Here is a 72,089-nt window from a genome sequence, read left to right as displayed (position 1 = left end):
CCTGCTTTTCTTACCTCTTCTCTCTGCCTGGAATCCTTAGGGCCGGACTGAAAATCAAGTCGATATGTTTATTCTTGTGGTCTGCACCGTGGGCTTGTCTAATTGTCAGTGTAAAGCACCTGAAAGGGCCATGGACCAGAAAAATAAAGTGCTAACACGAGCTGCTTTAGAATGAAGTACATTAACCGGCACCTCAGTCCTAATGTGCGCCCGGTGCGCCCGCCACACGCGGTCTGCCCAGCATTGACCGGAAGCAGGCACCAGGTTACACAATAACGTGCTGGCCGCAATGCAGGTGCAGACTTGAGCTCGCACTGGGGATAGCGGAGCAGAGGAAGTCCGAGCGGTGGTTTCAGCCACCTGTCTGTCTTTCACTGCCAGCAGACCGCTCTCAGGGGGCTGGACCCCCGAAGGGAGTTGCTATGCTTCACTCCATCCTCCTGCGGGAAGTTCCCGGAGGGCTCCTGGGCGGTGTGCCCATGTCCAGTCTGCTTCAGGTTCCAGTACACATTCAATTATTGAAAAAATGTATGCTGGGCCGCGCTGGCCATGGGGCCTCAGTGACAGCCGCATATGAAGTATTTCGCAGGGCATCCGGAGGTTGAAAAAAGGTTGCAGGTCCAGGTGTAAAAAAAAATGTATAGAAACTGTAATTCTGCGTGCTTTGTTGGCGAGGCAACAAGAGACGTGGCTCAACAAGGAACAAAATATTCTGCAGCTATTTTGTTGGCCTTTTACCTTTTAGTAAATACATACACAAGATAACAACCGGTCCTTATATGAAAGATAAATGTAAGCTAAAGTAGTCGGTGAGAAATATATTCTTTTATGTTGTAAAAAGCTCCAATGTTCTTTCACCCAGATTAACTGTGTGTGGCAACGGCGAAAATGGCAGCCAGTGAAATCACTCTGGCGTAAGGCTGCATTGTAGTCCGGACCCCTTCCATGATCCCTGTCCAAACCTCAGATAAGGCATGCGCCAGCCAACATCCTCCTCTCCTTCCTTCACCTCCTCAACCCCTTCATCACTTCACCCCCACCTTACAACAGCCACTGCACACTTTTACCACCTGCTGGGAGCAGGTAGTAAGTGTGTGTGTTAATCCCCACTTAAAAGGAAATAGCATGCGGAATACCATCCGCTAAATCTGTAATTCCCCATTTTGTGACACCGTATGGTGCTGGCGGGTTGTTACTGCGTAGTTCTAGTGACTGAGTTTGCACTCTGCCAATACTCTGCAACTTGTAACCGGGCCATGGTGGGCTAATTAATGTTCCTAGTGATGGGCCAACAGGGATGAAAGGACCAATTATCACATTTCACCACATCTTCAACAACAGAGCAGGGGTATTTCACCACACTTTAACGTCAACAAAAGATAGAGAATGCAAGATTTCATCAGAACTGAGTAGAGGCAGCAATTGTATTGTATTGCCCTTTATATGTACTGTCATTTGTATAACACTTTCCTAACCTTTGAAATGCACTGTGCACAGATCTGGCAGAAACATTACTTGGTTTTATTTTCTTACTGCTATGATCCCATTCATACCATCAGGCTCTATTTAAACGGAAGTTGAAAGAAAAAAGGCTTTATTCTCTCATGAGGTTGTAGCAATGATTCTAATTATTACTCCTTCTCTCACTGTCCCCTTTCATGATCCCAGGTAATTGTTGACCTGTGCAAAGCATTTTGTAAGTGCTGTAGGGCCTGTTGGGTTGTGAAGTTTATTCTTTCATTTTTCCTTCCGCAGAGGCTGTTTTGCAGTTCACTGGATTCACTCTGGGCCTAGGGCCTCATAACTGTCTGAAGCCGAGTTTTTACTTTCCAAGTATCACTTGTACTTCCTTAGCCCCATGTTCTATGTGGCTTGAACCTGGCTTGTGTGACCATGCGTATACTCACGCTTCTCTGTTGCACCCAAGAGTAAGCGCAACTCTACTGTTGTTTATGACAATGTTTCACAAGTTTCACCCATATCCTAAAAACAAAACCCTTCAAACAGAGACCAGACTGTACTCGGACACCTTAGTCCATCAATTAGAATTTAATGCTTAAACAACGTATCTCTCACTCATTTTCTCTTCAAAGGCATAGCGTCCTAACTTATTAACGGCATAATTCTGGCCCTGACACGACCTCAAAAGCTGCCTATTTAGACTGCATGACAAATTAATACTATTCCATCTATGGTACTCCATGGAGTAGCATGCTACCCAGATTCGAATGCTCTTTGGCGCCTCATTAGGAGTATGAAGCACTGTACAAATACAACTACGATGCAATACAACATATTCAAACCCTACAGCACTGCAAGGCCATAATAATGACAATGCAGTGCTATGCAAATTTCTTTTGACATAACCTATCCATGTCTTCTATTAGTGTACAGGGTGATTAGACCCTGATTCAAAGATGGGTTTTAAATTCCAATCCATACACCAATGGATGTTTGCATACAGATCAAAATCCTGGGTTATGCACAAATTACCTCATTCTGCATTTTTATTCTTACCAATTTCAACAGAAGGTGGCTAAGGAATTCTATCAATATAAAAAGTTAGGACAAAATTCAAAACATGCAGCAATCAGGTGTGGTAAACACACACTCCACATGTTGGCTTCATTCGGTGGTGAGGAACTCCGAAGGAGTTAATTATATCACCCGCTCAGTACCCCGCACCAGGGTAGCGACATTTAACTTGGAACCATGACCTTGCTCTCCAAATCGGTCTTTCTTCTATCATGATCATAGCTATAAAAATTCATAGCTTACAATATATTAGGCTGAGTGGGTGTCACCAAATCCACAGACTTTGCGAAATTTTCTATATCATGCAACCTCATAGCGGCTAATAAATCTTCACCTCTATCTTTGTTGTGCGGCTAGTATTCGATATTGTAAAAAGAGGAGGGGGACTGGGGACCAGTCTATTCTGTCCATTTTTCCTGCAGTCACTAGCTCTGTCTTTGCTCTTGCGTTAGGATTACGTCATTCACAAAGGATAGCTAGATAGACCAAGCATAGATATTGATGATCCACAAAGGCCACCAGACAGAGCAGATATGTCAAATGCCCTGACTAGTATAACCTTATGGACCATGCTCAGGGTGTCATTTAGAAGTTAGTGGTCAGTCAGCAGATCCGCCAGAGGTGCTAAATCGAGGACCGTCTGCCCTATTTAGAGATCCCCACCTTCTGGGCAGGGAATTTGTTTGCTGTGATGGCAGTGATGCCACCCCCTTCAGATCGCTGCAGGTTTGCTGAGCAGGCATCTTTTTTTAAAGCACCCACTCAGCAAACATCTTCGTATTGAGAAAATAAACTCTGAAAGGGCACGTTGTTTTCGCAGTACAAAATACATATGACCTGATGTGCAGGGAGTTTTCTCCTTCAGTGTGGGGACCATTCCACGTTTTCCCTGCTTGTATCTACCAGGCCTCAAACAGGGAAAGCAAGTGATGGTATCCCTGCCTTCAGTAGAGTGGGACGACCATCATTGTGGCTTGGTGGCCCCTTAGATGGGCCAATGTGTCAGAGGTTTACACCAGCAGAGGCTCCATTGGTGCAATCACAGCCCTTGCACCAACTCTGAACAGAGAGTGCAGGTTTAGGGGGGTAAAAGCACCACAGAGTCACGGGGATGCTCCAGCTGCACTAAGCTCTAAATGAGGCACTTAGTTTCACCTCTGTCTTTGCTTGTGATGCATTGAAGCTTCCAGCGTGTGTGTTTATAGTGCTAAGGAAAATACAAAAATGATCTGATAAACAACAAAGCATTGTTCTTTAGAGAATAAGACATGTTGGAGGTAGTTTGGGAATATCCAGTTGAGGTCAGGGGAAGAAAAACAGGTCTGCAACCCCCCACCATTTTATGTAAAAAAAAAGTAACCATTTGCCATTTCGTAAAACACAAACGTGAATGTGCTCACACACTTCAGACTTTAAAAGCACCACATAGATATTAACAACTCATGTATTATAAGTTGCCTGTTACTGCTACTAACACCTCTTTATTCTCAAATTCTATTTATCATGCATCCAACTCCTCAAGGGTGTTTTCCAAACCAGGTAGTCTTTAATCTCATTAATATGCCCTGTATCAAAAGTACTGTTTGCTCACCCACGCTACTGAGAAAATGTGGCCTCTCTTTTTCTATGAGCAGTTCAAGGCCGGTCATGGTTGTATTTACCAGCTTCAGGTTTCATCTTGTCTTATGCAACATGATTATATACCTTTACTCCTCTCCCAACTCTCTCAGTGATTGAGGTAGAGGGTTCCTCTTTGCTTACTGCTCTAAAGACGGGCTCCCCAGATGATATATGTTCAGTCAGGATTCTAAAATCGTAATCTGTGGTTGTTACACCTGCTTCTACCTTCATGCTTAACACCTACTTTTATCTGGCACTGCCCCTAGTGGAATTAAGAAAGAGGTTGTCAAACCCCTTGAAAAAAATTCGAACTTGAATTTTTGGGCAGAAGCTAACTAAGCTCGTCTTTCTTTTGCCAGGAGATACTACAATTGGTGAGTAGTTCTGTCTCATCGACTTTGTAAACATCTTTAAGAACATCAATTACTAGATGATAACCAGCTGAGTTTAAGGCCTGGTTTAGGCACTTAGACTGCCTCTGTGGCTCTCTATTGAATTCACGTGGGTCCCTTTGCTCGCCATGCCACTGGATTCAAGCTATCCTAGCTGATGTGGGTTGATACCCCGAAACCGGTCCTAGGATGCTTGTTTCCGGGTCAGGGAGGACCTGGCCTGGCAGTTCGGGCTGGACTGTTCCCATGGGGAGGAGGGTCAAGACCGATTTGCATATAGCTGGGTCCAAACTTAAATGGCGTGGTGAGCAAAAAAATGATGGATTTAGGCCCAGATGTTTGTACTGAGGGTGAATGTTTGACATTATTCAGGATTCCGTCTATCAATTGGACACAGCAACACCCATGTGGCAAAATGCATAAATTGCTGTGGAGAATAAGCCGCTCTACTAGCACCAATGGATCCAAAAGGACATCTTTTCATTGGGTCACATTATACGAGACAGCATAATCATACACTTTCAGGAGATGCAAACGGAATGTCACAGTCGGCACATTTTCTACAGTACCAACAAATGAAACATAGATTACATAATAAACTGGGAGGCCGCCTGGACTCCTTGGGTCATTCTGCACTACATACTTAACTGACCAAATCGGGGGGGCAACAAAAAAACTGATATCTGATTTTTGTGAAACCCTGATAGATGCTCTTTACTGGAAACCTACTTTGACCTACCTGTTTCGGAGATGGTCACCTCACCTCCCTGCCTCGCTCGAGGAATCCGACTGGCGTGCTATCATACTTACGCATGACAAAAGTCTGAGGGAGGTGAGACTAACTGGCACTGGTCTCCCTTTAAATTACACAGAGCGTGCCTCTCCGCTACTACGCAGTACTGGTGCTATGCCAGAGGGGACACAGTGCACAGGTTTTGAGGTTGCCCACTCATGAAGCCCTACTGCGATTTGATCTGGTCAATCTTACAGGATACCATGGACCTCAGTCTGCAGTCTGAAATTTGCCGTCCTGCATGCAATGCACTACATTGACGGCACCACTAACCATCAGAAAAGGTGGGTGGACTTGTCGTCGGCAGTGGCCAAAGTGTATATTACGACGCCCCCAATGGTGGAAGAATTGTCGCTGGCTATGGCAGAAGCAGCTTTCTATGAACGGATAATGTACAGGTTCAACGATCAGGTACACAAATTTGAAAATATATGGGGAGCCTTTATTCACTAACACTCTCACATACGTTGCTGTCTCTCTAGCATGGAAGGAGTGAGACTGCAAACTTGGTCTTCAGGCCCCAAAGTGCATACTATATAGTGTATAAATATATTCTCTCAACTACTCTGGTTTCCCCTTACCTCCGATACCCCACATTTTTGCAATGCATACGTATAACTATTCTCCATACTTGATTGATACGTTTTGTGTGTATTTTGTTACATTACAATGTTTTCCATCCCGGATTCCTACGTATGACTCCTATATGCATGTAGGGTTTTGACCATAACAATTGTGGTTACTGCAAACCAGTCGGAATCTAATCTTGCAATTGATCTGTAGTATTCCTACGTTTGACTGTGAATTTCGGTTATTGTCTGATGTCTCAATGACCGTATTATATCCACCTACACAGCATGTATACCTTTCTACTAATAATGTGAAAATCAATAAAAAAAGATATTTCAAGAAAAAAATGCTTATGCTGTGTCTGTCCATGCAGCTTAACTCTGATATTGTGTATAACATGCAAGAAGATCGCACAATGAAGCATTAGTTTGCGCACTGCACGTTGCAGTGTTACAATGACCAATTATTAACCATTTTGTCCTATTGGTGTTTCTCTTGTGTGCCATTCAAGTTGGCCCCTTTCTAAACCCAGGGCAGACGAAATGGTATAATTTGTGCAGGCGTTTAAGAACAACCATCATAGACAATATGGTCATTCTTTAAAAAAAAAAGTTTGGAGAGGATTATAACATATGTTGCAAAGTTAAACTTTGCCCCCGCCGGATTTAAATACTGGGTTGATATTCTAGTGGATTAACACGTTCTGTGCTGAGGGCTTCAGAACAGAATTAAAAGAATAGCTGATGTGATTTATTATAAGATATGATATTATTAGACCCCATTTCAGTTAGGCTGAGCTCACTGTAGGACATAGCCCATCAACCACACATCTATGTGTTCTGGAGCTGAGCTTGAAGGAATGTGTGTATTCTTTGCATTCTAGAACACCATGCACTGCAAAGTTTTTTAAGGCCATCTTTCTTGCAAGTTGTTTAGGCCTAGGGGCTTCCTGCGTGGATGTAGCTCAGTCATTTCAAGAGAAGTGCTCAGTACGGGATGCTAACAGCCACTTATCTCTTTTGATTTATAATAGCACAGATTCCTGGCACAGTAGTTAATAGGTAGTAATATTGCCAACTGATTGTCACTCACTTATTCAATCTTGGAAGGAACAGAAGAGACATTAGGAATCAAAGCTGAGACTTGCGAGTCACACATCGCGAAATCAGGTGCGTCAACCCACTAAGATCAATATTCTGAAACCTATACATGTGTGTGGCCTTAAACAAGCATACGTTACAATGTCCAAATGAGCAGACTGAAAATGTACCTTTGGTCCATAGTCAGACAGGAGCATCTTTCGGAAGAGGGAATTTAATATATTTCATATGTTTATTGCCATTTCACAGAAGGAATTTTGGAAAATTGTCAAAAGGGGTCGCCATTTTGAAACAGCTCTGCGAAAACTGCTTCTAAAGCGCATTGTATTAAAATCTGTAGCAGCTGCTTTTTAGTTGCCAAATCACTGGTTCCCATTTTTAATGATTTCTGTCACAGCTTATAAAGATTTTCAAATGCACTAAAAGATGTTTGCTGTAATCGTATTAATTTTGACCAGTGAGTTTAAAATGCACAATTATTAACTCTATTTCCTTGTCTTGGCTCTTAAGTATAGCCCCGCCCCATTGTTTAAAGTGTTTGGCCTGCATCCTCTGGCTGACCTGTTAGGCCCCACTCCCGAAGTTCGAATCTGGTTGTGCCCCGGCCAGGCCCTCTCCCAAAAATATCCTCTGGGCTACACTAACTGTTAGCCACATCCTGGGAGTCAGTACACCTCCCGAGAACTTGTTTGTTGCTAGTCCCTCGCCATTAGTACAATGTAGCAGCCAAGACGTTCCCTGGTTTTAATGGGGTCACACCATCATGTCAGTGAGTGGCCCTCATGGTATTGTGTGCCCTCACAATCCATATTGCAGAAGTGACTACGGACCCGTCTACAATTCACCAATGTTTCTGGGCACAAAAGGTAGGCACTGATGCCTATGTCAACCCCAGAATACACGTCCTAAAATGCTACCCCTCTTGTTACTGCCCTTCTCAGCAGAGCTCTGTCTATGCAGAGTATTCAACAAGCAGCCCGAGCATCCGAGTTCACAAACCATTAGAAAGTCAGTAAAAGTAACAAGAATTTAAACCACATGCACTGCTTGCAGTTTACAGGCTAAACATTTATGTGACTGTTCATTGCTATGTTTTTTCTACCCTAAAAACCTGTTAAGCCGCGAACAGACGAGTACTTAAAATCACATTATTTGGTTTGTTCTAGCAGACCCTTATCTTAGAGGTTACAGCAGTGGCGGAAAAGAGTATGTATTACCCATTTCAGAGCACCTCTGATGCAGTTACAACTGTTGTGAGTATTTGTGTGTAAGAGAGGATCCCCAGCAACAATTACAGACAGGAGTAAAAGAAATTTGGCCTTTCTCCGATGGGGCCCGATGACCCTTAATGTAGGTTGTATTGTATTGCTGCTATTTCTCCTCACATTCCTTCGCTACACACCCTTTTTAGGTCTCGCCTGTGCAGCGTGCATGCGCTGTGTAGGAGACCTTTAGCCGTCGTTCTGCTCTTTTTCGAAGCACATACTCGTGCTTGTGGCGGCATCCACCTTGCGGGAGCACGCAGGGGCGCGCCACAAGCAATAGTATGTGCTTCGAAAAAGAGAAGACTGCTCTCACTTTCACTTTTGCTTTTGTCACAGACACTTCCTTACACGGCAGCCTCGGATCCCGACCCGTCTCTTCCAGCCTTATCCGGCTCCAATTTACGTCCGCTGCACTGTCAGGTGGGCTCTGATGCCGCAGCTCTCATTCCTGATGCCAGCTCAGTGCTTCGTTGTGCGCCGACCCCCTTCTGTTCACGGAGGTCTCCCGCTGCATGCTTCTGTTCACGGAGGTCTCCCTCTGCATGCTTCTGTTCACGGAAGTCTCCCTCTGCATGCTGCAGGTCAGTATTGGCATCCACACACAGAGCATGACCACTGAATGCTGCTTGTGAATACACCCATCGCTGCAGCATTAATGCTAGGTGCGACAAGTCAGTCTAATTACCCCAAAAGACTGAACACATTTTTCTACAGATGAATACAGCAGCCACGCTGCTCTTGAACATAGCTTACAGACATTGCCAAAGCCAATAGCTCTGGCAAAATACTTACAAGGTCCCAAAGGCGAGACCTATTGGCTATGCCAATGCTTGTTAACTAAGTGGTAAGGGTATATGAATATGCCCGGCCCTCTATCCCTTTGTATTTATTTGAACGGGTGCTGCACACCAAAAGGCTAGAGTACTGGCCTGTGTGTCTTCTGTGGTGTTCTAAATACCCCCAGAAAAATAAGAGGCAACGGATACACAGGCTACTGCCAAACAAAGCTTGCACCGGCACCGCTCTGGTGAAATACCCAGTGTGTGAAGGCGCACAACGATCTGGGAAGAAGGGCTGTTACAGCGTTTTCCTTTTTTGTGAACCTCCACCAGAGAAGTTTCTAGCAACCTATCACTTCTGGAAGAAAATTAGAATACAATGTTTGTACCCACATAAAAATACTTGCACATTAATGAGAATTAGATTTTTTACTCCCTACGAAATTATTTTACTTTCAACTCCCACAAGTAGTGAGCTAAAACGTTCCCCTTCCTGACCATATATAGAGTCCAGAGCTGTAATAATCTTATCAACACCACCACAAGTTGAAGTAAGCCCTAGAAAGGACTGGTGTACAAAAGCATTTGAGTATGGGAAGTAGTACTGCAGTACTACTCTTTAACATACTCTTACTTGTCTTTGCGAATCCACACCAGAAAATCCAGTTCCCTATTACTAAAAATGCAGAGAAGATATAGTCCGGTCTAGTAGACCTATTGTTTGTAAATAGTACATCTTTGGGCCCAAGGGCCCACCTGACTTAGAGAAGACCCTGGAGTTACTCTCAGCTCATACGTTCTTATGGGGGATTTAAAAACTAGTCTTTGCTCCAGCATATTGCGCATCTTACTGCAACCACCATGTCTTCTGGCACAGGCGGACCGACTGGAGTGATAATCTACACACTTATGGTGACCCCTTCCTTGAAGATGATCAGATTTATTTTTCGTGTGTCCTCATTCGCCTCAAAGCCCCAATGAGCAAACAAGTTGTCCGTACCAATACTCGATGGTTCGGGATAGGCTTTAGATTGGAATCTCGTAACCATAGCCCGCCTGAAGGTACTTTGACAAACTTGGATGTCACTAACCCCTGAAAGGGGCAGGGGTAACTCTTTATCTAGGCCCACAAGAGCCTGATGCACCTCGTCGTTGGCAATCAGGATATATGGGGGTGCCCAACATAGTCCAAAGAGTAACCAGGAGGCATAATCATAGGACTTCAGAATAATTAAAAACAAAGATGTGCCTCTCATTTACATTAGGCTCTTCTACACTTAAGCAGCAGATCCCAGAATACTGTCTTTTTCCTGCTACAAGCTCTAGACAAGTCCATCTTGGATGTTACAAATAGTGAAGCCAACCACTCTGAATGCATAGGAGAGGAGGATTCAATCCAGCGCTTACATATTTGTCTTCTAGCTAGCAAAATAGCATAAAATAAGAAAGATCTAGCTGGTCCTGTGACTTGGTTGGTGAGACCAAAGATTATCAAAGCCAGATTAATTTGAATTGGGAAGCCCAAAATATCCGCCAAATACTTCCCAACTTCAGTCCAAAAAACTGCGATGGCAGAACAGTCCTTGAACATATGAATATCTGAGGCTGCAACCAACCCACATTTCTCACAGCTAACAGGAGTCCCCCTCGCAAATGTATTCAATCTCAACGGAGAGAGATAGGCCCTATGTACGGTGAAGAGGTGGTTTCTCTTTAACCAGGCAGGTTTTACTATACCAAAGAGAGTCTTAAATGAATCCTGCCATAGTTGCTCACACTGTTCATTTCGTAAAAGTTCACCCCATTGTTCTTCTGCGAGCATGAATTCACCATCCACAGCCTCCTCCATAGACCAATACCAAAAAGAGACCTCCCTTCTCCCCGGTGGCCTGTCTACTAGCTGATGTTCCAGGGAATTACCCCAGCCAATGGGATTCTTCAGGCTATGTTGTGATTGGACCCAGCTCTGTAGCTGAATATGCTTAAACTTTGAAAGGCCCTCACCCACTCTTTCTCTAATTTGATCCCATGAGATAAGTTTACCCTCATAGGCCAGGTCTCCCCAAACCATCAGACCAGCTTCTCTGAGAGGTAAGGCAAGTCTGTCCCTCAAGCATTCAGGTCCCCCCCGGTGAATCCCAGAGTGGGGATAAACTTGAGAAGTAATTATGGCCTACAAGACGCTTTAATCTGGCCCATGTTCTAACCGCTGCCTGGAGGACCTTGAGTCTAACCTTCTTGAAGAATTTGGGTTCACTGAATTTAAACACAAAGCCCTCTTCAGGTAGGCCAACTCCCCTTAACATAGCCAAGATCATGTCTCCATTCGCAGTGCTTTCTGGCATTTTTAACAGCATCCGAGAGTGTGATAACTGAAAGGCCCAGGCATAATATTGTAGATCAGTAAAAGCAGGACCACCTTTCTCTCTCCTACGCCTCAGCTTCTTCCAGGCTATTCTGGTAGTTCTATATACCCAGACAAAAGAAAGTATGGCCTGCTGAAGTTTACCAATAGCAGATTTCTCAAAATGTAGGGGAATTGAATTAAAGAGAAGGGTTATCTTAGGGAGAACCACCATTTTAACCAAATTCACCCTCCAAAGAATAGTTAAAGGGAGATGGGTCCAGGATTTCATCTGTCTCTGATATTCCCTTGACACTAGTGCTAAATTGACTTCTGAGATTTTACTAATATCCTGGACAATTCTAACACCCAAATATCGCATACTGGGGCTGACCTGCAGCTGACTCCCCTTGAGGTTCCACGTCATGACCTCAGTCTTCCTGGCGTTTACCTCATACCCAGAAACCTGCCCGAATTCCTGTGCCAATCTGATCACCGCCGGGAAGGTTGCAACTAAATTTGCAGAGAGAACCAAGATGTCATCTGCATACAGGCCCAACTTCCTCTCCCACTCTCCGTATTTAAAGGGCATGATCCTAAGATCTTCCCTGAGCCTCTGAGCAAAAGGCTCGATATAAATATCGAAAAGGAGAGGGGAAAGGGGGCAACCCTGCCTGGTTCCCCTAGTGATCTTGAAGGGTTTGGTCAGATTGCCATTGACAAGCAGCCTGGCTGATGGATCTTGATATATCAGCTGAATGGTCTGACAAAACTTCTTGCCCAAGTTAAATTTCCCCAAGGCTTCTGACAGGTATTCCTAATTGACCCTGTCGAAAGCCTTGGTAGCATCAAGTGTCAAGGCCGCGAGAGGAAATGAATAAGTAGTGGCAATATCTATTGCTCCAATAAGGTCATAAGTAAGATCTGATAGATGTCTACCTTTAACAAACCCCTTCTGATTGGTGTGAAGGACATCACCCCAGCCTAGTCGCCAAAATCGTAGTGTATGTTTTATAATCTGTATTCAACAGCGATATGGGCCGATATGACCCACAATTCGCTGGATTTTTGCCAGGTTTAAAAATCAGAATGACTGTAGCGTCGTTCCAAGACTATGGGGGCTTGAGGCCGTCTAATAAGATCTTATTAAGTATTTGAGTCAAGACCGGAATTATCACCTCGCCCAAGGGCCTATACAATTCAGCTGGAAGCCCAACAGGCCCTGCGGCCTTCCCTCTCTTAGAGACAGTTATAGCCTTCCTTACTTCTTCCTGTGTGATGGCCTGTTCTAGTTCTTCAACCTGCTGTTTAGGACTCAAAGATGTCACTGTGGTCTATCCAGCCAATCTTTAGCTTTGGGCCTGTCTACACCCTGATCTTCTTGATATAGATCTTGAAAAAAATTAAGGAAAGCCTCACCGATCTCTTCATCAGAGGATAAGGCCGGTCCCCCATTTTCTACGGTGATTTCCCTGATCTGATTACGTAGCCTGTCCATTTTTGCCTTCCATGCCAAGAGCTTTTCTGCCCCTTCCCTGTATTCAAACTGGGCAATCTTACTTGCCTCCCATCTACGCATGAGCCTTGTTTGAAGAATACTCTCCAACTGCTCCTTTAATTTACAAAATTTACCCAGAGCTTCTTGCTGCCTTCCCAGCTCAGCCTGACCATTGAGTTCCATCTCTGCTACCTTCATTTCTGCCTCTAAAGATGCAATCTCCCCTCTATTCTTTTTGTTCCTAAAGCTCACCCGACTAGTGATAAGGCCCCTTAGGAACGCTTTGAGCCTAAATTAACCTTCAGGAAGTATTCCATCTCCTGTATTAAGAAGCACATCTCTTCCTCCTCAAGAAGTAACATTCGGTCAAACGACCAAACTCTTGGCTGCTGGATCTGCTCCCAATCAAGGTCCAATAATACACCTGAATGGTCTGAAAGATGTGATGACAGATGTTTTATATCTTCGACCTTGCCCCTTAAAAGATGGCTAACCAGGATATAGTCAATTCTTGATTTGTGCTGATACATGTTATTACAGTATGAGACACCCAGCTGCAGACCTATCTTTCTCTCCAAACATCCCAAAGGCCAGATTGCGCCATCATGATCTGTAAATATGACCTGGATTTAGAAGGGATGGCTGCTCTACTGCTAACAGATTTATCAAGAATTGGATTCAGAACTATATTGTAATCACCGGCCATAATGACCAGATCTGGGAAATCTAGAAGATGTGAAAAAATGGTCTTAAGAAAGGAGGGTTCATCTTGATTTGGACCATAATAGCCAATCAAACTGAGCAGGGAACCCAATAAGGTGACCTTCAGTATTATCCATCTGCCACATGGGTCTTCCAAATGGTGTAAGATCTGGGCGTTTACTTGTTTTTTTAAAAAGAATAAGAACCCCTCTGATGTTAGCAGTCTAGTTTGTACAGATAAAGGACTCCACCCATATGTTGTTTTTAAAACTTTCATTAGTCTCTTCTCTAAGGAGGTGTGTTTCCTAGAGGACAATGAATGGCGCAGGTGAGTCTTTTAAATATTGTAGAATCTTGGCTCTTCTAGATCTCACGCGCAGGCCATTGACATTCCAGGACAGTATCTGAATTATTGTCATGGTGGTCTAAATCTGAGACCCCAAATCCACTTAAAGCTGAGAAGCGACCAACACCAAGTCAATCGAAATCTAAAAACAAATTTCTGGGCTAAATTTGAAGCGAGTGAGGTATTTTTTCAGTTTTTTGCCCCCGTGCTCCCCGAAACAACACCCACCCCTCCCCTCCCCCCCCCCCCCTACTCCCCCCCCGGCTGGAAAACCCTTCTGCCATTAATCTGGACATAAATAGTCCAGGTGTTGCACCCCGGAACCACCTTTCTCTATCCCGTCCTAGTGTGTATAAAATTATATAGCTCGAGTAAAAAAAGAAATAAGATCCCCCTAGAAAAAAAAAATTGTGCATCTTATAAGAATAATAATAAGCATGTAGGACTTTGGTCCACCTCTGTACCACTAATGCTAATTTCATTTAGAAAAAAAAGAGGAAGATATAAAGATTCAAAGATAAAAAGCCAAGCTAATCCTCCCCCGTTCCCCAAGGAAGTGGTTAAGGAGCCTGCTTTCTAAGATTATCAAGCAATTCGTCTGCCTCCTGCACTGACCTTATGTTATGCATTTTATTATTAAGCATAATTTTCAGGAAGGCAGGAAATTTCAGCTGAACAACAGCACTCAATTTCTTGAAATCATCCATCTTCCTGCCTAGTTCCCACTGCCTTTCAAGAGTAGCTCTGGAAAGATCAGACCGAATTTCAAAGGAGAAGTTCCTGGCCCTCAATGACTTCGCCTTTAACACCAAATTGAGGATCTTCTCCTTAAGTGCATAAGTAAGAAAATTAACAAGAATTTTCCTTGGTTTGGTTCTGTTAGGATTCCTGCGGAATGGATCCCTATGAATTCTCTGAATATAATTTCCCAGGGTAGCCTCTGACTCTTCGTGTTGCAAAGATTCTTTAAGCAGTGTAATGATGTACATTTTAAGGTCAGCCCCTTTGCTCCCTTCTGGAATTTTCAAAAGGCGAAGATTATTCCTACGAGAGTTGTTCTCCAAAATCACCATCCTATCACGGAGGGCCAATTCCTCCTTTTTTAACAACTGAATATCCGCTTTCGCAGCCCCAAGGTTCTCTTTTAGATCCCCGACAGTGCTCTCTAGGTTCTCAGTCCTGGAGTTTAACAGGTCCACCTTCCTCTCTAGTGACTCGCAAACATTTCTTATCTCCCCCTGATTAGCCGCAGACACCGTGAAGCCTTTCTTTACATCCTCTGATAATGTAGAGACTAGAGCTTCCAATGAGGCTGCTAAGGACCCACTAGGTTCCTGAGCCCTAGGGTTTTTATCCACTCCCCTTCCATCTTGTCCGCCATCTGCCTCGTTACTCTGAACAACAAGGTCGATCACTTTGTCCAATACCGCCACAGGCATACTCTCACTGGTGATACTCGACTGACCTACCAAGGGGTGTAAACCACTTATGATCATTTTGTCCGATGTCGCCAAAGACGTACTCACACTGGCGATACTTGACAGGCCTGCCAGGGGGGATACACCACTTTCGGGCTCCATACTAGTAGTGACCAAATTTGTAGCGAGTTGCCCCGTAGAACCGGTACTCAAAGCCTCACTTTTCCTTGTAATGCCTAAAACCTCAGGTAATACCCTGAAATAGCAACGTAAGTAAGGGGTGACCCTGATTTTTGAGTCCAAGGGGTTGCTTTTGGCCCTCCCAGACTTAATACTTCTGCCTTTACTCTGGTACGTTTGAAAAGCAGAGTTGTTGGTGATTATAGCTGCATTTGGTGAGCTTCCCAAAGCTTGATAATTGGACTGCTCCTCTGCGAGCTGTTTACTTACATTTGCACTCACCTTTGTTTTCCCAAGTCTCGGGGTGCCCCCCCCCCATGCTTCTTACTCTTCTTCTTGCACCCCCTTATCACCCCAGCAGAAGTCGCTCTCACCTGTGCTGACGGACAAACTTGAGTCTCCTGCATTCCCTGGGTGACTCCCAGGATTACTGACTCACCTCCCTGTGGTTGTCCAGAGGGGAACTCCAACAATGACCTCCCCAGCACTGAACAAGCAATGAAGGGAACGATGGAACCAGGGGTCGGCTCTCGCTCAGCCCTGTCGTGCCTCACAGGATCCAGGAAGCAACTGGTACTGACGTTGCCTCCCCTGGCCCGGAGGAGCCCACGAGCCGCTGCTCTGCGGCCCCTCCGAAGCTCCAGAGCGGCCGCGAGGCAGCTCAGTAGGCAAGACGAAATGGAAGACCCAGGTGCGCCCGCACCCATCCCCAACCAACGAGCCACGAAGGCTCAGAAAACGTTCTCAATGGTAATTTGTTTGACAATATATTTGGCAATATGCCGCCGATGGCTCAAACAGCACAGCGGAATGGCGATAAGGCAGGAAACGTTACGCTAGGTAAAAGGACGGGAGACAAGCGTTCCGGGTGCAAGCGGCTGCTCAGCTGGCAGTTCTGCTTCTAATAAAGTTGATCAGATGCTTATGTTACTTAGGCATTGCTAACATGCTTTCTTCTGTCAACTTTAAAGCTCTTGAGTTAGAGAATTAATTAAGATTTGAAGATAAAACAGAAATTATTAAATCACACAAACTTTCAAAACAAATAATAATTCAACTCAACTTAGTAATATTTCATAAATACCCAAGACAAGAAGCAAGTTGCAAATGGTTTCAACAATATTTATTTATATTTCTGTAACTGCTTCCGTAAAAAATGTGCATTCTTCGGGTCAGTTGAGTCCACCATCTGCTCTCTTCCAGGTGAGGAACATTGACTTCTCTGAAAGTACAAGCACAACGGTCTGTTACTCTAATAGCCCTTTTAATGTATCTGACATGTGACTGTACAGACCCAAAACTGGGCTTGAGGCAAAAAAAGAATGTATGTACATGGGGCATATCTGGAGCGCAGGAGCATATCTTTATCTCACGGGATGAGGAAGGGAAAGAGTGCTGGATCATCTCTTTATCCCTAAGACAGTGGTTCTTAGCCTTTTGACTTCCGTGGACCACCCACTGAATCATTATTGGAATCCAAGAACCCCAACTAAGTCATTATTGGAATCTGCGGTCCCGCTTAAGCAATTTCAATGATTTGAACCACAAAAAATACAGAAAAATAAGGAAACGTGCATTCATCAAACAAGTACACAAATGATAACATTTTAAGGGAAGGTTGGAGCTTTTCTAAACTCAATTGAGGCCACAACTCACCAGTTGGGACACTTACTGGACCCCATATTCGTCAATTGGGGGGAAGTAGAAGCTAAGACCCCCATTCCCATCCCTTGGTCGGATCATCACCTGGTACCAGATAGAACCATATATAAGACATCTATTGGATGTGTCTTTTAGCACTAAGACCGTGCCCAAAGCCTGGAAACAGGCGGTGGTTCTACCTCTCAGGAAGAAATCCAACATCAGCTTTGAGAAACTATAGAACCTCCGGCCGATCTCCCTTCTGCCCTATCTGGCCAAAGTGGCGGAAAAAACGGTTAACATGCAACTGATGGATTTCGTGGATGAGGCTGCCCTATTGGACCTAAGTGCAGCATTCGACACCGTAGCTCATACCACCCTGCTACGGTGTCTGAATAGTGGCGGAATATCTGGAGCTGCCCTCGCATGGATCCAGTCCTTCCTGACGGGGAGAAGCTTTCAGGTCCGCCAGGGCGATTGTTATTCCAGGGATATTGGATTGGACCAGGGCGTACCCCAGGGATCGTCCCTGAGCCCCACCCTTTTTAATCTTTATGTTTCCCCAGTGGCCCCTATTGCTGTAGGCCATGGTCTGCACATCGTGTCCTACGCCGACGACACGCAGCTGGTTATCTCCCTCTCGCGAGCGCCCGGTCTTGCGGCGGACAGTTTCAGAGTCTGCATGCAAGACCTTGCAGCCTGGATGTCCGCCAACTGCCTTAAATTAAATGGCAGCAAGACTGAGGTGCTCGTAGTGGGGGGGATCCCATCTGTTTGGTCGTCGGCGTGGTGGCCTCCATGCTTGGGTGAGGCTCCAACACCCTGCCAAGAAGTTCGGAACCTTGGAGTCTGGCTAGATGCAGACCTGTCTTTCGGACCGCAGATAGGACGTGTGACGGGCGTCTGCTTCGGCGTCCTGAAAAGCATACGGAAGGTCTTAGATCTCCTTCCCACGTCAGCTCGCAGAACGTTGGTGCACGCCCTCGTCACTTCACGCCTGGATTATGGCAATTTGCTGTACCTGGGAGCAACTAACAAGGCCATAAATCGCCTGCAGGTATTGCAGAATGCGGCAGCCCGCCTCATTTTAAAATTGCCCAAAAGAGTGGCCTCCAATACTGCCCTTCGGACTCTTCACTGGTTGCCAGTGAGGAGCAGGGTTGAGTTTAAGGCCCTCTGTACCTGCCATCGCATTCTCACTGGGGAGGCGCCAACACCGCTCCAGAACCTGATCATCAGGTACGCACCTACACGCTCCCTTCGCTCCTCCTACGGAGGCCTTTTAAAGGTCCCGAGGATAAGACGAGCTCGCATGGGAGGTAGATCTTTCCGTTACCTGGTGGCTAAGAGCTGGAAGGCCCTACCTTTGGACCTCCGTCTTGAGTCATCGGAACCTGGTTTCAGGAGGAAGTTAAAAACACATTTATATACACGCTAGCTTGCACAGTCCCATTGGCTGAGTCTGTGGGAGTTTTCTGTTCTAGCGCGGGGACACGCTTTGAGCGTAACCAAGCGCTCTATAAAATTCCCTTATTATATAACTGTCTATACTCTATGCTGTTTGATGCACTCGCACTGCTCCCACGAATCAATCCGAGAGAACTAAATTAATTTTTAGTCTCCAACTTCAAATTCCTTCACATTTACAGAATATTTTACAATTTTCAATTTTACATTTTGCTCCTTTATTTATATACAGTTTGTTAATCTGTTAATCCTATTCAATTATCTAAACAGTCGTGCACCCCCTGAGTAGGGTTTGTGGACCCCCAGGTATCCCTGGACCACAGGCTAAGAAACACTGCCCTAACAGATTTTCAAGCAAGCATTTATATGATTTTCTTCTAATGTCATTAGGCCAACATTGCTTGTAAGGCATGTGACATTGGAAAAGACTTTGTAGGATTTACGTGCCACTGTGAGGGGAATTGGCAGTTTTTCTCAAAAAACAAAATGTGAGTCTCTATGATGACTTAAATGACATTTATCCATCATATGGATTTGCAACCTTGGTGTGCTGTACACCCGAAGGCCTTGTTTGAATGATTAGTAGCTATTCCCAATGTGAGAGTGTCCCCTGGTGCACAACGTTCTCACATTTAAGCCTTACAGATGCAAACAGATCTCCATTTGCAAGGTCCCATACTGTAGAATAACCTGCCTACACGCTTACCACATGTAAAACCATTTCAGAAGAGGTTTGACGATTTCTGCTTAACTTTAGTTAAAAAGTCACCTCATTCCCCCCCCCCCCCCCGAAGACTTTTTGCTCCCCTAATCTGGTAGGATACGCCCACGACCACACCCTACATAGCCATTTCAAAGCAGGGCACACCCTTCTCATCCTTTCCTAGGCTTTACATTGAAGTTTGACAGCTAACGATCTAAGTCTCAAGTACTCTTGTTGGGATAACTGTCTTCATGTCCTCCTACTTCAGCACAGATTCACAAAGAAAGTCCTATATCTGCACTTGCAGATTTTACCTACATTCAAGTGTAGATGTATGACTTTCTGGAATCCACAAACATCCCCAAGAATATGGATGAAATGCTGCACCAGGCATTTCCTTGGAAAGGTCATGTGACATTCCCAGCAAGATATATTGCAGAGAGCTCCATGGGAAATTGTATCCCCATTTTTTGGTTGCTGTATTTTTTTCACTGGGAACATCCTTCCCCTCCATCCCCCAACAAATCTGGTGCTGATCCGGTCCCTTTACTACTCTGACAGGGAGTCACCTCCAGTGGCAACTCCTCCGCTAATGCGGAGGAGCGTCACCCCATTGCTTTGAAGCAGCGCAATAGAAAAAATAAAATGAGAATAAAGGAAGTTATTATTATTTTATTTTTAGTATTTGAGTTGCCGCCAGGTTAGGGCAGGGCTGGGCAAACAGTCATGCGCAACTTTTTATGTTCTCCACCCAGGCTGCATTACAACCACAGTGCTCAGACCAATCACAACGCTGCTATGAGCAGCATCGTGATTGGCTGGGGGCTTCTGGAAGCCTTGATGCTTCCTGTTCCTGCAAGAAGAGGTGGCGGCTGGCGACCAGCAGCTAAAATTTTTTTTTTTTTTTAAATGAATTCCCTAACCTTCTTCCAAACCTTTACAGTGTAAAAAGGAGAAGAGAACTCTGTTAATTCAGGCAAACAGACATGTTTGTGTGTGTTTACAAACTTCCAAAGCAAAGCATGGCATGAAACTCACAATTCCCATTCCTTGAGCGGGATTCACAGTTGCGGAGATCTCCACACAGGTAAATAAGATTATGCCTGGCAGAAATCCCTTTGTCAACATAAGTTTGTAACCGAATTTACCTTTGTGAACAGGCCCTAATGTGCTCCTTGATGACTACATGGAAATACTTCCCAGATAAGTTCAACTCAAAGAAAACTAATTTCTAAACACACACCTATAAGGTATATCATGCTACCCATGTGAATAAGCACTTCACTGCCCCACATGAGGGTAATAAGCGCGACACAAATGCTATAATACAATACAACACCATATCAGTGGTATGACGTGCTTTACAAATTCAGTACATAAATCACTTAATAAATAAATAAACAGGAGTACTCTGTCATTGGAATACAGGTGCACACTGCTTAAGAAGACACCAGAGCAAACAATACGAGGAAGATACAAGAGGGGAGACCTTGTTAAGAGTAGAGGACTACACATATAACACTGTTCATGGCTCGTATTGCTGGTAAGAGGGTTAGCTAGGGGAAGGATAGTAAAAAAAAATTAAGTACATGGTTTCTCAATGCCCATCAAGAGCTTGTAAGACCCATGTACCCACCAAAAGAGTGGGGCAAGGAGAGCCACTCCCCAAGGCTTGTCTCCTTTGTGAAGCAATGGCTTCTTGCTTGGATTGATGCTTTGGTGGGCGTTTACTTGTATTTGTAAGTGCATTTATATACTGCTTACTACCCCAGACGAGGTGTCAAACCGCTTTATGCCGGGTAGCATTCACCTCCGGAACCCAAGTTTAGTGGTTAGTCTTTTGTTATTGGTTACTGTTAGGTATTGAGATTAGTCTTGTGCGCTCAAAGCAAACCATTCCATGAAATCATTCCAGTTTCTTTATGGTGGACTAAATTAATGGTGGTTAGTTAATGACGTCATGCTAATGACGCGGTGGCAGCCGGGATGCGAGGGTCTGATGGCTGCTCGAGCCCTTCTTGTGACCTTTCACGGAGTAAAAGGCAACGCTGACATTTATCAGGTGCTGTCGGCCAGACACTGCAAGCTGTCTGTTTTGCAAAAGGCCTTTTTTAAACTTGGAATGGGATTAAAGCATGGCCATTGCTTACTGTTCACTGGCTCTATTGCCAATCTCATTCGCTTACTTCTTGTTCAATGGCTTGCCTTTCCCTTCTTGTGTTTGTCTCTCTCCTGGTGAATATACTGATCACATACTGCATCATGGAACTCTGAGTCGGGCTTGTTGATTCACGAGTCTGTGCACAAGAAGACAGGACGGGTCCCGAGGCAGCCAGAGGCCGAAAATCGTGGACTGCGGGTCTCTGACGATGCGGAACGGACTATCTTGACCCCCCTCCCCTCTGCAGCAAAAACGAGGTGAGGAGTGATCGGCCCTGGCCTCCCTGAGACCTGTGGGAAACCCATAGGTCGCAGGGAACGCTCCTCCATCTTCCGGGCGTAACAGGTGTGCGGGCCCTGCGGCGAAACGGACACGCCCCCCCCTCCGACCCCCATCTACAGTCCACTGAGACGCTGCTACCCGGGGGCTATCATTGTACTTCTCGGTGGCATCACGATTCACTCGCCAGAGATCACCATTAAATAGTAGGCTAAAGACATTCAATATCCCTCCTGGCCTCCCCCCAGAAACTACGCAAGTCTGAGGTGGCGTGGAGGGTTGTGGGGATGAGTTGAGGGCCCGGGTATTGAAGATAGTCGGACAGTGAAACCTACAAGTGGCTGTTACCACTAGCCCTGCAGGAACATTCTTTCCAGGCTCTAGCGCTGTGTGGAGACGAGGAACAATCCCTCCCATAATTTAGGGCGAACACACAGAGATGCAATGCCTGATTCCAACATGGCGGCCGTCCGAACCACGAACGATCCACTTTAGAGCAGGTAGTGGCGGGGCTGGTAGTGTCTGCAGGAATACCAAAGGGGCACATAGAGGCTTAGTGAGCAGTTCGCTCTGGTTGATGTAGGCATCTGGGGGCACCGCAGGAGGGACTACTCTGCATCTGCATGCCTGACTTCAACATGGCCGCCGCTCCCGGTGCAGAAAACAACCACAGGCACACTGTAACCTACCCACAGTCGCCAACCCCCATTTAACCATCAGACAGCGGCCCCAATCCCCCCCAATAAACCTAATAAACCGGTGAGGACCAGATCCCGCGAAGTGAGGGAGCCGCCACTGCAATTGGAGACACCCTACCTGAGGTGAGCTCAGCAGAGGCATAGGAGATGGGCGAGATGCAATACAAGTAGTGCGCCCATGCCAAATAAGCTGGAGGCTGGGTTGTCCTACAATCCGCCGACCTTGGAATCTGTCCCTTCCACCTCTTGTCTCACCACTTTTGTCCTGGGGGCCAGCTGGAGAACGAGTGGACGGCGCTTCCCAGTAACACCTTTCGCTGGAACTTTGACGATGCCCCCTGGGCGGATACCATAACTGTTTGTACTTACCTCGGAGCCCGAGTAACCTTGGCTGATGCCCGGTGGAGCTGTCCTATGCAGCTATAGAGGAGTTTTGGCTCTGGTTCACCCCCTCGGCCGACACCTACCCAGCCGGACATCTGACAGTTTTCCTTGTCGCCCTGTTGTGTTTCTTTCCCTCCCCCGCATATCATGTTTTTGTTTTGTCCTATGTCTTTACTTGAAGCCTGTAATTGATGTAACTATGTAACTTGTAACGCTCTGATCCTCATGTAAAGCGCTCTGATACCTCTGGGTCTAGCCAGCGCTATATAAAACTTCGCAAATAAATAAATAAATAAATGAATAGTTGCAATCATTAGTGGGGGGCGTGTGAACTCATGCACATGGTTGAAGGTATTAATAGATGATTAAGAGAGAGATTAGATATTGTTAGGTCACATAGGCAGTGGCGGCCAGTAATTTTCACAGTGAAGGGTGCGGGGGGCCACACACACACATACATGCATGCACCCACACTCACACACATGCATTTACACATACGCACACACACCAATTCACAATACTCACCCACAAATCCAGATACATTCATACTTACAAACAAGAACACACCAAAAATAAAAAACACATAAATCTTACCTTCACTGTATAGAGGGAAGCCTCGCAGTCCCAGGAGGGTTGGGGCTGCTGCCTTCCCTCATTGGCTGACCTAAAGTCAACCAAGGATGTCTGCCAATGAGGAGAGGCAGCAGTCCCTCACTTTTCAGAGTGGGATGGGATCAGTGAGACTGCTGACCTCACCCCACTCTGTGACAAGGTGTCACTGATTGACACTCGACCCTGGGCGCTTCAGGGTTTAAATCTGAAGCACCCAGGTTTAAGGAAATCAGTGACACTCCCCCTCTTCACGAGGAGGAGGGCTTTGAGGCACTTTTGCCAGGGGAGGACGTCACGCCCACAGGGCTGTAAAATCCTCAGACTGGCAAAATTCAGCTCAGGTAGCCAGGAGCCTGTGCATTTACCATATGTCTAGAGGTCTTGGCTGCCTGACCGGAACAAGAAGAGCGGCTGTCAAGCTGACCTTTGTGAACCTGACAGACACTCTTCTTGGTGGGAAAAAGGGTAGGGACGTGGCTCCTCAGCCCATATGGACGAGTCTTGACTGTGCATAGGTATGACTTTTCAGAGGAAGGAGGAGAGATTGTGAGCTTGTAAATGAGCAGTGGGAAATTTGCAGAAATACAATAATAGATAATAGGCAAACATGCATGTGTCACAGTAGGTTGTGCTCAAAGAGAGGCGGTATGCAGGGGATGGAAGGGAAGGAGAGAGACATTTAAAAGTGAGAATAAAAAAAAGGAGAGGTGACAGACATTTTAATTGAAGGTCAGTTTTTAATGCTGGTTTTAAAGAATGTAGAGAATATTTTCGAGACAGCATGCAGTTTGAGGATGAAAGAATGTAGAAAGAAAAGACATTATTTACTTGTGAAGATTATGCGATATTAGGAATGTTTGATAGGTAGTAGAATCAGATTAACCACCTCTCCCCTGCAAGGCTTCTGCTAGGCCAACTATCCAGCCAGGTCAGTTGATCTGTTCAAGTACTGAAAGTGAATAATAAAGCCTTGGTGCATATGTTGTGAAGAATCAAGAGCTTTAGGGTGCACCCAGAGGAAGCAGAAATTTCGAGATCATAGCTAGGGGCCCTGGAATTATGCGATTGTGCGGTAGCTGAGTTTTTCGCATTAATATATATTTTCAGCATTTGCATTATAATCCATCATCTGTTGCATAATCTGCAGATTTTAACAACAAAAAAATGTTTTCTAGCACAAACGATTCAAAGGGTACTAAAAATGTAGTGACACGTGTTGCCATGGAGTGGAAGGCCCATTGCAAAGGTTGACTGGTCACCTTTCTGTTGCTCATTACTGTATTTCCGTGTTAAACTGGTACAATTGAGGTGCAAACAGTATCCAGATAGAGTAAAAATGACAATACTATTACAAAATGTGCAGCATTATGCCACATAATTTGCCTTTTCTTGCCGCGTAATTTACTCAACCCAGCCGCATAATTTGGCCCTCCCCTGTTGCTTAATTCCAGTGGCCCTAATCATAACCGTGTGATATTATACATGGGAAATGATGTACACATTGAAAATGAGATTCTGCAAATGCTGGAGTTGCTGTCTTTCTGGTGTTTATCCTTGGATTTGGCTCACAGTATTAATTACAAAGCAGTGTGGGACCCATTTTCATGCCTCTGGTTTGCATTGGCACCAGATGGAAGGCAAGGACAGCTTCCCAGAAAGTGGAAGTGTATTACATGAATTCCAGTGCCTGGAGGACAGAAGATGCAAACATCGGTGTGAATGTGGGGATGGTGAAAGGGCTCCCTTTACAAACTCAAGGAACATTTTTGCAAATGGCTGCTGATTAGACGTCCTGAAGCGCTGCCCTTTGATAGATGCTATGGATGAGGAGGGGTGGAGCTGCAAGTTGAAGGGGACCACTTAGGTGAGGTCACATCTTTTGTCTACCTTTATCACACGTGAATGTAGAGCCCTCACACCTGTTTGGGCATCCGTTGTGGGTGGAACATCGCTACACGAATGCAGTGTCTGGAGAGTAGTCTGGAAAGACATATTTGAAACATAAATGTGTTGCAATTTACCTTTGCATGTCAACTAATAAATGAACTTTCAATGAACAGAAAGTTCAAAAGAAAGGGAGCTGTATAGACAAAAGGGCTGGAGTAGGAACCTGAAGCAGCCTTGGGAATTTTTTATGGGACCAGCCCATGGGGGAGGGGTTGGGGAGAAGGTTACAAGTGTGAAGCACTGCTGTTTTTGTTACTGGGCGGGGGCTGATACTGCAGCACCACTGCAAAACCTGCCCTCCATAACAAAACAGGCCCCCCACCCTTCCAGCCACCTGGGGAAACGCCTGATAGCTGTTATGGCCAGTCCAGCCCGGATAGATAGCCATCTGTTTATATTTCCTAAGAGACAGACCACGCTCTGCTTAGTGAGCTGGTTTGTACCAACTCTCCTTGCAGGGGCTGTGGTGAATACTTTAATTGTGCTGTAGTCCAGTAAGTGATATTTATGAAAGCGCCCACGAACGGCCCAGCAAGTATGTAGCAAGGAACTTAGGTACAACTTTTAAAGATCAACAGAGGCATTTCATACATTTTAAATATCTCCACTTTAAATTATATTTGCCTGTATTCAGAGCAAGCCTTTGCTAAGATAGTGCCCTTGGGCGTGGGTGGAGAGAAATGTAGTGCCCTTGCTGATGACAGTGAATCAAACGCGGCAGCAGGGGTCCCATTTGTGTTCACTGGTCAGAACCTGGCTGAGCAGGGACTGGCCCCTGAGCACAAACCTCCCCAGAACTCCCCCAGTTCACCTAAATCATGGATTGCTTAGCTGCCTCTCGCAGATGATGGTTTTGTTGATGTGTGCCAGCAGGGGTCAGAGGGTGCAGGGAGGGAGGGGGCTAAAGGGGAGTTGAAAACATTGCTCGCTGTATGACAAATGTTACAAAAAACTCTGCGAAATTCCACGAGTGGCGGATTGCAGTACGAACTGCAGTTTGTGCTGGTATTCCTGCCGCTCTGGTAGAAATTCTACCTGAGCGGTAGCTCATGCTCATAAACTTATTGTTTGATCGCGAGCTGATAAAAAAACTCCACTTCACATTGTGAGGTAGAGTTTTCTGCACTCCGCGAGCTCCGCGGAGTGTAGAAAACTCCGCAAACTCCGCGAACGTTGTGAAGCTTACCGCCCAGGCATAAAAAAAGGACTAAAACCACTTTAAACTGACAAATCAGACAGAAATGAACAATCAGGAACAAAGACAAGGCTGGAGCAAGATGAGAAGGGCGCTGTTGTTGGCATAAGCTTAAGGCACATAGCTCCATGAGGCCCTCAGAAAATTGGCGCCCATGCTAAACGCTGTGTGTGTGTGTGCGTGCGTGTGTGTGGGGTGTGCGTGTGTGTATATATATGTATATATATATATTTATTTTTTATTTTTTTAGATTTACACAAGTGGTATCTTCCGTAATGTCGAGCACATTAGGCTAGCAATAGAGAAAGAACTCTCGCTGCATCTCCTTAGCGTTAATCAGCATCAGCTACCAAGCTTCTAATAGCCTCTTTTGAAAGTCAAGAAGGTCACACCCGTTCCTGCTTTCATGCACAATTCAAATGTGGTTTTTTTGCCAAATCTCACCATGGCACCAGATTGACAGCTTTTACCAGGATAGCACCCACCTATCTTGAAAAGCAATGCATCGTAGAATCCTGTTGCTACTGAGACAAAATGCATTCACATAAGTGACTATAAAATGTATACACTGATTGGAAAATTCAGCACTTAAAAAAATTCCCTAAATGAAAATTGTATTTGTTTGGTGGAGTTTTAGACTTTTTAAAGATATTTTGTCTGTTTGTGTGGATATTTCAAGCAGCACTCTCTGATGCCCCGAATCACCACAGGCAGTTGTCCGTTAACACGGGGTAAGAGAGAGAAGAGGTTGTCTGCTTATATTCGGAAGGGTGCCCTCTCGAGTGTCAGTCTCCAAAAACCGCGACCCCACATGGCTCATTCAAAAAAGCCCTGCTCGTTTCCTAGCCCGTGATACTCTGGGCCTTGTGGGATGTTACCGATTGTGCGAAAAACACACAGAATTGTTGAGGCACTTGCTGGGGTGTTATTGGAATTTTGTAGTACTGCTTGTGAAGGAGGTGTATTTCAGATATTTGTGTTTTGGGTATTTTTTTGGGCTTTGTGATTTCGGAGTTGGTCAGTGTTAAGTTAAGGTTGGGCCTATAGAGTCTGAACTGGAACTGTTCATATGGTAGAGGCAGTGCTTAATTTGAGTCGGTGGTTTCCAGTGCTTGACACCTGCACTTATGACACTTTGCCACATGGTGGCGCTGTTTGTGCAATTTAGAGATGAATACATCAACAGCTGTTTGTTAATTCTAATGACTGATTAAGCACTGGCTTTGAAGCAATCTAAAACAGTCCAGCTAGGTTAAAGGAGAGGGGTTTGTTTTCATGCAACTGAGAGTGATGTATTATGTCCTGGGCATTTATGGGCACTGTAATTTGAAGGGGGTGACAGCGTGCCTTCCTTTCAATATCTGAGTATTCTGAGAACAACTTTGTTTAAATTAAGTTTGCTGGTGAGGTATCTTGGCCTACATTCTTTCAGAATAGGGGGGGTGGCAGTGACGGCAACAGGCTGGGACTGAAATTTGGCAGTGTAGTTGTTGAATGTAAGCTTATACGTACGTTAGATACCAGTGTGCCTTGATTTAATGCGGATTATGATGTTTCCGGTTCCTTACGTGGTTTTCTGTTTTTGGTGTGTTGTTCTGGAGCCTGTTGCGACTATGAATGTGAACTGGCTCGTCAGCCATTTGCTGGAGAAATGGGTGGTCAAACATGTGGACACAAGGCTGTGCAAACAAAAGGTTGTGCAGATAAGTCTATGCAGACACACAAGGCTGTGCAGACACACAAGGCTGTGCAGACACAAGTCTATGCAGACACAAGTCTATGCAGACACAAGGCTCTGCAGACACAAGTCTATGCAGACACAAGGCTGCTTGGAATAGTGTTAGGCTTAGACAGAAGGAGAAATGTTCTACAGTAGTGAGGGATAGATGCTATGCGTTGGGACCAACTGCTTCCTACTTGGGTCGAATTGTTTTGTGGGTAGAGGTTGCTCTGACTTGTTGGTATTACATTTGGGTGTAAATTATCTTCTAAAGCTGTCTGCATTAGTACTACTGGAAGCTATGAACACTGTGTTATTACAAATTAGGGTGTGAGCAGGTACACATTGGTTGTGGGAGGAGCTGGTAAAGATGTGGGTTTGTATAAGGGGCGCAGCAGGCAAGCGCTATTGAGGAAATACGCAGAAAGATGAACGGGAAGGTGAGGGAATTTTACACAAGCCAGGATGTTAGTATTATTAAGCACATTAACATTTTTCATGAAGGCCACACCACATTATATTGAGAAGAAATGGGGCAGAGGTTATACCTTGGTCCCCGTGCATATTAGCCCAGGAAAATACACTTCTCAACAATCCACCAGCTCTGAAGGTGGCGGTTCTCAACACACGCTCCCTACAGAAGCACCATCTTGAAGTTTTCTCACTGCTGCAAGATGGAGATATAGACATTCTGGCCCTCACGGAAACCTGGCTAGGAGACTCGTCAGCCCCAGACATTATTGCAGCTCTCCCGGAGGACTTCGATGCTCTCTGGCAAAATAGACAAGGGGATACTAGAGGAGGGGGGTGGTCATCTTCTTTAAGAAACGTCTAATGGTCACTAAGATAGCGGCCGAGAATTTTACCAATGTAGACATGTTAGGGGTCAAAATCTCCTTTAAATCCTCTGGATTTTACTCTTGGTAGTATATCGTCCCCTGCGGACCACCCCCAGCTTCAATGAGCTCTTCCTGGAGCTCATCACTGATCTATTCTCTAGATATAGACGTCTCCTAGTAGTTGCTGATTTCAATTATCACTGGGACAAAGCACAAAGAGAGCCATCTGCTAGCCAATTCGAGACTGCAATGCTGTCAATGGACCTCCACCAACTGGTCAACAGCCCCACCCATGCAATGGGCCATATCCTTGACCTTATCTGGACATCGCAGCCTTAGGCTACTTTAACCGATATCAGTCCCTGCGCTTGGTCCGATCATTCGCTACTCAGATGTTGGGCCCCGAGTGACAGTCAACCGTCGCCACCACCACCGGTGTGGAGAAAGGTGCGAAACTGGAGAAAAATCAAGGCAGATCATCTAGTAGCCACCCTACTCACACTCCCTCCCTTAAGAACTACAACAGGTAATATTTATCAGGAGAGCGAAGCCCTCTCTGCTAACTGATGCGAGGCCATAGACAAAGTGGCACCAGAGCAGAAGGACAAAGTCAGAGACAAGGGTAAGGGGGCCCCATTGTTTAATGAACGTCTGAGGGAAAGGAAACAAAATCTCTGCCAAGCCGAGAGGCGGTGGCGCAAAAGATATGACCCAAATGAGTTGATTACCTATAAAGCCCTTCTCACCTCTTACAAGCAAGCCATTATAACTAGGAAAGCAGAGTATTATGAGGGAAGGATTACAGAGGCAGCTAACATACAGAAAGAGACGTTCATAATTCTGAAAGGATTAAGTCAAAAGTCTGAGATAAAATCTACGGTCGCACCCATCGACTGTAACGTCTTTCAGGCATTCTTTCTTCAGAAAGTTAGGGACATCATCTCAGAAACTGAGAACACCTCGACCAACACAGGGCTCTTTTTTCCAGACCCAGTCCTCCCCCCCCCCCCATCACACAACTCACAAACTTCCCTAAAATAGACTTAGCCTCTCTGACTCTACTAATGAATCGCACCAAATCGGGCTCCCTGGCAGACCCCTGCCCTCCGAGGATTTTCCAAATGGCCCTTCCAGGGCTGGAAAAACAGATTATTATGCTGCTGAACAACTCCCTGGAAACCGGCTACTTACTTGTCAACCTAAAATAAGCCAGGGTCACCCCCCTGCTAAAGAAGCCAGGTACTGATGCTTCCACTCTTAAGAATTATAGACCTATCTCCCAGCTCCCCTTCTTGGTGAAAGTGATAGAACAACATGTACTGAGGACACTTTCAACCTATTTGGAGGACCACCAGCTACTCCAATCACGACAGACGGGTTTCAGAGCCCATCATAGTACTGAGCTAGTGATGTTGTCCGTACTTGACGAGTTCAGAATTATGGCTGACAACAAAAAACGAGTGCCCTGATTTTATTAGATCTATCAGCGGCATTCGATACGGTCAGCCATAAAAAGCTGCTGTCCCATCTTTCTGGGCATCAGCGGGCTAGCACATCAATGGCTAGAATCACTTCTATTGGACTGGACTCAGAGGGTTCAGTTGGGTGAGCAGGCATCAGCTAAGGGCATTCTTACCTGCAGCGTACCCCAGGGCTCTGCATTGTCCCCTCTCCTCTTCAACATGTACCTACAATCCCTGGTGGAGACCCTGGCTCACATGGATTGCCGGGTCTTTGATTATGCAGATGATACCCAACTCCTCATCCGCATCAACAACTCTAGTCAGGCCCAGGAATCGGCGCAAAATCTACTCAGATTCACAGTGAATTGGATGACGGCCAATTCTCCGAAAATATATCCTGACAATACTGAAGTGCTCGTCATTCCCACAAAAAGCAGCCCTTGGTGTGACCTTTTTTGGCCACCAGAACTGGGCACTACCCCCAAACCAGTACCAGTCGTAATAAGCCTGGGTATAAAAATTGATTCAGAGTTGTCCATGTCCAGCCAGGTCACCACGGTGGTGGGAACCTGTATAGGGCTTATGAGGCAGTTACGGAAACTTGCCCCTCTTCTTTCAGCGACCTCACTACAGGTGAATGTATCCGCCACTGTCGCCTCAATGCTGGATTATGGGAATGCCCTATATATTGGTCTCCCCCAGAAACTGATCAAGAGACTGCAAGTGGTTCAGAATGACACGGCCAGGCTAATTTTCAGACTACCCAGAAGGATCCACGCTACCCCTCCATTACATAAATTGCTTTGGCTCCCCATTAAACAGAGAGCTCAATTAAAAGGCCATTGTATTGCCCACAAAGCAATCTATGGCCAAGCTCCAGTGTACATAAAAGAACGCCTTGAGAACTATGTTCCTGGCCGGACACTGCGATTATCTGAGGCCTGCCGCCTTGTCCTTCCCCGATACACCACCAAATCCAAATCGCACCTTCGCAGAGAACCGGTCCTCCTTACCTTTAGGAAACAACTTAAAACGCTTCTATTTAGGGAGGCGTTAGCTACAGTGTAATCTGTTGCCATGTGTTACCTGTTGCCGTCAGTGATTCTGGTCACTCTCTCTAAAAGCGCTTACAGACCTGAAGGTGATTTTGCGCTATACAAAAGACATTTAACATAACATTACATAACATTATGACTGCGCGTTACTTTGAAGTGATGAGTGCACCTGTCATTATTTGGTTACAGACACAAAATGGTGGAGTTGAGGAGTTGGCAGCAAGAGTTTTAGCGAAGAAATTGTGGGGTTAGTGGCAGGTTAGAATGCTGCAGCTTGCATATACGGTTGTGTGGAGAAGATTATGTGTCGGGCAGGAAAACATCTAGTTAAGGTCTTCCTGGTTGGCAGAAGGGAAAGAATATGCCTCAAGGTACTGTGAGGTTTGGATTTTTATTGGGTAGGTGTATCCAGCTCAGGGTGAGGATGAAGGAGAGAGGAGGAGGTTTGGAGATTGGCGAGCAGCAGAGGTAGACAGGCTGAATAGAAAGGAAAGATGGTTATGGTTATGGTCAAGGAGGTATGGCGAGGTGGCGGACAACAGGGAGTTTGAGGAATTAACACTATTTTCTTTGTATTTGGGGTGGGGTGGGGTTAAGGAAAAAAATGATTTATTAGTGAGGCGAGTTTTACGTTATTGTAGTGTTAATGTCTGGTAAACAGAACTGTCTTTTTGTAGTGGTTTATAGCACTATGACTGGTTTGAGTGTGGTATATGCCCAAAATACGACGTCTACCCACACAATCTCCCTCAGTGATGTCTTCCCGGGTTATTCTCGCCACGGTGATCTTCAGCACTGCCCCCAGAGGGGTTCCTTGGTGGAACTCTGCCATGCTCTGCCGAATCATTCTCTAGGCTGCCTGTGGCATTCTCATGATGGTGGTGGGTGAAATCGGGGGCAAGACGAGGAGGAGCTGTTGGTGGTGTCCCAGGTGCTGGTCCCGGAGGCCGTCCTCCCCTTTCTCCTCCACGGCTCCCTAGAAAGAGAAGAAAGACGTCATCATAATATGTACTGCTGTGCATTCATTCATCATAGCTGCCACGTTTTCAGACAGCTTAGGAGTGACATTCCAAGCTTTATGTGTGTGTGTGTGTGTGACATTCAGTGGCTTAATGTATGACACTTTCTTTCAAGTAAATTCATGTTCTTTGCCTTTGCCACTGTAATAGTTTTGATAACCCTCCTTCGTGGGGCTTTTGAATAAAATGATAGTTACAGTTGACACATGTGGCCATCAATGTATGCGCTCTTTAGAGAGGCCAAGGATTGCTTGAACATCTTGTAAAACCCACTAACAGACACTTTGGGAAACCCTTCAACTCCAAAGCTTGCATTCATTCCCCATCGCCCACATCCTGAACTCACCCAGAAACCTAGAGGCGACCCCGTTCATATTATTCACTGGTATAAAGAGTCACTTGCAAGGTAAAAAAACTGCCGAAACATAAGCATAAATGTTATGAACGGTAAATAGGGACCCAGTCTGCACTGCTGACATCAATTACCTTAAGGGATTGCAGACACTTTTGGAAATATAAGGGTTGCGCTGGCTTATGCATCTGCTGCTGTAGTGAGGTTCATCAGGGCCCATGCACAAAGGCTTCCATTTTACAAGTTCACGTTTAAACTTGACATCTTTTTAGACAGAGACTTATTACATACTTCACATGCACATAATAAGGTACTCAGAAAGTGATCTACTTGCAAGCACATTTCTTCCTAAGCATTTTATTATGAGACTCTACATTCTGTTCAAATGTAACATACACTGAGCACGCTGCCCGTGTAATTTGTTGTCCGTTTGGAGACAGCTCTAAATCGGAAGACAAATAATAACACTAATAAAGAACCTCAGGCACAGTGTGAGCAGAACCAGTTTTGATTATATAAACTGCTTTTGACTTTAGCTTGTCAGAGAAGCACTTCCATTGATTATCCTGGACATTCACCAGTGACTGCCAGCCCTGCTGACTTCCATCACTATCCTGCAAAGGATAGTGGCCTCTTCTACACCAGACTGGCTTCCGGATACATCAACTGCGACCCATTAGGAACTGCAATTATCAGAGGGATGGTGGCCTGCTGGGGTCAGCAGATAACATGCCTGTGATTGCTTTTAATAAAGCAATATTTGTATTTTGGTATGCAACCCATTTCCCTTAAAGGAAAATGGGATGCGTTTAAAAAATAACTTAAAACGTTTACATTTCATTTTTTAAGAGGAGACAGTGGTCCCGTGGACCTCTGCCTGCTCTTAAAAAATATTTGTTCCGGCATTCACAAAGGAAAAGGGGTCCCCTGGGGACCCCATCCCATTTGCACATGCTTACCACCACATTTGAGGTGTCAGTAAAAAGTGAATGTTTGGTAACCGCAATTTGTTTGCAAAACATTCATGCATAGCACTGCGATTTGGTATTTGAAAGGAACTTCCTAAACACGCCCCTTCCAAATACCGAATCTCTAAACATTAATTGCTATTTGGTAACAAGTTACAGAATCACAATTTGTATTTTATACATATGAAAAATCATTTTTGCTCTGGGAAACTGCCCGATTTTCCGACCTCAAACATGCTTTAGTACATATGACCCTATGTCTGGCATGACATGGCAATGCATTCTCAGACCTCCTGACTGACCATAATTGTGTAGTTAGTAGTTGTACGTTCTGTAAAGTTCTGTGTGTCACCTTTCTGTTGCCTCAGGCAAATACTTGAACTCCTCAGGTCTCACATACCAAAGAGTAACAAGCATTGGCATAGCCAATAGGTCTCGCCTTTGGGACCTTATAAGTATTTAGCCATGCAACAGTTGCATAACTAAATACTTATAAGGTCCCAAAAGCGAGACCTATTGGCTATGCCAAGCAGCCGCGAAAGTGATCGCAATCGCAATCAAACATCAAAGCGAAAGTGAAAGTAATCGCAGTAAAGCGCGGCGCGTGCGTCCGCACACATGCACTGTAGCTCTAGGCTGGTCTGGTAGCACCTTTTGGAGCCCTCTCAATAAGTCTCGCCAGACCAGCGCATGCGCTGGGTCAGGCGAGACCTAAAAATGGACTCACAGTGATTTCGTGTACATTATCTTACTCCAAGAATAGTACGAATAGTCGTGCAGCCTCGCTATAAACCTGGGCATTTATTCCACAAAAAGAGCTGGCGAAACATTTTGTCCCCTCTAGGACTGTGTTTTGTCAGTGCTTGGACTACGTGTGTCTGCTATTTCAATGCGCTTTTGATACATCAAGGCCACATCCAGCTTCTGTGCACAGCAGTGAACAGTGTCTTCTAGTCATGTCAGGCCCCTGCAGCCAGCCATCCCATTGTATCATGCCTGTAGTAACACATTACATGATGTGACCTCTGCAGCCAGTCATTGAATCACGTGATACCTCCAGCCCTGCAGCCACACATTTTTTAACGTACACCGACAGCCAGGCTTTAAGGCACGTAACACGTGCAGCCAATGATTGCGTCAGAGGTGCAATCGATCACTGGCACCTGCTGCCACTCACTGCATAGTGCCACCTGCAGCAAATCACTGTATTAAGTGGTACATCGCCAAGTAGTCATTAAGTCCTACAACATAGGCAGCCAAACAATGCAGTATGTTCCACCAGAAGCCAGTCACTGAGTCGTATGACCCAGAGAGCCAGTCATTAGGTCATGTGACACCTGTAGGCAGTCATTGCATCATTCGACACCTGCAGTCAGACACTGAGTCACAAGATAGGCAACCATTCACTCCACACCTACACACGATGACTGGTTCGTGTGACAGCTGCAATCAATCATGTGGAACCTGCAACCTGTCATTGAGTCAGGTGACAACAGCAACCAGTCCTATGAGCACGTAACACCTGTATCCAGTCACTACATCATCTGATATCTACAGCCAGCCATGAAGGCACCTGTTGCCATACATCCTGACATGTGAGATAACATAACCTATAGCCACATTTTGAGTTATTTGACTTCTGCAACTGATGATTTCATGACTCCTGCAGCTAGTCACGGAGTCGTGTAAGATTAGCAGCTAGTCATTACATTGTGTGACACCTATAGCCGATCTTTGCGTCGCGTGACACCTGTAGAAAGTAAGGCGACAACTGTAACTGGCCACTGAGTCATATGACACCGTCAGGTATTTTCTATTTTAGAGCTTACAACAGCTTGCATTCTGGACAATATAGTTTCGGGTTTAATAAATATGTGTATATGAGTTCATATAGCCCCAAAGCTAGGACTGGCTGAAAGTATTGAAAATAGTACTTGGTATTGGTAGCTATGTAAATGAGATTAACTCTTTAGGGGACAGGGCTCAGCCTGTAGGCTTCTATGTTGATGCTAGTAAACCAAGAAAGCAGTGGGTTCAGATGTAAAATAACCATTTACAATGTATAGGGGCCATATATGGGTCAGTTGGAGGGTATCCCTTGGTGGGATACCTTCTAGACCGGTCTGGGATCCCTGAGCAGCCCTGGCAATTTTGATAGTCCAGCACCCATGCTGTTTTTGTTACTGGGGGCCGATGTAGCAGCGCCGCTGCAAAAACTGGCCCCCAGTAACAAAAATGGCCCCTCCGTTGCAAAATCGGCCCCTACCTTTCCAGCCTCCCGGAGAAGCACATGATGTTTGCTACGGTCAGTCCGGCCCTGGATACTGTGCCTCCTGATCACAAGAAGTCCTGTGTTTCGACACCTAGATTTACTGGGAAGGGGGGAACATATGATCTTAATGTACTAAAATAGCATGTGGAACAGGAAGGGGATGTAGGCAAAAGCTTCAGATTGGGAAACCCATATGTGGCAAGGCCCTGTACCCAACCTGTCGCAGTTACCCGACCCCAAGTTGACAAGCCCCAAAACCTGCTCTGCACAGCCTTTGGATGTGCGCAGTGGGGTTGAAGCTCAGGGCCTCACCTAGCCAAACTCACCATGGGTAGCCAACCCCGACCTGCTTAAGGGTTGGACAGGCGTCTCCAACGAGTAGCTCGTGAGCTACCTGTACTCCTCTTGCTACCTGTAAGTAGCTCTCCGGACTATTAATGTAGAATCTTTTGCTTGGTTTAATTATTTTACAAGTGTACACAATACGAAAATGGGTGTTTTTTCAGCACACATAATCTGATGGTCGAAGACAAATGGCTGAATTTCCAAAATGTACTCAAAGATATTATTTGAGAGATAAATCATGGAGCATTAGAAAGACTTATTACTCATTATCAGGGCCGGCTTTAGGGCAGTGCAACTGGGGCGGCCACACTGGAGCGCTAACCTGTGGAGGGGGCGCCGTGACCTCAGGGGGACTCTGTGCTTAGCAATATTTTATGATATGAGAGATGAGAGGCACTTTTGCAGGTGGTAGTGAGAGAATCTGAGGAGGCAGTCATGGGGGGCACCAAAAGTGATTGTCGCACCGGGCGCCACCAGCACTAAAGCTGGCCCTGCTCATTATTACCTTGGTGCCAAGGGCACTGCACCTATGGCTGCTATGTATTACTCATGCAGAGGCATTCCAAATGTATGACAATGTTTATATTACTTCTAGCGACCTTGCTGATGCACTAGTGTGATCTGTGTTGAAAATCTAGGATGGGTGATCACTACTAAACCAATAATATTAGTAGTTCGGGAGGATTTTCATTAAACTTAAGTAGCTCTTATTACTGAGACCCCTGGGTTGAACCATAGAACCTAGCCTTGGTGTAGGCATTATTTAATTTAATTTAATATTTTATAACAGTTTGAAAATCTGAGGCAAGCCTAACACTTCAAAGCTTGCCCATGATTCAAGAGTTACTTATGACTCGTGAACCCCATACTCCTAAAATGGGAGCTGCGATCTATGGTACCAAACCAGCTACAGTGGATCACATCCGCCATTTTAAGTGTCACTGATTTATGAGACACAAGTGACTCGCAAATACCGAATTTCTTTAGTTAAGCAAAAGGGGAGGGTTCTTGGTGGTCCTCCCACAATGGTGCGGGGGTTAGAGTGTGTCTTACCTGCCTCCTTATATCACCTTTTTTAGGTCACACGCCTAGCGTTGCAGTGCGCAGCAATGCTCGCGCAGCGAGAGACCTCTTGTAGGGGGTTTCAAAACGGACCTAGGAATCGGACACGTTCGTGCTTTTCCTTTTGGCACACGCTATTGGCCTTTGCGTGCATCTTTTTATAAAAGACAGCACACAATTGGCCAAAGGCAGGTGCATTGCTCCGCCCATGGTCTATTGGTGTCTATTACGTCCACCGCTGCCATGTGGTTTCAATTATCGTGCCCAGTCACGGGCGCAATAATTGAAACGACATGGCTCGCTGTGGCGTGCGCGCGCACCACTCGCGGGCTCACCGCCTGCTCCCCCTCTCGCAATTAACTTTTGCGGCCGCGGTTGTATTTTTTTTTAATGTATTAGCTTTGCTTATCTTTGGGGAGTACTACTTTTCCAGTTGAAGTGAAACACGTACGAATTCCACGCATGTTGCACCCAACTGAAGCTTTTAAAGGATATTATTGCATGTGTTTTTCGATAAATATATTGTATTTTTCTGTACCGCAAGCCATACAAACGCTGCTTTGCAGATTTCAAGAGCAAGAGTCAAAACTCAGAGAAAGGTGCTCTCAAGGGGTGCGACGGCTCAGTTTCTCATCCTAGAGCTATTTTTAGCCCTGAAGACACCATGTTTTGCAACACTGAAACACCGACCTGGGCTTGCTACAGAGCAGGTGAGAATGGATCTGTACTGTACCACTACGGCTACAATTTAGGAAAATTAACGTTTCTTGGCAATATATATATTTTTTAACGTCTTTTAGAAGGTTATTGTGTAGCTTCATGTGTATGGTAGCAAGGAGCCCTTCGTGGGTGCGGTTATCAGACATAGGTCTAAGAATATCTGTGATATATTGAAGTCTCAGGGGCCCCTCGCCATGTTATCCAGTTGGTCCCCATTATTTTGAGTTACACCACTGTATATACATAGTGGAGCCGCACAAAGGTATTGATAATGCCTTAATGTAAAGTGCTGTGGTACCATGGCATTAAAAATGTGATCAGAGCAAGAAGTAATTGTGCTCCTGGTCTGATTATTTTCCCTGTGCTATTTTAATATTTTATTATTTTTCTTGCTTTTCTTTAAAGCTTCTTTGGTATTTAAAATAAAACCTGTCACTCCCACAACGTGAATAACTTGAAACACATAGTATCTCATTAGGAGTGAGCCTGAACTTATTTCCCCCGCTGTCCAAAACAACCGAAAACTAGCAAAGAAACTGCGGGGAATTACAGTGTGAATCAGGCCCGGAATTACAGAAACACCCGGTAATTACCAATTTCTCAGTGAAATGTACGTTCATAATACCCACTAACAACGCACTCCCAGATTTGAAAGAATCCACAGTAAGGGTAATGCCGGAAGTGCAGGCTTACCGGGTGTGGTTCCAGGCAGTGGCGTAACGAAACTTGAGGGGGCCCCCCTGCAAAGTACATGAAGGGGGCCCCCCATTCTCCTCGCCAGTCAAGAGCCCTCAGGCCAGCGACCCGCCATACTGCAGGGGCTCACCCCAGCCATAAAAAAAGGATTCTGGTTCCTCTATTGGTCACATCCGCCCTCTCATCGAGCGATTTACATACATCAGTAAATGCTGCTGCGCCCTCCAGCAAAGTTACATAACACTGCCTCCAGCCGGCCCACCAAACACATCCTCCTACTTGATGAGCCACCTTCAAGCGAAGCCCTCTCAGTTAACCACCTCCAAACTCAGATCACTTCCATCGTGCCTGCTACTAACTCATCCATTACACTCTACCCTCACCCCTATGAAACCCGCAATTATGCTTTTCTGCCCGCCTTTAAAACCACCCCTCGGATGTCACTGCAAACCTGTGACCGCCGCCTACTGCTCCCCTGTCCATCACCCACAGAAAGACTGATGACCGGTCACCATCTAACCAATGCCTACCAGTAAAGACAGAGCCTTTCAGCTGCTGGCCTCCCCAATGCCACTATGGAAGTTTTAAAAATGTTGAACAATCTCTGCAACTGACCACCTCAAAACATTTCTTCCTGCTAGCCTATACGGCATCAAAGCCGTTCCTGCTACTTTTCATCCTCTGCATGATGCACACAATAATATCAAATGTACAAAGGGTCAGATTTTTGTTTCCTCACGCCAACATTAATTTACACTATGTACCCCACTAAACCATACCTGCTGACAAAGGCAAACCAGATCCCATATGTAGCACCAGTCAACAAGTACCCCAAGGACAAACACCAGAGAGAATGAGCGATTCATGAATTAAACCTACAATGACAACGTAGCATTTCCCCACCAACTGTCAGCCCAGCGAAGTCTGCAACCGCACAGTAGCCATCAATACCAGCAACGTCTAAAGCGCATTTCCACTTCCTTTCTTTGGCAGCTCCTGATACATATACGTATGCCTTCTGGGCGCCATCTACCACAGACCACAGCATTCTTTGTGTCCCTAAGACTAACCGAATGCTGTCGGTGAACGCTTCTCTTCCCCCTTCCTTACTAATAACTAATGGCGGATAACGAAAAAAAAATATAGTATTTTCTTATGCAAATAGCGTATCTAGCACTTGCTGCCCGCAGTCCTCGCCAGATCCACCCAAATCAATATTCTGCTATCGCACCATCCTGTCACCCCTATTATTATCTGAAGATATTTTTTTATCCCTTCCTTGAACTGGGAAAAGCAATACTTTGCACAAAAACAAGTCCCTTTAAAACCTTTGCTACTTACAGACTCGCAAAGCACTTCCTTGTTTTACTAACTGTTGTAAAGCAAACGGATAACTCATTCTAGGATTGGGATTATTGTTTAGAGGTGTGGAAGTTAATACTGAGACATAGGATGATTTTTTGCATACACTCGTTCTTCCCTGCATGCGCACACAAAGCAACATTACAATTTAACTAAACAAATTGTTCAGAAATGTACCGGAAGGTAAAGAAACAGCCCAAATAATTTTTACAAAGAAAAATAGACAATCGTCAACTTTATACCCCATGACATAAAAGCCTTAGCGTGCACAGCTTGCTCAAATCCACGCTACCTAATTCTACCAAACTCAGCACATTTGAACATCTCATAATTCCATGCCACACAATTCAACTATAAATAATTTAACCCTACATTCCATACCACATAATTACAATCCTAAAAATGAAAAAACATATATTTCTACTTCACTCCATACCACATAAGTCCACATCACATAATAACATTCCACACAACTTAATAGCACTCCAAACCACATAATTACACTCCACACAACAAAATTTAAGTATACATAATTCCACTTCAACCTATATAATTATACGTCACACAACATATTTACACTCAACTTTAAAACACAGAATTACCCTCCACAAAATACAACTCTGCAACATGCTACATAATTCCACTCCGCACAATTATACACCACACCATGCCACATAATTCCACACGTCTCACAATTCCACAATTCATCCCCACACAATTCATCACACATAATTACTCCACATAATACCACTCAGCACCACATAATTAACCTCCACATAATTATGCTCTCATCCATATTGCATAAATACACTCCACATAAATCCAGTCTGTCACGTAGCAACATTCCACATAACTACACTTCACACCATGCCTCAAAATACCACTCAACATAATTTTCACCCAGCAGCGAACACTTCCACGTCACACATTTCAACTCTACACATTTCCATTCCACACCACATAATTCAACAACAAACTACATAATTCAAACCAACAACAGAATTACATAACACACCACATACATCCAATCTACACCACAAAATTCCACATCATGCTATAATATTTAACAGCACACCACATAAGTAAACTCCACTACATACTACTCCACAACGCAAAATACCATTCCAGATAATCTCATTCCAAGACACACAATCCCACTCCATGACACACAATCCCACTCCACATAATTCCAGTACACTCAATACCACACAATTACTATCCACATAATTACATTATTTCGCTACACAGATCCAATCCACACAATACAATTCCAAAACTAACAATTCCAATCCAAACCACATATGTCCACTTGACAACACACACATTCACTCCACTCCAAGCAGAAAACACATAGGTAAAATACACTGTCCTTTACAAAGTCAATAGCTCTAACTCTCACAAATGCGAGACCAATTGCATTGCAAATGCTTGTTTACCTTCCAATGCGACCGAGCAGATCCTGTTCATTTTTTTTATTATTATTTATTTTATGGAGTTTTATATAGCTCGAACTTGACCCGTATCGGGTATCATAGCGCTTTACATGAGCACCAGTTGCGTTACATGAGGACACATTCATATTTGTTAGGCACAGGTAGATTAAGTGATTTGCCCAGAATCACAGGATGTTCAGCGTCATTGTTGAAACTCGAACCCAGTTCCCCAGATTCGAGGTCGACCGCCCTAGCCGTTAGGCCAACTCCTCTCCCAAGTATGAGTCAGAATAGGCATAAGAAGGGCTAAGCAGAAGAGCTGAAGTATTTAGATGTAAAAGTAGTGGAAGGTAGGTTCAAGTAGGAGTATGCAGGAGTAAGAATGCAAGTAGGAGTAGGTAGGACTAAGTTAATGGTAATAAGGGCATTGGTAAATACGGTAGCAAAAGTAAGAATAGCAGTTAGAAGACGTAATAGGAGTAAGAGGAGAAATTAGTAAGAGCAGGAGGAAATAGGCGTAATAAATTGTAAGTGGAAGCAAGAGTATGTTGGAATAATAAAACGTAAGAGTGGGAACAAATATGAGGTGTAAGAGAAAGGTAAAATTAAGAGGTTACGTAGCACAGTAAGAGGAAGTATGCAACATATGAGTAGAAACAAAAATCAGCAGTAGGCATAAGTAGGAAAAGTTAGTAAATTAAGTGCAAGATTAATGAAAGTAAGATTGAAAGAGACCAAGATGAGAAAAGAAAGACGAAGACAGCAAATCCTTCCATATTCTTCTACGACTCCAGGGCTAACAAAGCGTGACATGCTTTTCATTTTATGTACACATCAGATGAAGAGCAAGGACCTTCCATTAAGCGCTATTGTAACACGCTTCAGTTGGTAACTTGCGTGCAGCTGAAATAGGTACAATTTATGTGTTTTATAGCTCTCACAAACAGCATAAGCGTGTTTCTTAGCACTATTTCAACAAAAGTTAACACTATGCCACTGGCAGAGGTGCAATTTGTTTTATTAATGGGTTGCACACAGACCGGTCTCTGTGACGTGCTGTTCGACGAAAAAGTGCAAGAAAAGACTTCTTAATACCACGTGAGCAGCACTTCAGAACTGTTTGGATAAAGCTTAGCCGATGCCCGGGAGCCGAATAGTGATTTTTGTGTGTCTCTGGCGCCCAGTAGCAGTGCGTTTACCCCGAGGGCCACATTTGGCATGTTCTGATTTGAACTCACCATTATAGAGAGAATGTAATACTAGGTCATTTATTGTCACATGCAACAAGGGTTGTCAATCCCGGCCCCCTTTCTCTGTAGTCCCCGGCACCTGTTTAGAGGTGGACAGGAAGGAGCCCTCTCTCCTTCCAGCACAGCAAGCAATACCACAGAACAGCGCCAAGACCAACACAAACGGCTCCCGGTAGCTCAGCTCATGTGCCCCGGTAGATGTGAGGCTGTGAGCTGATGAGTAAGAGGTTTAGGAGCAGGGTGAGGAGCTGGCAGCCTACACCAGGGTGGAGCAACAGCACCGAGGCGTCTACAGCAACAGGGGACGGGTCTCCTCAGCTCCGAAGTGTGAGGCCAGCACGTGGGAGCCATGCAGCGGCAGCCAATGCTTGTGAAGCAAGTAATCAAGCATTGGCAAAGGTAAAATAAAACCAAGCTAGTGCCAACTAACACGAAGGGTGGGACGGGGAATGGTAAAATTGGGGGCAGGAGGCAGGCCCGGCTCCAGGAATTTTTATTTGGGTGGGCCAAGGGTACATTCGGGTGGGCCACTGCTGGCCCAATTTATCGCTTATATATCTAGCCAGGCCTGCTTCTGGGCCCTCCTTTATCTCTCCTTACTCTTACAAGGCACAGTAAAACGCACTCTTTTCAAAGTCTCTTTCTAAATGTTATCACTCTCAAAAAGTGCTTTTCTTCCATGCAATGTCCCTTTGATGGGAAGAGGAAGTTTCTAAGGTGGGAGTATCAAGCAAGTGACACTACCCGGGCTTCCTCTGTGCGAGCCTTCAGGGAGAAACCCTCTTCATTACTACCTCCGCCTGACCCCTGACTCTGCAGCGCACTCTCTTACAGGCTTGATTATCCACTTTTCTACCACCCTTCTCCATCACACCTTATCTCACACCTGACCTTGGGCCCTAGCCCCATATCAGCCACCATTCAGTTCCACTTTCACTATTCCCAGTAAAAAACAATAGTAAAATCACCTTCAAACTTGAAACATTGACTATAGCAGTAAAAATAATTAGCATGCATGATAAAGTATGCTCCACAGTTGTCCTAATCACCTGACTGTTAATTAAATAAATGAAAACAGAAAGGCCATGACAGGGCCGGCTTTATTGCTGGTGCAAACGTCTTTTTGACCTCTTTTTTGACCTCTTTCTCTGTAGATAGCTTAACTACCACCCTCCAACAGTACCCTTCATCTCGCCATAGCCACTCCCCCTCATGGCCTCCTCCTCAGACTCCCTAACTACCACCCTCCACCAGAGTCCCCCATTTTTCTGTAGCTCCCCCACACCCCATGACCACCTCCTCAGATTCCCTCACTGCCACCCTCCACCAGCGCCCCTCATAGCTTCGTATTTCCCCCCACTCCATGACCTCCTCCTCGGATTCCCTGCCACCCTCCACCAGTGCCCCTCATCTCTCTGTAGTTCCCCCCATGACCCCCTCATCAGATTCCTTCACTGCCACCCTCCACTAGTGCCCCTCATCTCTCTATAGTTCCCCCACCCCATGACCTCCTCCTTGGCTTTCCTCACTGCCATCCTTCACTAGTGCCTCTCATTTCTCTGTAGCCCCCCCACCCCATGACCTCCTCCTCAGATTCCCTCACTGCTCCCTCAACCAGCGCCCCTCATCTCTCTGTAATTCCCCCCGAGCCCCATGACCTCCTCCTCGGATTACCTCACTGCCACCCTCCACCAGTGCCCCTCATCTCTCTGTAGTTCCCCCCCACCCCTGACCTCCTTCTCAGATTCCCTCACTGCCACCCTCCACCAGTGCCCCTCATTTCTCCATAATTCCCCCCACCCCCATAACCTCCTCCTCAGATTCCTTCACTGCCACCCTCCACCAGCACCCCTCATCTCTCCGTAGATCCCCCCACCCGTGACCTCTTTGGATTCCCTCACTGCCACCCCCCACTAGTGCCCCTCAGCTCTCTGTAGTTCCCCCACCTCATGACCTCCTCCTCCGCTTCCCTCACTGCCAACCTCCACTAGTGCCCCTCATTTCTACATAGCCCCCCCACCCCATGACCTCCTCCTCAGATTCCCTCACTGCTCCCTCCACCAGCGCCCCTCATCTCTGTGTAGTTCCCCCCCAACCCATGACCTCCTCCTCAGATTTCTTCACTGCCGCCCTCCACCAGTACCCCTCATCTCTCTGTAGTTCCCCTCCACCCTGTGACCTCCTCCTCGGATTCCCTCACTGCCACCCTCCACTAGTGCCCCTCATCTCTCTGCTGTTCCCCCCACCCCGTGACCACCTCCTCTGACTCCCTCACTGCCACCCTCCACCAGTGCTCCTCATCTCACTGTAGCTCCCCACCCCATTACCTCTTCCTCGTTTTCCCTCAATGCCACCCTCCACTAGTGCCCCTCATCTTTCCGCAGCTCCACCCCCACTCCAGGACCTCCTCCTCGGCTTCCCTCACTGCCACTCTCCACTAGTGCCCCTCATCTCTCTGTAGTTCCACCCCCACCGTTGACCTCCTCCTCTGACTCCCTCACTGCCACCCTCCACCAGCGCCCCTCATCTCTCCGTAGCTCCCCACCCCATGACCTCTTCCTCGGATTCCCTCACTGCCACCCTCCACTTGTGCCCCTCATCTCTCCATTGCCCCTCTCTCATATCCATTCCATTTGTTGTACAGCGCTACTCATATGAGTGTAGGGTGTCACAGTACTTTACATAACAGCACGCATTATACAGAGACAATAAATCAGTCTATGGGGAATGTCACATAGGCCAATGAGGATTACAAGTGTAGGAGTCACATGTCATCCATACTGGTGGGCAATATATTTTACGGGGGTTTGGACTGGAGAAGCACAAACTCAGGATTTAAAGAGTACTCCAGTGGTTGGGGGTCAGCTTTACTGATTAAAATGTATAACTGCCCAAACAAACTCTTTTTGGCAACATTAGAATAATGAAGGAATGGAGAAGTTTAAACTATATCACAATACAAAAAAGCGAAGTTTGTATGCAGCTCTTTAAAGACAGTTCATAGGTCACTGTCCCATGATAGGATAGTAACTTCTGAACTGCAAGTAACACAAGGATATCTGTGACAGAGGTAGTAACCCACTGAGCTATTCCCAGAAAATTCAGTTTATCAGCACTTAAAAACTACCAACAGACAAATGGTTACTCTGCAGCAGGATCGTAAATCACCAGTTATCTGCACAGTTTTTATTGTAGTTGTACATCCGTGGCAGATTCACTGGGAGGGCCATGGCTCATGTTTGGGTGGGCCTGGCCCACCCGGCCCACCCCACCCTCTAGAACCCGGCCTGGCAGGAGGTAACATATCCTGCACTTGTTAGTGGTGTGAGACAAAGAAAAGGGTCAGCGACAGGAGGATATTTACAGCTGGGACTAATTAAAGTCCCAGATAACCTATCTGTAGAAATGTAAATGCTGCATTTTAAAACATATTAGGCATTTGTTATCAACCCACAACATAGCATGTTTTTGAAGGAGCACTCAATTAAAACTTCACAATTAAAACTGCTAGACTTACCGACAACGCTGCAGAATGTGATCTGTCCTGCTCTTTACAAGTCTCACCTCTCTCCCTGAAAGCCCCGGTGTTTCTGAAGAGTGCGGGGCCACATTCTTTTCCGGCCGGGCTCTGACTGAAGAGAAACAATGTAACTTGTTACTTTGTTTCTCTTCAGTCCTGCCCTGGGTCAGCGCGAGGAGCTCTGAGCAGGCTGCAGACTGCACCTGCTTTTTACAGCAAGCCTTTCTCTCCCAGCTCTTTACCGAAGAGCTGAGGGGGCCCCCTTCACCTACCGAAGACTGGGGGCCCCCCGCACCGCGGGGGCTGCGGGGGCGTTTGTTACGCCCCTGGTTCCAGGGCACTTCATTTTTTTGTAGGTCGAGCCTGGGCAGCTCATGCACTGCTCTGTGAGCCATGCTGTATTGGTGCATGTACTTGAAGCCCCGCCCACTCTCCACCCATATTTGTCATTGGCTTGTGTCATTGTCCTTTGTAAATGCTGGCTTCTGATTCGTTAATAGGCTTTTTAGTCCCTCCTTAGTACTGCCTTGTCTTCATTTGTAACTTCCCATGAGGACTGGCCCTTTAACTTCGGTTGTTACCCGGTAAGTCTTCTTTAGTCTGCAAGCAGTGTTTTCTTTAATGAGTTTCTCTTACTGCAGGAGGGTCTCTAGTGTGCAGTTGTGACCACCTGTTTGTTTATTTAACTCGTAGCAAACAGGAGCTCTTCAGGGTCCATGGGAGACAGCAGGGGGCAACTCAGCTATGCCTTGAAGCATTTGGAATGAAATAGGTCTTGCATTTGCGAGAGTTTAAGCTAATGACACTGTAAATGACAATGTCTTTTATTTATGTTTTAAAAACCGAAACATAAATAAAAGGCATTGTCATTTACAATGCCAATAGCTCAAACTTGCGTAAATGCGAGACCTGTTGCATTGCAGATGCTTGTTCATTTTTGCAGGAGGCAGCCAAGTTCTCGTATGGCAGCCAATCAGATCTCCCAGGTCCGCAGTTCCAACTCGGGTACCACGGATGTAAATGAGACAATGGGATGAAAGGGACCTTCAGCCAAGAAATTATGCTTTTTAAATCCCTGGCTCCCAAATTATTTGTGAATCCCAGATAGCAGAGATACACAAAAATGTTAACCCTTTAAAGGCCTCTCAGATACGTTTTCTAATGGCTAAAACTCAAAACCTCCTGAAAAGATGTATAACAAACCAACCTACTTGCAAGCTAAGTCTGATGCAAATCCCTTCAGCGGATCAGCCTGTGTAGGCGTGAGCAAGGTTTCCTATGGGTGCTTACATGGGAAAACATGTTTTCTCCCTGCGTGCCAATTTTTTTTAACTGATTTGACTACATAGTCAAAAGTTATGAGCAAATAAACGAATGCCTTTTTAATGGAAAGTACCTCTGAACCATAACTTTCCAGAATATCCGCGCAGGGAAAGAAAAGTTACATGGGGGGGGGGTGGATGGGGGTCAAAAAAGTTGTGTTCTTCCGATTGAGCTGCTTTATGAACTTGTGATCACGCCATAGCAAAAACTACAGCACCAATTTACTGAAAAAAATGCGACCAAATAACAGTATAGGGTTAGACACTTCACCGCTAATGCGCACACAGCAGTCTAGTCCTTGGCCACAGCGCAAAGAGGGAATGGCAAACTAAACCACTCACACGAGTCATAATAAGTAACACAATCCAGAATCCGAACGGACCAAAAACCCAGAGTACATTTCAGATAGCCCACAGCGCTACGAGGCCTTCCGTTCCATTACTAGATGGGCGCTACACAAGTAACAATATATTTTGGTATAACTTGTTACAGCAGGATGCTAAAGCCAGTTTCTTTGGCAAAACTGCGTAGGGGTCGACGCATCTGCTCCAATGACATACATTTCAGGGAGGTTTACAGGCTGGAATCGTGAATGCACTTACTCGCTAAATCATCATTCCAATGTCGAGGAAATCAGTATAACCGAGTTGGTTAATCACGTTTGCTTTTTCAAACCTCAAAATTAATTCCGATCAAGTGTACCACCCAAATGCAGTGTTAATTCCCCGCCCTCCAAATGATCATTTTAAACACTGCATAGAATGGAGTGTATAGACGCTCCCTATCTCCTAGTGACGGGGCGGACTAGTTTAGCACAGGATGCAGTGATTTGTGTGCCTCCTGCAAGTCACGGGCACCTAAAGGTACAGACTGGTGCTGCGCCTGCGGCAGACCTCTGGGTGTGCACTGCACGTGGCGGGTTCCGAACATAATACAGGTTGGGGGCCGGGTTTCTTCACCCGCACAGAACCATCCACTCACCCTCACCAATCGGTCTAATCCTTCATCTATGCCATCGGTCTACCAGGCGTCGTTGGTTTTGCCATCCATCCACTCACCCCATCTAACTATCCACGTATCCACTCGCACATATCCGGCCTTCCCATCCCCGCTCCCTTAGATCTCAGTCCCACCACATTTTATCCATTTGTGACCTACAGCGGCTCTCGGCGTCCCCCCACCCTTGACCCTTCTTTACCCCGCGTAAAGCTGGTTACGTCTCACTACCGTCCCCTTCAGGCTCACCCTCTCGGCCGCGGTCCCCGCCCCTGTGGGCAAGAGCCAGTGACAGGAGGGCGCAGAGGACCAGGAGCTTCATGCTGCGAGGAGGAGGCGGGGCTCAGGGGTGCTGTCTGACCACGGGTGAGCGTCTGGGTCCCAAGGCTGGAGGAGGCGCAGTCTGCAGTTCTGAGGTCACGGACCGGGGCGCAGGACTGATGTGCAGTCCAGCATCGAGGCCATGGATATATAGAGAGGTCTCGTGACGCACGCCGCCCTTGGAATGCCAGGCCAAGCCCCATCAGGGCCTGTCACACGCCTGGGTTGTGCCGAAGGAACAAGAATGCCCTGCCATCGCGTGCGATTCCTCTGTCCGCAGCCCGGTTCCTCGAGGGGCGTTCTGGAGGAACCAGTTGGACTGAAAGCAGCACCTGCTGGTGGAAACAATTGCATCAAAGGAACGGGGCTCCCGCTCGGCTGTGATACCTGAGAGCCGGCAACCCGAGGCAGAGTAGAAAGAGGACATGTGTGCCGTGAACTTGACCTTTGCCAGCTGCAGAGACACCATAGGATACAAGTTTCAGCGTCCTTGCAGTTTCCACTTATTCCACCTTTTCTACACACCAATCTCTGTACGTGTGTATGCCGAAATCTAGAAGGTTCCATAACATGCCCCTCAGGGATCGAGGAGCAGCCTCATTGATATGGGGATGTTCCATTAACAGAAGAACTCTTCTTGGAAGATGCTCCATAACCATAAAACAGGTGCCATAACCGTGGGAAATGTGGTTTTACCTCAGGAGATGTGCTAACGTGCTAAACTGGTGCCATTGACCTGAAATATGTGGCACTAAGTGGGAGATTGACCAATAGCTGTAGGAAATGCATAATTGACAAAAGAGATGTGCCACTGCCATAAAAGATGCACTACTGCCAAAGGAGAAGGCTGTGTAGCTGCCTTGTAGACGCGCCACTGAAAGCGAACATCCCCAATGGCTGAGACGCACCATTGAGGGGGAAAGGCGCCATTGGCCTTGGAGATGTGCTTTAGCCATGGAAGATGTGTTGTTTGGCAAGAGATTGTCATGGCAATGCAGGATGTGCCATTGCTTTGTGAGATTTGTTACTGCCATACAAAATGTGAGAGGGAATGGCAAATTCATAATTAGACCAAAGGATGAATCATTGCTATTGAAGTTGTGCTACTCCCATGGGGATGCCCCATACCCAGAGGACATGTGGCATTACCTTTAGCCCTTGCAATGGGCAATATGCCACTTCCCCGTGGGAGACGCCAATTCCATCCCAGATGCACCGTTGCCATGGAGGTGCAGTTTCCCTGAGAGATATGCCATTTCCCCGGAAGATGAGCCGTTTTCCTGGGAGGTATGCTTTTGACCCAAGAAATGCGCCCTTGCTAAGGGAGCTATGTCATTACCCTTAGCCATAACCCTGGGAAGTATGACATTTCGGTACAGAAGACACCAATTCCATAAAGGATGTATCATTGCCATGGTAGATGTGACATTGCCCTTGGAGGTGTGCCATTGCATTGGGAGATGAGCCGTTTCCCTAGTCTGGGAGATACACCATTGCACTTAGTGATGCACTGTTGATGCCATGGGAGAAGTTATATTATTCTGGAAAAGTGTGATTATCCTGTGAAGTGTGTGATTGCCAAGAATAATGTATTTTTGAATGTGGGAGCCCTGAAACATGCGCCACTGGTGTGGGAGATGTATCACTGCCATTAGAAAAGCAACAATGAATGCGGCTGCCCCGGCACCCGCAGGGTGCCCTCAGGAGGGCGGGCCTCTAGTGCCAGCAAGGCACCAGCCCACCCCCCTCCTTCTAAGTGTGGGGACCCCTCGGGGAGGAGTCCCCCCTACTCTGTCAACCAGGGGCTGCGGCGCGCAGGATGCGTCATTTCCAGGGTGCGAGGAACGGGAGGGGGTATAGAGGCCTACCCACCCACTGGCCTTCCTCTTTTGTGCCCTGGACACGCCGTCACGTCGTTCGTCGGACTCGTTGTCAGTCGGGAGATCTGTTGTTGCAAGGTGAGTCGTTCCCCTCCCACCCCCGATCCCACTCGCAGGCCACGTAGTGGTAACCTGTCCTAGCAGCAGTTGCCCCCCCTCCCCTGGTGTTTTCGGTGCCGGGGTGCAGTGTGGGATCTGCCGGGGTTTTGGGTGAGGTGGACTAGCCGTGGTTGGCCTGCCCTTGCCGAGCTGCTGGCTCAGTTGGGTGATGCCGTGGTGCCCAGGACCCAAGTGCATGGGGTCGGTTTTGCTAGGCCCCGCCAGTGTTGATGCTAACTCGCCGGGGGCAAGCCTCACTTCTTCCGCAATTTTGGCTCGTGCCATACTGGGCAGGCCTTCTGCCCCTCGCCCCTTCGGCGTGCTGGCAGCGCCAATGCACCCATGCTGTTTGGCCCGGCACGACGTCCCCGGGGAGTGGGTCGAGCCTTGTTGTGTGTGCACTGAGCCTCGGCACCCTCGGCATGCTCGCCTGGGGGCTCCCTACCTTCACGAGCCATGACTGTCACGGGGGGCAAGGCTCACACCCCCGCCCCAGAGGGTTTCTGGTCGTAGGGGCGCACAGATTGGAGGCGTGGCCCGGGCGATGCAGTCGATCCCCGGCGTTCTTGTGGGCGGGCTCGGCATCGGTGCGTTTCACGGGCCGATGCCGCGCCATGTTTGCATATCACTGCGCGACCCGGATTGCGAGCGGGGCCCGCCTGGTTGCCATGCCGCACTTAGACTGCAATCCCCCTCCCTGTTTGCGCGAAGCCACTCGTGGCCCGCGCAGCTCAAGGATTTATGGAACTGCGCAGGCAAGCAGGGGTCAGTGGTTCTAACCTCGCCGGGTCTTCCTGGCAGCGAGTCGGGGCTTGGGACTGGGTGCGAGGCCTACCCGTATTGCAAGTGTGCCTCTGATGGGGAGATTTGCTCTGCAAACTGGCCTGCAGTGCTGCTATACTTGCGTGTTTGCAGGGTGTTTGCGAGGGCAGTGGGGTAGTCGCGAGCCCGCTGACCGGCCCGGGGTGCCATGGTGTTGTCGGCATGCTTGCTCGCCCCCCCCCCCCCCGGTGCTGGTACGTCAGCGACAGGGGTGCAAGGGGGGGTCCACTGCCCGCGTCAGGCAGTGCGGTAGCACCGGAAGTGCGGTGCATGATCTTCGGGGCAACAGGGGAGGTGGGGGCTTGACACCATGGTGTCGATGGCCGGCTTGCCCCTGACATAGAAAAAAGCACCAAGCTCCATTTCTCGTGCTCCCTCCCTCCCTGCCCGTTGTTGAATGCATGAGGGGAGATCGACCGACCAGCTCCCCCACCTCGATGCCAAGGCGCTGTGGCCAGGGCACATTCAAGGGCCTGGGGCCACGTGGGGCCTATTGCTTTGTGGGATCAACAGCAGGATCCCGCAGGGGCCATGGGAGCGACATCTGGGTCAAGGGTGGGCCTCACGGCCCCCCGGGTTGGGCGAGATGCAGAGGGTAGTAAGCAGAAAGCCGTCTCCTCCACTTTACAGCGTCAATGATGAGCTGGGCATGTTAGGGAGAGTCACTGTGGCCTAAATGGGACTCTCAAGTTTAAGGGTTCAATTTCTGGTGTTTCAATGTATCTGTTCCTTCAATTAAAGGTGTAGGCGTGGTTCCTGAGCCAGAGAGTGTTAACATCATCTCTGGCCTAGGGGTCAGGGTCGCTGAATCCTTCCCTGTAGGGGGTGTCACTTACCCGGTGAGCCCCCCCCTAAAAGCACGGGTCGCCGGCAGCTCGGGCTGGTTTTCATGCCCCCACGCCTGGGGGTTCTTGCTCAGGGGCCAGAGGGTGCCCCCCCACCTCGCCGGCAAGGGCTCTGGGGACCATTAGTCAGGGCGGGGCTGAATTGAGCTGTCCGGGCGCGCGGGCCCCAGCCAGGTGGCAGCGTGGGGCAGTTGGGGTTGACAGAGTGGGGTCAGAGGTCGTACCTGCTGACCACCCTCCACCCCATGCACCTAACATTTCATATTGTCTTTGCCCCCCCCAGAGTTTTCCGCCAAGTGCAGTTGTTTCAGAAGCGTCAGGAGCAGATTTGCCCTCCACGCCCTGATCGGATAGACGGACGAGGGCCACCAGGCCTCCGAAGCGTTTCATTGAATCCAGTTATCAGCCACCGCGCAGTTGCCCCCTGGGTTGGTGCAAGCTGGGCCGCTATCCATTGCCCGTGTCTGGGGAGAGCATGCCTGCGGCGGGAGTGCGTGGGGTGCTCCAGGGACAGCAGTCGTCGCAGCCAGGGCGGGGGCAACAGCAGCACCAAGGCTTTCCTGACCCGGCTTCGACGAAAACGACAAGCTACGCTAGCTAGGAGATTGCACCCCTGAACATAACAAGCCTGTCAAATTGCGTAAGCCAAAAGGACTGACATGCAGTGTACCGTTTTAAGGACTTATGCACCTAAATAACTTGGATGAAATTGATACAAGTACCACATACAGTGGGACCAATCGTTTTCGTTGTGCCTTTGAATAAATAGTATGTAGGAATGAGCAATGGCCTAACATACCAGGATACATACATAAACTCTTAGAGGAGTTAAACCTCTAGAATACCATCGCGTCCATTACACCAGTTGGAGCACGGAATAGGTGTTTGGATATCAGAGGCCACGCCAATAAACACACAGAGAACCCCTACTCTTTCGCCGTTCAGATGTTAAAAGATATCTGTAACAACACACTGGTCCTGAAGAAGGAGACGTGGAATTTATAGTCAGACTCCGAAACGTACGTCGACCAGGAGCACCGACCATACACTGGGAGATCCACAGAAGAACTCTATTTAAAACGTCATGATTCTAGAATCTTAGGACATAACAAGAACTATCTAAAACTTATGTATACACACTAATTTTGCTTGCACTAGAATTGGAGTAGGATCTTTTGCCAGAGATGGTTTGTGGTTTTTAATGAAAAATCAAAATTTACCTATGGAGAATGTCTGTTAGTATGCAAGAGTGAGTGATAGGTGAGAATGTTGATGTGACGGTTTTTCTGATTTTCCTTTGGGGTCTCTCCAAATAAGTCTTTTTATACAGTTTTGTTTCTTATGTTCACAAGTCTCTATGAAATTCAATTTATGAGGAAACACAGTGTGAAGCAATGTATGTTCTACATATGAATTAGATGCCAATTTAACAATTATGAATGTTCTGCTATGTATATTTTTTTTTTAAAAAAAGTAAATAATAAATACTTTTAAAAAAAAATAAAAAAATAAAAATGAAAATGTTTTTTGAGTAACTTTGCATCTTGGGGGTCTTTATAGTACACAAGTGATTAACTCTATAAGAATAAGACAGGTCAGATAAGAGGTTCTCTTTTTTCATTTGTCTTCCTCCCCTCCTCTTGGACCTAAAAGTACCTAGGGGAAACCTTTCGCTCATATGCACCAAGTACCACCACCCCTGGCTTCAGGGGGGAACAGCAGGTGTCGCCAGCGCCCCATTCGACTCCCGCGCCCAGTCCAGTAATTAGGTGTAGGGTCGCGCTTCAATTTGGCAGTCGCCGCGCACGGGGGCCGAAGGTGACCAGTCAAGGGCCAATATAGTGCCGGGAGCAAGGGGCTAGCTGGTTTGTACAGTTCAAAGTCCATGGGGATGTCAACATTGTCACAGAAGGGCCAAGGGGACCAAATGTTTTGGGGGCAGGAAAGAGGCCGGTCCTCCGGGGGCCATCCTTCATGAATGGTTGAGTTGCGGGCGAGCCTTCAGAGGGTTTTGCTCATGGTCTCGCTGGGCAAGGGCTATTGTTGGCAGTGGACCGTCAAGCCGTTCCAAGTCCCGGGTGTGTTAAGTTCAACCGAGAACAAACACCTAAAGCATAACCGAGAACAAACACCTAAAGCATAAAATGCGCGGTTGATTCAGTAGTTAGGAGGGCACCTGTGCCTCAAGTCCATCACAAGTTCATTTATGACTGCGGACTAGTACAACGCAGATGCTGCTGGGCAGGGCTTTCACAGAACTAATATTGTAAACGCATGTCCAATTTTATAAAGTTTATGCGATCCTGCTTGTGGATTTTGCGTTTCTTGGCGCACTTCTGTTGTGCCTCCCGCCACGCGGTGCACATTGTGGGGGCTCCCCACTAGGATTATACGGGCGCTTTGCGCTTTGGGCTTGCCTCTGTCCCTGGGCGGGCCCGACAAGGTGTAGCCACGCCGGGGTGGGTGCGCGCCCCTGCGATTTGCCCTCCAGGCTTACAGGGGGACGGGCCTAGTGCTCTGCACCATGAGCTCATCAGTGCTTCCCGAGCCTAAGCATTAGCTCATGCCCCCCTGACCTCTCGTGTAGGGGGCGCCGGCATCTCTGTAACTGCCTAAGCCTGGACAGCTGCACCTATGCTCAGCGGCCGTCCCTGACGGGCCAGTGTTCTATCTGCAATATAGGCAGAAAATAAAGAGTGCTTCCGGGCGTGTTTAACACACCACGTGATAGAGACCCCCTCTTCTTTAAACTATTCTCTGGAAGTGCATCTTCCGGAAACAATGTAATGGCATGTGCAAATGTGGTACATACGTTTGGTATAAGATGTGTTTGCTTGACTGGAGAGTGCTCGGATACTAGTTAGGCAGCATCGGGGTGTTAACGAGTGTGGAGTCAGGGCCCCTTAGGTGTTTTTCATTCTCCTGGCGTCGCTCAAAAACACTCAGGGTCGGGATGCAGGCAGCAGTCCAGCTCAGACATTAAAAAAAACACATTTGTCCCTTAAAGTCAGAAACGTTTTAATGCATGGGAAATATGGGTGCTGGACACAGGCCCTAGCCTTTCTGGGGGCCACATGATCGAGCCTGCCCTGATATGCAGAGTCCTGCCCAGATGACGTGTATATTTTTTAAAGGGATTGTTGTAAATACCATTGTCCTTTACGTTAATTTCGTGTCAGTGGTGTGTAAAGAGTGTGTGGCAGTCAAAGGTTGTGTTGTGTTTCATGCAACAGCCACAAAACATGTTTCTTGTAGATCAAAACAGGACCTCACTTATGAGGAATGGGGGAGTGTCAGATTATTCGCAGTAATACTAATGAGACGCTGCTTTGCTACAAGGTTTAAAGCACATCAATAGCTGATGAAGTTTAGATATAAACACATATCAGAGACTACTGGCAGTAATATTAGTGAGCTGCTGCTGTGCCATATTGCGGTAAGCAAGATAGTTATCCTGCAGCTCGAGTGTTGTGGAACATTGAAAAATGTTCATGGGTATCATCTAAATATCCGGTATCGCTCCATAACTCCAGCTTCAACGGCTCCGGAGAGGTTAGATTATAAAGTCAATAAAACCGCCTGGTGGGAGGCCGCGTTTTCTAACCTGTCCGAAGTGGGGCCCTCACAGTGAGGTAGCTCCCAACTCAGTTTCGGCTAGGTCCTACTGGGCTTCAGCCAGATGACCACGGGCGCAAGTTGGTCCAATGTAGTTTGAAAAGGGGCATAAGTGGGTGCGATGGGTTAGGTTCTGCCAGAAGAGATTGAAGGTCTGCCTAGGGGAACCGTTGCCCAGGACATTGGCAGGTCACAGCAATTCCCCAGCCGCACCCTGGCACTGGTATCAAGCAGCTACCCTATTACGATAATGGAAATCCAGACTAACATCGTGCCATATGTGTCAACCTAGAAAGCCATCAGCTGCAGACTCCAAGGTATTGCCCCCATATGCTTTCATATTTCAATGGCTGGTGCCCTGTCGGGCGCAGTCGGTGCGTCTTACACCTGCAGAGCAGAGAAGTCATCCCCTGGTGCCATGGGCCCCGTCAAGGGTTCAGATGGTTTTAACAGACTAGGACATGCAGCGGAATTTGTGGCAGACCGCCGACAAGAGATGGTTCTTTCTATATATCTTACCTGGTTGAGTACCCAGGCTAAGGGGTGTCTGAGTGACACTCTGGTGTGGGAAGAGGTCAGCTGGCTGGCAGGCCGTCTTGAGGAAGGTTACTAGCTCGGGCCTGTACAAGTAAGGGTTCAAGAGCCAGAATCCGGCACTTGGATACAATTCCACAGGTCCATGGAGCGGCAGAACAGAAGGGGGCTTGTGTTCGACTTCCTGGTCACAGGTTCAGAGCCTAGTAGGTCCACTTAGCATTTCATCCTTCAGAAGTCGATTAAAACAAGTACCAGTGAGTTTTTATCAATAACCCGTTACATATTACGTACTTGTTTGGCAAGATTGCATGGTGCTAACTAGTGTCATTCCTCACACGCGTGGTGGAGTAAGTGCTGAGATTTAAGTCCCCAGAGCTCGGTACTACCTTCGGCTTGTCCCGTTGGGGTCGGGGGGGCACTGTGGGGGCCATGCACTGGAGCAATCGGTTTCATTTAGTGCATTGTGTGAAGACTTCATTGCTTGGCCGACGAGGTCCTTGTGACACCAGGGGTTATGTAACAGGTGTACGTTGCTCTAGGCGCCCCTAAGCCCGGTAATGCACACTACGGCAGCCCTAAACCTTGGTGGTCTCAAAGTTTCTCGTTGGTCTAATGGGGGTTATTACGGATATCGATATGTCACCATCACCTTCATTGTTGATTTTGCTCAGAATAAAGTGTCAGTCTTAGTCTTTAATTGTCACCCATAGTTCATCCTTTGTCCCAACAGTGACATAAGTTACAGACAGGCTCGGTCTTGCAAAGAATAGTCATTTGGTACCCGCATGGGGGTCGTTCGCAGTTCAGCGAGGTCAATGTTGTCTCCAACACGGAGATGGTGCGCCGTATTCCGTTTCCAAAGGGCTCCCGTTTTCCGCCGTCGGCACCTGGCTAACGTGCAGGTGACCTGTCTGGCTGTTGTGTAAGTTGTGTAGTGTAATGGTCCCATTTGCGGTAGAGCTTGATATTCATCGATGGGAGACATTTAAGGTTGTTCACGTTAGGGTATCAGTACCACCAGTTCAGAACGGAAGCATTCAATATGCTACACAAGGAAGCCAGTATTGTGGCTTCAGTTATCTTATACAACTAACAAGCATTGTTCAAGCCAAGGGTCTGGCGTATTGTGGTACTTTGGTTTTGTAGTATATATCCAGAGCCAAGGCCAGAAGCCGCAAAATAATAGTCTGCCTTTCTCACAGGTTACCAGCCCATTGGTGGGAAAGTCAAAGGTTACACGTACTCAGGAAACTTCAACGCAAAAAGAGGCACTGCTAAATACTGAGGCTGCATTGTGCAATCGACTACGATGGCCCTCATGGGGAACACCTGCGGGCACCATATAGAAGCAGGTACCATGCACACTGGGCGGGCATCCCCCTGCAGCCGTGGTCCGGTATCGGGTAGCTTCTGTTAAGACATATCCACCCGCGCTTTAACCAGGGCGGCAGGCGGGTGGTGGTATTTGTCGGCTAAGAGTGTGCTGCGGCACAGTTTAGTTTGGTGAACATTGTGTTAGTACCAAATGGCAACAGGGTATTACCGACCTTCTTGGCGTCCCTAAATTCAGGAAAGGGCGGGTATTTGCACATAACTTTGCCCCTGGGTCCACAGACGTGTCTGCCCCCCTGGGTTATCCTGCTGCGGGCTAAAACCAGACAATAGAAGGTGCATCTTTTGGGACGGGGTCCCGAACACATTGATAGTCAGGCGCCGGGATAGATGCACCATGAAAGGCACGGTCACTACTCGGGTTGCCCCCAAGTTCTGGGGCAAGCTGGGTTGGAACGTTAAGTCTTCAGTCCTTGGGTAGCATCCAGCACTCCTTCCAAGGCAGGGCAGTTAGCGATAGATAAGTATCAGCGAGTGGGTAACATACACTGGCTTGTCAGCGGCTCCGTGCCACGGGGGCATGCGCGCTTTACAATACACAGAGCTGCAACAAGAACGGTGCCAAGAGGCATAAAACCAGTAAAGAAGTGTGTCTCTGGCGTCCCAGCGCGGTGGAGCCATGCCCATCTAGAGGTACGCCCGGGGGAAGAGGGTGTGCTCCTTTAGGTTCCCATGACCTAGGCAGTGTGGGGCATCTCCCACATCAAGTGTTAGGCACTGGATTACAGACAGGATGCCCTGTATCGAATCAGACAGATTTGCTGAGCGGGTATGCCTAGGGTGCTTCACCAGAGGGAGCTGAGCGTTCAAAATTCCCATAAGGAATAAGGGATGCAGGGCAAGTGCTGGAGGGCAGCCGTGCTCATTGTCTCATACGCCTGTCATGGACATTCCTGTGCGCATGGATTTAGCAAGTAAAGTGACCGTGCCAGGGTAAAGCATAATCCCCCTTGCCTGTATAGCCTAGGCTGGCAAGCGGGGGTTGGAACGGTCTTCTAACATGTGAACTGCTGTCCCAGAGATGGGAGACACATGTGTCCAGTGACACACGGTGCTAGATGGCGGCCGCCAGTGTGATCAGAAAAGAGGTGAGGCATTGTGTGTCAGGGTGTCTGAAACTCTCCCGCCCAGAGTGGGACGGGGCTGAGTCAGGTGACGCAGTGGAACTTTGCGGCGTGAGGTGAATAGTGCTTGACACAACTTCACAGGCATAAAGACACTAGTTGACGTCTAGGGCTATTGGGATATAGATGGGGCATCGATAACCAGTAGGGATGTTCTCTTTCATCTAGATTTGCAGGAGGCTCTAGACAGGAGAGTTAGCGGGCAAGACTATAGCTCTTTTGGTGGGGGGCTCTGGCGGCGACGGTGGCTGCCTCCAGAGCTGTGGCGGAGTTACAGGGTGATCTGGAAGGAAATGGGTACCGAAGGGTACCTCTGCGCGGCACCATAGGGGGTGCCAGAGCCCAGGAGCCTCATGGGAGGTTCCTGGAAAACCGCGTCTGCGCCCCGTTAGTCCTTCGGGCGGTTGTGGGCCTGAACAACCGGGTGCTAGCCTTGCTACGCTCCGCCCTGAAAGGGGTGTGAGTAATAAGGGACCGTGATCCAGAAAGAGGATCGCCAAAGGGGCAGCACAGATGGGGTTCGCCCCAGTGCTGCTTGGCTCATCAGGCAGGCGGCCCAGATGGTTGCCTCCCTTGGATCGCCCGCAGGATAACCCACCATATTACATAACGGTGTATGTAATAAATCTGCAGCAGTTTTTACCCAAACAAGAATTGTGTGGTGTGTTTTATTTATGCGTAGAACATGCATGCTATTGTGGTAGGGGTGGGGAGTGTTGCCTACTGCTGGTGCTATGGGAAATGCATTGTTGCCCTGGGAGAGAAGCTGGTATAATGAGGAGCTTAGAAGGGAAAACTCAAATTGCAAGAGACTGGAAAGGAGGTGGCAAAGGACCAAATCTCCATAAGACAGGGAAGCCTACAAATTAGCTCTTACCATATGCCATCGAAAGCTGTGTGAGGCTTGATGACCCTTTTTTTTCTAAGTGGGTGTGGGGCTTGCTGGCAGGTAGAGGGCCTCTTAGGTTGCTCTCGGCCTCAGGCCGAGCCCTCCAAGGTCCTGCCCCCTCCTCCCACTATGAAATTATTTTGTAAGTTGGCATGTATGATGATATGTTAAGAAATTTCGAATCCTGCCTACAGCAGTTTTGTGGTTCCCTTGTCAAATGTGCCAATGCTGCTGCCTGTCATGGGACTGGTGCTGGCATTGCTGTATGAATACGTCTGTTGGTGTGCTTGTCTCTGTTAGTAATGGTGGAGATACAGATGTTTGTTTTCCTGTTCATGATGTTGCTGTTGGATGTGGTAGTGCTGGTGCCTGGTGGGCGTGGTGTCAATTGCGGTGCTGCTGGAAGTACTCATGCCAGTAGAGGGACTGTTGGACATCATGCTTGTGATGACTGTGCTGCAGCTAGCTGTAGTGATGCTGCTGCTGTTGGTGCTACTTATTGGTCTGGTCAAGGAAGTAGATAACTAAAATACCCCCACTTTGGCCAAGCCTCTAATGAGACTGAATGAGCGAAGCAAGTAAGCCCAACCCGTCCTAGAAAAGTCGCCTTTGTCCTTACATATACTCAATTATCCTTTCATCCTCCCACCCTTCTTTCCATCATTCTTCCACCTTTTATCCATGTTTTCATTATTCTAAGCATCCATTGAAATAACATCCATTTTTGTTTTGCTGTTTTTTTTTTATATAACGCAAACCCAACCCGAAGGTATTGGAGTGCTCTACATGAGTGCCAGTTACATCATACAAGGAAACATTCCTTTTTGGTAGGCACGGAAGATTAAGTGATTTGCCAAGAATCATAGGATTTTGAGCAGACGTGGAGACTCAAACTTGGTTCCCCAGCTCTAAAGTCGGCTGCTCTGGCAGTTTCACCACATCCTCTCCCTCTCTATCCATCTGTTTATTCACCCATTGATCCACCTTTTCAGGTTTCCATGTTTCCATCGTTCTATCCCTCCATCCATCCATCCAATGACCATACCTTTCACTCATAGGTCCCTCCATCCTTTCACCCTTCCATTCATCCATCTTTTAACTCTTCTGTTCATCCTTCTATCTACCTATCTATCCCTTCATCAATTGTTTCCTTCTTCCTTCCATCCTTTCAAAAACGGATCCATTTACCCACCTATCTAACCACGCATCCATCCATCTTTACACCCATCTTTCCTTTTTTCCCTTTTCCCCCTCCCTTTCTTCCTTTCACTCTGCTTTTTACTTTTCCTTCCCTCCTTCCATATTTCCTTCAATCCTTGCACCTTTACTTTCTTTCACCGTTTCATCCTTATCCTCTTCCTCCTTTGCTTTTTCGAACTATTGCAAGTCTTTCTTTTCTCACGTTAATTTTTTTATTACGTGTCTTCTCTCAGCCATTCCAAATATTTGCAACTCATGTTGTCCTTTTCTTCCAGTTTTGCATAATTTCTTTATCTGACTTATTCATTCAACTTGGCTCACTTAGTTGGAGAAAGGGAGAAGGCAGGAATTACAAAAACCACAAGCGTGAGATTCAGAGGTAGGGGGTGTCTGGTGTTGGATTAAGGATGCATGAGGTGGAATCAAGACTACGCAGCCATGGTATTCGACATCACGACCTTCTACAGCATCAGCCATCTGCTTCTGGGGCACCGGAACTTATCCTGTTACGTATTGTATTAAGCACAGCATGATGGTGATCCTGCTTTGCATGTAGTGGAAATTATATACTATTAGTGTATGTTGTAGCAGCTGCTGACAAGGGGATATTGTTGATGGTTGAGTTTTTGCTGGGGTTGTCTTGAGTCTAATGATGTGCAACATTTTAGCTAGGTGTAATTAGGATGCAAAGTGAAGATGCCATGCTGTTACAATCAGGGCACAAGTCCTAAAAAAAAGAAGTGGGGGGACGCTGACGTCACGACAGGAAGTGACGTCATGAAAGGTGGCTTGCACCATCAGACTCATTGCCTCCCCTCGCTCACCCCTTAGATGCGATTGCATCAGAGAAGCAAGCGCGTGAGCAGCTCCGATCTCGCCCCAGAGAGGCCAAAGACCGAATGTGTGGCTCCATTTGCTCCAGTTATCGAGCTCCCAATAAAATGAGGCCGTGCACCCGCGTAGTACCCCGACTCAAGCCCTGGTTACAATGTAGTGTTGTTGCTGGCGCCGGCACTTGTGGTGGCACTGACAGGTTCTTTAACTGAAATATCAAGTTTATTTATTGTGTTTTGTTCACATTGACTGAACAATATTGACTATAAACACACTGTCAAGGTAAGTAGATGTGGAGTTGAGAATAGTCAATCTGTACATCCCTCTGTTTGGTTACATTGACAATATTTGGTAGTCGACATTCTGGAGTTGATATAAGTACAGGTCGATATTATTGCTCTCGATATCTTAACATACAGCCAAATGATGTTGCTCTATGGTGGTGGTTCTTGAGCAGCAGCTGTCTTCATCTTACTTCCCACTGCTTTTTTGACACGTTTGTGTTCTTCGGGACATGTGGTCTGTAAAAAGTAAAACCTGATCCCCTCACAGGTGACAAGCAGGGCTCTACAAATCCACCTTACAGTACATTACATCAGAGTAGATATTTTGATATCCGAATTCCAAATTAGGACTGCCCAGTGAAGCCAGCTAGAGTTCATTGGAAGGTCTGAAAAAGAAGGTCTGAAAAACAGGAACCAAAATATCTAAAGTCTAAAGAATTGTTCAAACCCATGCTTGGCTCAGGTTCAATATATACTTAAAGAGAAGCTCTTGTTGGAAACCTTGTCCCCATGCACTGGAGAGGTATAATAGACCAATAAACTGCCTACAACAAAATGGTAGCAGTCAGGGTGACATTAAGCACCTTGAGTGCAAGAACGAGCCACTGCCAATGAGTCCTCGAAAAACGTGAAGAAATACAGACTCGACACCAAAGGACAGACGCTCTTACAGACAGATAGCAAAATTATACTAGAGGCATAAACACACAAACAGGGACTGAGGGTCATGAGACTCCATTTTCCGATTGGAGCTCCCTTCATTTTGGACCAACCCACCATCACCTGGCCACACTAAACAGCAACAAAGGACACAAGGTGTAAAAGCAGTGTTACATACATGCCTCTTCACGTCTTCTCTACCTAGAGGCAGACATGGAAACAAAGGATATAACAGAGACCCTACGGCTGGACCATACTGTGGTGTGATGGTATACAAAGGCATAAAGTCCTCATTTTTGTACTGCATTGGGCACAATCTAATTTAGCAACACTTCTTAGTACAGCAGGAAGGTGATATGAAGAATGTAGTCCTAAAAGCAAGCTATTAATATTTTCATTATACGTGTTATTGTATTATTGTTTGTATTATTATCATTATTATTATTATCAGTTGTCTTGTTAGTGGTGTTATTGATATTATTATTATCATTTATATTATTATCGGTGGTGTTGAAATGCTGATTATTGTTATTATTATTACTATTAAGCTGTGCCTTTTGTGGAAAGATGAATGGTTTACAAATATAGGGCGTTTCACTTCACATCGTCTTTTTGTCAATGATTTATTAGATCTGCGCTGTATCCTAGACTTCCGAAAGCATAATGAAGCCTTTGTAATGTCCTGCTGGACACATCCGTGTGCTCTGCCACGTACTGTTTTATCACCCACTCCCTGAGGGCTGGCTTTTACTCCCATCCAGCACTTTTCGTGTGGATGTTGCACTCCATGTCTTGGAGGTTGGGGTGAGGAGAGTTTGCGTGCGCGGTTGCGTCATACAGACGCCGGAAGGCAGAATGAAATGCGTGCTGCAGGTACGGATTCCATACCACGCGCCTGCTAAAGGCAACGTCTCACGCTTTCCTGAAACCGGTTTTGTGAGGTTTGTTTATGACTTCTTTACTGCACTTGAACTAACTGGTGCACCCAAAAGGAGGAAAATACCTTAAGGGGAGGAGGGGTGGTCCTTGTTGTGGAGCATAGAGTAGGGAGGGCCACGAGCTTGGAAACCAGGCCCTTACTGTGGTGACCTCACTCAGGGCAAATTCCTTCTGTCTCACTAGATAGCTCTGCCGACCATACCTGGAAACGACTGGTGGCTTTCAGGAATGAGAAATCATATAGTTACAATTCATGTCCCTGTGTCTGCTGCTTTCCACCGAAGAGTCTACGTGGCTTACCCGAGGCCAGTCCTGGGTGCTTTTAGAGGCTTAAGCCCCTTAGGACCTTTGAGTCTGGACGCGGAAGCAGTCAGGGTCTGAGCAACTCATGGGAGCTGTCATGGTGGGTGTAATATCCCCGGTCTAGTTGTGCGAACGCACGTCACACTACATCCGCAGGCCAGGCGTGGCCTGCGGGGTGAAATAAAAGGAGCCGCCCGCTCGAGAGCGCGGCCGTCACACGGTACACTGGTGTGTGTTTGCATGTGTCCGCGCCGCGCAGCATCGCGGCCAATCAATAGGCCTTGCTGTGCCCGTGCTGGGGGCTCGCAACACTGGCGACGAGGCGGGTGCTCGACCAACCTGCGCCCCAACCGCTATGGGACCGCGGAACATCGCGGACCAGAATACAAAAAAAAAAAAAAAAAATCACCAGACGGAGAGACGGAGCGCCCAGGGGCGGCCTTAGTCATGTGCAAGCTGTGCACCTGCACAGGGCCGCCAAACCCCAGGGGCCGCCACGAGGAATCGGAATCCGACTCTTTCTTCCTGACGTTCATTTGTTCCCCTGTGAAATGGATGCAAAAAAGAAAAACACATTTGCTGGAAATGCCGTTTTGACATTTTTTTATTCCAAAAGTGCAGCCACGGAAATAAAAGGTTCAAAATATGAAAAATCAATGAATAAAGCAAGACGGAATGTTCTTAAAGTGCCCAGATCAGTTTTATTCAAACCCCAAAAACATTAGCGTCACTTTACTCAGTTTGCCAGTGAAGCGCTGTTTTCCCCCGGAGGGGAAGTGCGCCAAACCTGGAGGTACTGCAATACCTGGTTGATGGGTGGATTGGAAAACAAAATATGTACGGCGGCTTTGTGTTCACGAATGTGGTCTTTTTAAACCATACTGCTTACGTTTTCTAAGCATATAAGCAGTGGATATTGAAATGGGTCCTTTCTGGGCCCTGTAGTTTTCAGGCAGAAGCACTCACTGATTTCTGAATAGTGAGTGTAAAAGCGTTAAGTTCACCATGTTGTTCCTGCTTACATTTAACAATCTTTATTTAATCTTTCATTCCCAATGAGTGTTTGCTTTTTCCAGGATGTTGTTACTTTTTCCTTTAGGGAGCATATTGCTCTTGCCAGTGCTTAATTTGAATCGAGTCGCATCCAGTTGTTTATAGCAGGTCAAATTGGATTGTAGTTGAAGGCAATGTGAATTACTCTCAGTGGGGCAGTATGGTGTTCAGCGAGGGAGCGGAAGTAGCACTGGGGGCAGAGCTGCCGAATTTAGAACTGAGGAACCAGGTTCAGCCTTTATGAGCAGTCCCCCAGACCACTCTCCTGAGGGAGCACATTCCCACGCTAGACCTTAGAAGACCCTGCAAATCCGGAAAAGCCCTGGTGTCTTAACACCAGCAGGTGGACCCTAGCAGTGGCGTGTGGGTTCACCTTGAAGGCTTGCCCACCACAATCCATACTGAAGTTCACCTCCAGTCTTGCTGGCAGGCCTAAGAAGTAGCAGACCCTAGAGCAACAGTGAGGTCACAGGGCCCCTGAGAAGAGCTGGCACTAGGGTGATGCGACCTGTGTGACCGCAACGGGTGCTGACTTTGAGTGGGGGCATTGTATATTATGGTTTTAAAAGCACTTGCTGCCTCCTTCCTGGCCTACAGCAATTTTCGGCAACAATAAAAATGTCATGATAACTCCGGTAAATAAACGTCTCACTAGAGCGAGATCGGAGTTTTGTCTAGTGAAAGTTTTGACTCATGGAAAGATAGCGCAGAGGGTAAAAGTGCCTGCTGCTAAGAACATGTACCATGCCCATCACAAAATGCACATATTGTAAATAGGTTAGTGGGTTACTGCTTTTGACAGTAAGATCCTTTTGCTACTTGCAGTTTATAAGTTAAAATCCTAACAAAGAACAGTGAGCTATTAGCTTTCATCTTAGAGCTGCATATAAACTGCAAGGTATAAACTAGAGCTTTAGGTTTTTTTCCCTAAGCCTTTGATTATCCTAATGTTGCAAAAAGTGTTCATTTGGATAGAAATCAATAATGATTATTAAAGGGAACCTCCAATCATGGTATTAAGTTTTAAATTCTGAGTTTGTGTTTCTCCAGATCAATCACTATTAAACTATACTGCCTACTAATATTGTTGTCATGTGACTCCTACACCTTGTAGTCCTTTGTCTGATGTAACATTTCCCATACAGTGATTTACACACGTAAAATTGATTGTCTCTGTGTATATTGCTGACAACAGAAAATCCATGGCTCAGAAACAAATGGCTTGTTCTTCCACTTTTAAGCATATTTGGGACATTCTGTGATTAGAAACATATTCCACTTGGTGAATTTATTTTAATGTCAATAACTCATATTAATCGTTAAATAATCATGTGTATCCATTGGTTGAATTACATAACATAATAAGCTGTAAATGGTCAGTGAAATGCCAAACAAATACTAAAGATTGGGATGTTTTGCCAAACCTGGCCACACCTCTAACTCCGCCCACTGATCCAATCCTCAGGTTATTCCTGCCCTCTGATTCTCCGCCCACAGTTCCCCTACTTTTTTTCCCCACTTCGACCACTGGATACAATACATATTCGTGGCGGCCCCTGGCAGGGATTTGGCGGCCTCCGGCTTCCACTAACTTGCAAACACCCTGACCGTCACCCCCCCTTCCCACACCTGTGATCCTCGTTCCTGATTCACGCCTCCGCCGCAACGGTCGCGCGGCGCGGACGCCGCCATCTTGCTCTGTCTGTCTGGTCTTCTATTGTCCGTCCACGGCTCGGGACGAAGCCTTTTACTGCTGAGCTGGTGGCGTCCGCGAGATCTGAGAGCCTCCGCGTCCGGCCGAGCCCTGTCACAAGCTCTTATCAGCCTGAGGGCCGCATACCGTACCACGTCCGTCTGTCTGTCCACTCAGGACAGCGTTGACTGGATGCAGGTGAGACATCTGCCTTCCAGGCGGATGAAGCGGGCAACAGGCATGTGTGTCTCTGAATGCAGGGTTCCTTTACTCCCTGTATTTTTCTGGATGTGTCAGTGCTGTCTGTCATTTTGTCTTTCTTTTTGGGTCAGTAACGCTGCCTATTAGTGTTTCTGTCTCTGTGGGGATAGAGTGATCTGCGCAGACTCAACCTCCTCAAACTGCTTCCCTTGTGTCATCAGTCTGCATTCTTTCTGGTGGTCGGACTCGGAACGTTACGACGCGTGCTGTGCCATCTAGCTGTCACACATTGCCAAACTGTGGTAGGAAGGTGTGTCTCAGTGAGTCTTACAATTTTTTAAATACAAAAAGAAAAAATATTTTAGGTGAAAAAGGGAAGAAAGGGAAGCATGATAGGTTTTTGGTAAACAGTAGGTAAACATGAGTAGTGCGTCACGTGCTGAGGTTGCGGAAATTCGTTTCTTTTGCAGTTTTCCTGGTGTGCCTGGGTGAAAACGAACCCTTATTTACTACATCGCTGCCCGCATATCCAGAGGACACAGGTCCTGTCTTGGCCCTGCAGCCGTCTGTGCCAGTCCCTCACGTCGTGTGTCACAATTCCCTCCTCCTCCTCCTCCTAAATGTTATCGTTCTGAGATGAATTCAGAAGGGTAGGAGCAGCCGCAGGTACTGGTCATCTAACGCCTTTTCTGGACATTTTATTAAAACACCTTCCTGAGCTCTGCCCCGTCCGGACTCCCTCTTCCGGGGCCCCCTACCTACGCTCCCTGCACAGGGCCACCATGAGCCTAGAGCCGCCCCTGGAGCGCCGGAGGCAGTGCGCACGTGCTCAAGGCCCCGAAGAGTGTACCCGGCCAAGCAGTGTCGGCGGATGTACAGCGGTGAGTGCCACTGCACACGGGGCCCTAAATACAAGCAACATAAAGGAGGGAAGGGCACCGGAAAACAAAAAAGCATAAGGCAATCCAACGGCCAGTACCAGAAAACAAACAAGCATAAGGCAATTCAACTGCCAGTGCCATATAAGAGGCTGCCAAATCACACCAGAACCGCCACAAGCACAAGGCTACACAGCAGCCAGGACCATGTGAGTGGCCGCCAGGGGCACAGAGCCATAAGTAACACCAAGGACAGGCAACATTTACACGGGAGCCCCAAAAGTGAGAGCAAGGAGAAGGATAAAACGAGCACACAGCACACCCCAGAAAGGGTTCAGTACCAATACGCGGCGGCAAGCCAGAGGAAGGCGTAAGGTCACGCAACAAAAGGGAGAGACCACATCTGTCAAGCCGCCTCTACCGGCAGCATACGCCCAGCGCCACAGGAAGAGTGAGTTAAGCCTCCTACCTCAAGGGAACGATGGGGGATAACGACGGGGGAGCAGCACCAGGCCCAGGGGCCGCACAAGGCCAAGCCGCCGTGCCGGTCCACGTTCCGTTCCAACATGCGGCGTCGGGTGTCCTGCCCCCATTCAGCGAGCTCGAAGACCCGGCAACAGCATCTCCCCGGTGGAAGATCTGGATAGAGTGACTTAACAACGACTTTATCGCGACCAGGGAGACGGACGACGCTGTAAAGAGGTCCCTACTCCTGCACTACGCGGGAGATGCGATATTCAAGTTGTTCAAACACCTGCCCCACACGGGAGCAGCCGCAGACTACAACGCAGCAGTGGCCGCCCTTGATGCCCATTTTGACCCCCAATTGAACCCCGACTTCGAGCAGTTTAAGCTGCGCCAGGCTCGACAGAGAGAAGGGGAGTCGATGGACGTATTCTACGCCAGGCTTCGCGAGCTCGCCAGCACGTGTACGGAAGATGACCAGCCCAAAGAGATACGCGCCCAATTGATCCAAGGGTGCCGAGATAAGACACTAAGAGGGCCCTTCCTGCGCCAACCAAAGATCGCGCTCAAAGACATGCTAGTACTAGCAAGGACACATGACCTGTCAGCAGCCAGAGCAAGCGAGATGGACAAGGCGCTCACAAAACCCCTAGAACGGGCCGAAAACATCAAGGTGGAACGGGCAGACGCCCTCTGCACTAAGCCAAGAGGAGACTCCGTCAGAAGTCGGAAGCCCGAAGAGACCAAATCAAGGTGTGGGTACTGCGGGCACGAGCCACACGCCGCAAAGGACTGCCCCGCGCAAAGAAAGACGTGCGCCAATTGCGGGATTCCCAACCATTTTGCCTCTGTGTGCCGGAGACGCACGAGAGGCCGAGACTTCCGAAACCGAAGGCCTCCGACAAAGGCGATACGACACCTGTCGGTGACGGAGGATCGGCTGCCAGATGACTCGAAGGGGAAAGGAAGGAGATATCAAGAGACGAGTGGAGAATCGTCGGACGAGGACGAAGGAGAAGCATACCTAATCTCGTTCGCGAGGGAACTTAAGCTACGCCGCAGACCCCAACCGACGTGCACAGTCCACGTGGCGGGAACGGAAGTGCAGGCAGTCATCGACACGGGGGCCACCGTGAACGTAATGGGACTCCAACTATACCGACGCCTAAGGCCCTGCCCCCCGGTGAAGCCATCCAAGACCAAAATCTACGCGTAGGGAGCAGACACGCCCATTCCGCTGAAGGGAAAAATCACAGTTCCTGTCAAGGCAGACGATCGGGAGGTCACGACGACAATACATGTGATTGACAGGGAAGCAGACACTTTGCTAAGCAGCCACACCGCAGAAGACTTGGGGCAAATATCCTTTGCGAGGAGAGTGCAAGTCCACCAGGTAGAGGAGCTACTCAACCAGTTCCCGGAACTATTCCAAGGCCTGGGACGCATCAAGTGCAACCCAGTCAAACTGCACATCGACAAAACCGTCGTCCCGGTCGCGCTGCAACATAGAAGAGTCCCATTTCACCTGCGGCCACTGGTCGAGAAAGAGCTAGAGAACCTGGAAAGACAAGGCGTCATTGAAAAAGTATCCGGCCCGCCGAAACAGCCGGGGGCGATACGCCTCTGTATTGACATGCGGATACCAAATAAGGCTATACGCAGAGAGCGGCACATCACGCCAACTATGGACGATATTATCGCGGATGTGAACGGTTTGAAGTGGTTCTCGAAAATGGACTTAAATGCAGGATACCACCAACTCCCGCTATCCAAGGAAAGCCGCTACATCACCACTTTCAGCACCCACCTAGGCCTACGACGGTACAAAAGACTCAACTTTGGGATATCGGCAGCGGCGGAGGTGTTCCAAAACACAATACGAGAACTGTTGTCTGGGTTTCCTGGCGTGCTGAATGTAAGTGATGACATCCTCATCCACTCGGCGACAGCCGCAGAGCACTACCAACATCTCCGCAACACCCTGACACGCCTAAAAGAACACGGAGCGACCCTACACAAGGACAAATGTCAGTTTTTCCAACCGTCGCTCGAATTCTTCGGTTACGTGTTCAACCAAGAAGGCATTCAGGTGGACCCCCGCAAGTCACAGTCCATTAAGGATGCTCCCGCGCCAACAACCCCAATGGAAGTACGCAGCTTCCTGGGGATGGCAACATACTGCGGACGATTCATCGCCACACAAGCAGAACCCCTGCGAGCCCTTACAAGGACGGACGCCAAATGGCAATGGGGACCACCGGAGGAAGCGGCGTTCCAAGGGATAAAAGATGCTCTGTTAGGAGAAGCCACACTCGCCTACTTTGACCCGGCAAAAAGGACAGAAGTTCTGGTGGACGCCAGCCCCGTCGGGCTCGGCGCGGTGCTGGCCCAAGAACAGGAACCAGGGCGATGGGCAGCACTGTCGTTCGCTAGCAAATCACTTACCCCAACCAAAGCCAGGTATGCCCAAATTGAGCTGGAGGCGCTGGCCATTAAATGGGCCTGCAACCATTTCCACTTGTACCTCAAGGGACAACCGTTCACGATGGTCACGGACCACCAGCCGCCTGTACCGCTCTTCAAAGGGACTTATTTTGAAGAACAACGGTCCTTAGTTTAAGGATAGATAGTAAAACCATTTCGACATAGACTACAATGAGCGCTATGGAAAGTCTTCCAATGTCCAGCCGGGCAGAGGAACATTTATTCAGAACAATGCACAGGGAATAAACAAAGTAAAGGAAGCAACAAGGGGTGAAACATAGGCACAATCCTGTACCGAGCTTAGAAGAAAAGGAATTGAAAAAATAGAAATAAGACAAAATAGCAGGCAAGAACTTTGGGAGCGGATGGTGGCTTACATTACACAATAATCTTAAGTAAGCTCAAACCAACAGTCACCACACTATAGTTTACACAATGGTTAAATTGCGGTGCTGCTAGAAAAGTCGACGTTTCGATCCCTAGCTCCTAATACAATGGGATCATCATCAGGACTAGAAACTAAACAGTTGCCTGATACAATTTATAC

At 47.2% G+C, this 72,089-nt stretch overlaps 1 long non-coding RNA gene across 1 annotated transcript; it reads right to left on the bottom strand.

Annotated features, from left to right (window-relative positions):
* Positions 1-16,650: 16,650 nt before the first annotated feature.
* Positions 16,651-49,620, bottom strand: LOC146856136 (uncharacterized). The gene is made up of 3 exons (XR_014981436.1): positions 49,274-49,620; positions 32,446-32,682; positions 16,651-16,764 (listed from the first exon to the last, which is right to left on the bottom strand). It is a non-coding gene; the product is annotated as an uncharacterized LOC146856136 (long non-coding RNA).
* Between the last annotated feature and the right edge of the window lie 22,469 nt (positions 49,621-72,089).

Source organism: Triturus cristatus, chromosome 4_1 (genome assembly GCF_964204655.1).
Source record: "Triturus cristatus chromosome 4_1, aTriCri1.1, whole genome shotgun sequence".
Taxonomy (NCBI): domain Eukaryota; kingdom Metazoa; phylum Chordata; class Amphibia; order Caudata; family Salamandridae; genus Triturus; species Triturus cristatus.
This window is presented reverse-complemented; position numbering and strand designations above follow the sequence as displayed.